We start from the raw sequence: 72,089 nt of genomic DNA, 5'->3' as shown, positions 1-72,089 counted from the left end.
TGATATGCCCAAATCGCCCCAGAATGTATTACCCAGACACCCCCGCAAAGTCCGAAATGTGGGAAAAAACGCATTTTTCACACATTTCGCTCGGCTCACCCATCGAAACACACCCCCAACAACACATGGCCTACCGTACCGCGTTCCCACAGGTGTCCCGATGAAAACGGTACCTCACATGTCTGGGTGCACCTACCTGGCCGCCAAGGGGAAAGCCTAATACACAAGTAACCCCTAGTCTGTTTTCAGACCGGAATTTGAGACGCTCTGCCGACCGGCACAACTTACAGATATGGGCCTCAGATGTCCAAGCCACCAGGGAAAACAGAGAATCCCATGCATTTCCGAAAAGAGGACATTTGTGGGAATCCGCAGAGGTATGATATGCCCAAATTGCCCCAGAATTTATTACCCAGACACCCCCACAAAGTCCGAAATGTGGGGGGAAAAAAGCATTTTGCGCACATTTCGCTTGGCTCACCCATCGAAACACACCCCCAACAACACATGGTCTACCGTCCCGCGTTTCCACAGGTATCCAGATGAAAACGGTACCTCACATGTGTGGGTGCACCTACCTGGCCGCCAAGGGGAAAGCCTAAAACACAAGTAACCCCAAGTCTGTTTTCAGACCGGAATTTGAGACGCTCTGCCGACCGGCACAAGATACAGATATGGGCCTCGGGTGTCCAAGCCACTGGGGAAAACAGAGAACCCCATGCATTTCCGAAAAGAGGACACACGTGGGAATCCGCAGAGGTATGATATGCCCAAATCGCCCTAGAATTTATTACCCATACACCCCCGCAAATTCCGAAATGTGGGGGGAAAAACGCATTTTGCGCACATTTCGCTCGGCTCACCCATCGAAACATGCCCCCAACAACACATGGTCTACCGTCCCGTGTTTCCACAGGTGTCCCGATGAAAACGGTACCTCACATGTGTGGGTTGTTAGGCGGAAACCTGTGCAGTTCCCTCTGGGACCACTGCAAAAGACTTAGGACTACAGGTGTTTGGCAGTAAACCCACTTGGTAGCAGTCTGTACCACACAGATTCACTTGGTAGCTGTGGCTGAGCAGTCAGACTTCCCTCAAGAAGAGTTAGGCAGTATGTGGAGTATACAAAATAGGGCAATTTACACAGTAGAACAAGCAAATACGGCACTAGGCTTCGGTGTAAAGATATATAGTTATTTATTTATAAAAACACATCTATGAAAACACACTGGCACTAATACGGTAAACACTTCAAGGACAATTACTATAAGAAAAATCAATCCCCCTAACAATAGTTCGAAAAGTCTAGGTTCAACGGCACCACTTTTTTGCAGACAGAGGTGAATGCTTTAACCTAGATGGCACTCTAGTATTCGTTAGGACGGAAGAGAAAAGGCAGGGTATGAAATCAACTCGGTACCAACACTTTTACGAACAAATGCAAGGCAAGTAAGGCAGGGTCTACTGTAGATCGCAAAGTTCAGAGGCCAGGCCCACTCAGAGAGAGGCGAGGCGATATGTCCCAAAAAGTATCACAGTGGAAATGCACTTCCAGTCTTTGTTGCAAATTGTTATCGAAAAGGTTGGACTAGTTCAGAACAGAAAGTTAAGAAAGCTTGGAGGTGACCCAATGGAGAGGCGAGGATTCAGACACCTCACACTAACCGACACAAGGGAAGCCAGGCGGACACAGTACCTTGTTTGTGGAGAGACAGCTCCGGCTGGGGCAGTTGTTCCTGGTGTTGGATGCACGTCGGGTCTTTGCCAAGAGAAGAGATGATCTCGTCGTCGAAGGAAAGTTGAAGATCGTTGCACCACCAGGGAAGAGACGAGCCGTGGAGTGCTCCATCACAAGGCACCACCTTTTGGACGCGGTACAGGGGTAGTGGCTATCCGGTTGCTGGGGTGCTCTGCACGGGCAATTCAACCACTACGTCCTGGAACGAAGAAAAAGCAAAGGGGACTGGTTGTTCCCACCAGTCAGGTCAAGAGACTCTCCGGCGGGGAGATCTCCTCTGTCGTTGGGAAGTGGTGAGTCGGTTCAGCAGGGCTCCACCGGAGATGTCGTCATTGCAGGTCGGCTCAGCTTTACCCTCGTTGGATTCTTAGGTCCTGTGGCGACTTCTGAAAATCCAGTCCCAAAAGCCCTGCTTTTATGCAGAAAACCCCCATTCATTCAGCCTAGCTGTCACTCAAAACACGCTAAGTGGTGAGCGGGGTGGCTCACCACTTGGGCCAATCACACCAGAGTGCGACTTGAGTTGGCAAGGCAACTCAGTCCAGGGTGCCTAAACCCCCTCCCACGCCCCCTGTGGTACCCAGACAGAATGGCACCACTTTGGAGGGCCTCTGTGTAGAGGCCCGCCAAAAGTGGAACAAAGGGCTCAACCTTTGGTTTAGGAGTCACGGAGATGGACACAGACGCCATTTTAAAAACCGAGTTCTGGCAGAAAATACCAACCGATAGATTTATTTAAGATAAATAAACCGGTGGTATGTTAGAGATTAACGAGAAAGAGTATTAACCTCCAACAATGGGAAGAATCCCATAGGGTTATATTCGGGGTCGAATATAACAAGTAGTTTCCACTGCCACCAGCCAAAACTCGACGAGGGGGGAGGGGACAGTGCCCCCTCGAATAACAGACCCAGGAGTAATCGAATTACCCCTACTAGTACGTCCACAATAGGATGGTTTGTACTAGTTCTGTTAGTAAATTTAGGTCTAGTAAAGCCAATGGTGACTTTACATGCCCGGGGAGACAGTAGTCAGTCCCCGGGTATGGAGTCTATGATGGAGGTCCGCTAGGACGCCCCAGTGCTACGGCACGGAGGGTGCGGTGTAACACACATAGAAAAACATATGAGACCCTATGGGGTAAAAGACCCCATAGCCCAAACAACACATTGACATTCAAAGGAATTACACACATTCATGTCCAAGAGTGGGAAAAAAAGCGTCTCATTCTTGGCAGGATGAAAAAAACAAACTCCAGAAATCCAGCAAAGCTGCTGGGGGACTCACTAGGTTAGGAAATTCAGCCTAAACAGAGAATTCTCCCTAACACTCGCTCCCCCCCCCCAGACTAAGGGACAGGAGGATTTAATCCACTCCTGGATGAATCTCATACCTCTAGTCGATGACATACATCCTAGAGAGACCATCAGCATTTTGGTGGTGACACTCTGACCTGTGCTCAATGGTGAAATCAAACCCTTGGAGGCAGATCGACCATCTCAATAGTTTTGGGTTTTCTCCTTTCATTTGCATTAACCATCTCAAGGGTTGGTGGTCAGTCTGAATGACAAAAGTAGAACCATACAAGTATGGCCTAAACTTCTTCAGAGCCCACACGATAGCAAAGCACTCTCTTTCGATTGTTGCCCACCTTGTTTCAGGATCCTTCAGCTTGCGGCTGATGAAGCAAATGGGGTGCTCCCTACCTTTCCAATCCAGTTGACTGAGTACGGCACCTATTCCTACATTTGAAGCATCTGTCTGCACAATGAAAGTTTGGCGGTAATCAGGAGCTCTGAGTACTGGGGCTTGGCAAAGAGCCTTTTTCAGGTTTTCAAAAGCCTGATTGCACTCCTCGTTCCATCTAACCTTTTTAGGAAATTTGGGCGAGGAGATGACATTCAGTGGAGAAGCTATGGTCCCATAGTTCTCGATGAAATTCCTGTAATACCCAGTGAGGCCTAGGAAGGCTATCATCTGGGTCTGAGTAGTAGGTGTTGTCCAATTTTGCACAGCTTCAATCTTACTGAGCAAAGGCCTTATTTCTCCACCTCCTACCTCATGTCCAAGAAGGACTACCTTACTCAGTCCAATTTGGCATTTACTCCCCTTAATGGTCAGATTGGCTCGTCCAGGAGCCTGCAAAACATCTCTCAGGTGGGTTACATGCTCCTCCCAGGAATTGCTGAACACTGCTATGTCATCCAAGTATGCCATGCAGAAGTCCTCCATCCCATTGAGAACCTGGTTTACCATTCGTTGAAATGTAGCAGGTGCATTCTTCAATCCAGAAGGCATTACCTTAAACTGGTATAAGCCAACGGGGGTAGAAAATGCAGTTTTCTCCTTGGCATGGTCTGTCAAGGCTATTTGCCAATAGCCTGACGTCAAGTCAAATGTGCTGAGGAACTTGGCAGCGCCAAGTTTGTCCACCAACTCATCTGTTCTTGGCAAAGGGTGAGCATCAGTCTTGGTGACTGCATTAAGAGCTCTATAATCCACGCAGAATCTAAGTTCTTTAGATCCGGCCTTTGGTACTGACACAACTGGGCTAGACCATGGACTAGTAGAGGGCTCTATTACCCCGAGATCGAGCATCTTGCTGACCTCACCGTACATTTTCTGACATTCGGTATCCTCTGCTTTTGACTGGCAGACAGTCACCAGTGAGTATGTCATGCTGGCCCCAAGGGGTCAAGCCTGGTGAAAGCGAGAACAGGGAGGCAAACTGATTCAACATAGATTTGCACTCTTCTCGTTGCTCGGGTGTCAGATTTGAAGAGAGGTTTACTCCTTCAATTTTTTCATCTAAAGGTAAGCCTCTGAGGAGATCCGGAAGAGCTTCACTCTCTTCTTCTTCCTCGGATGATGCTAGAAGCAACGCTCCCACATCATGTCTTGAGACATACGCTTTGAGTTGGTTGGTGTGGAAGACTGTCGGAGCCTCCTTGGGATTACCCAAGTCCACCAGATAGTTGACCTCTCGAAGTTTACCCACAACTCTGAAGGGTTCCATCCATTTGTCTTGCAAGTCCCTCTGCCTTGTTGGGATCATAACGAGAACGAGCTGGTCTTGACCAAACTCAACCATGTTAGCCTTTTGATCGTGCCAGTGCTTGACCAATGCTTGTCCAGCTTTCAAGTTATCGCTTGCTTCTGTCATCATGTGCGACATTCTCCTCCGGAGACCTATCGCTTAGTCAGTCACTCTGACTGGCTTGGGGGAAGGAGCACTCTCCAACCCCTCCTTAATCAGGGCCAATGGACCTCTGACGGGATGACCATAGAGAAGCTCGAAGGGAGAATAACCTACTCCCTCCTGAGGGACTTCTCTATAAGCAAATAGAAGGCATGGCAGTAGAAGGTCCCACTTACGCTTAAGGGGTTCCTCTAAAGCACCTATCATGCTCTTCATGGTTCGGTTGAACCGTTCTACCGAACCCATTTGTTTGTGGGTGGTAAGCTGTTGAGAACTTGTAAGTAACTCCACAGGTTTTCCACATGGCTTTCATGTAGTGGGACATAAGGTTTGACCCCCTGTCAGAAATTACTTCCTTAGGAAACCCAACCCTAGTAAAAATACCAAGGAGGGCCTTAGCCACAGCCGGAGCTGTAACAGTCCTCATAGGAATGGCCTCAGGATACCTAGTAGCATGGTCTACTACAACAAATATAAACCTGTTGCCTGAGGAGGTTGGAGGATCAAGGGCACGAACAATGTCAATCCCTACTCTCTCAAATGGGACTCCCACGACTGGGAGAGGCACTAAAGGTGCCACATTCTTGGAGCCAACCTTACCAGAGGTCTGGCAGGTGTGGCAGCTCCTGCAGTGTTTTTCTACTTCGGCCCCCATCTTTGGCCAAGAAAAGTAGAGGGAGAGCCTTTCCTTAGTCTTCTTGAAACTCAAGTGACCAGCCAAAGGAATCTCGTGGGCTAACTGCAAGAACTGTGGTCTGTTCTCTTGGGGTACTACAAGTCGTTTGTAGTCTCCAGGTGCAGACTCGGTCGGTTCACTGTAGAAGAGGCCATCTTCCCAGTGCAACCTGTATTTCCCAGGCTCTTGCCCTTCAGCCTGAGCTTCTGCCTGGTGGCGAAGACCTTCCAGAGTTGGACATTCTCTCTGTCCTTTACTGAAGTCTGCCCTGCTGGGTCCACCTTCTGCCAGTAAAGACTGCAGCTCAGGATGGTCAACAGGATCCAGATCTCCAATGAGTTCCTGGGCTTCCATTAGCTCTTCGTCAGAGTCTAATTCTACCACACAGGGTTGTACCTCCCTCTCAGCCTCAGCTGGAGGTGGAGTTACGGGTGTAACTTTGGACAACCACTGGGAAGTCCTTGTTGGCTGCACTGGAATGCTGGCGGCTAGTTTCGGGGTAGAAGTCTTAGGTTTCCCTTTCGCTTCTGATTTCTTCGAGACAGCGGCCGACGATTCCAGTGGAGCAGGAGTGATTTCTTTCTTCATCATCTCCTGGAGAGTACCGCGCATGGTCCTCTCTCTTGCAGGTCTGGTTAGCTCCTGTAACCGTTTACTAGGAGGTCTGGGGGTATGCGATACAACTCTGAGAGTTTTAAAATCGTTACCCAACAGAACGCATCCTGGTACCTCACTCTGTATGCTGACAGGGATCTTCACAGTCATGTCGTTACACTGGATGAGAACTGGTAATTGGGGAAGCATCTGCACAGGCCCTCCAACTAACTTGGTTAGGCGTTTGGGTGCCTTAGCAACATCCTCAGCCTGAAAAAACGATTTATCCACCATAGTTATGCTGGCCCCAGTGTCCCTAATGGCAGGAGTCTCCTGACCATTCACCTGGACACTGTCCTTATAATACTCTTTAGTATTATCGGGGATAGAATTATAGACGTCTAAATTCAGTTGTTCCCACAACCCCAGAGACACTAAAGAAACGCTGGCTGAGACTCCAATGGGTTCATCAGCTAGCAGTAGAAAGTTTCCACTTGCCATTTGGACTTCCTCCTCTGGAGCAAAGGCTAAGGAGACAAGCTGGACCCCTGAAGGTTTACCCTTACATCTGGGATCTCCTTTCACGTAGTCAGTCGAGCCACAAACAAAGCATTTACCGAATGCTTTCTGGAATGGTGGCTTGTTCTGGCCTCCTTCCGGTTTGGCACCAGAAGGCACACTATTCTGCTGCGGTTTTCCTTGTGGCTTATCCTTCTGGTTTTGTTTGGGGCCCTCTTTGGAATTTGAGTTATTTGAATTCTCTTTTGAGTCTTTCTTAGGCTGTCTTCCCTCATCCTTTTTCTGAGTTGCCCCAGAATCCTTATGAGTAGCCCTGTTGGCAACCCACAAGTCAGCAGCCTTAGCTAGCTTCCTAGAATCCAATTCCTTCGAATCAGCCAAGTGCTGTCTGAGCTCAGGAAAACAGGCATCATAAATAGACTCCAACATAAAAAGATCCTTCATACCCTCATAAGTGTTCACTTTAAAACCCTTAATCCATCCCTCTAAGTTTTTCAACCCTTCACTCACCCAGGTAGCCCAAGGAGTACCATCATGCTTTTTGAGGGTTCTAAACCTCTTAAGATACTGGGAAGGGGTCTTCCCGAATCTAGCTATCAAAGCTAGTTTCACACTTTCGTAATCCTTCTTATCCGCCTCCCCCAACTCCATTACCACATCAGTCGCAACAGGGGGCAGCCTAGAGAACAACCAGGGAAGTAGATCATTCCCGGTGAGGTCCTGGAGCCCATGATTGTACTCAAACAGTTTTAACCAATCCAAAACATCCAATCTCGGTTCATACATACCCACTAATTCCTTCGGCATGCGGGGTCTTTTGGGACTGGAGCTTCTAGAGGAACCAGAGGAGAGAGAAGCATTTTCCACAGACAACTTTTTCATCTCCAACTCGTGATTAAGTTCTATTTCTCTGAGTCTTAACTCAGCTTGCTTCTGCTCAGCCTGGGCATTCATCCGTCTGAACTCGAGCTCTTGGTTTCTTTCAGATTGAGCCAAGAACCTTTTGTACTCTAATTCGAGCTTCATTTTTTCAAGTTCAAAATAAGCAGGGTTACATGTGGGACCTGATATGGGCCCCGTAGGTACAGTAGGTAAGGCAGACAGAGGCTCAGAGTGGCTAACTTCATTAGGTTCACTTTCCTCTTCTGACTCAAGATCAATACCATTACTGTTTTCTACATTTGCTGGAGAAGTTGGTTCCTCTGAACCAGTACCCAAGCTTTGGTTTTCCAGCAATCTCGCTATCAGTTCCACTTTCTTGCCTTTTACAGAAAGATTTTCTTGTCTACAGAGGGCTCGTAAACTCTCAGTATTTTCACCTGACAAGGATTCTTGACTGTAAACTTCCATAGTAGACATGTTTTTGAAAGTTGCTTTTTAGTGCTAAGCTTTGTGGTTAGTTATCCTAAAGTGTTGAAAAGCACTCTAAACTGTATACTCGATACAAATCCCATCGCTGTACACCAGTGTTAGGCGGAAACCTGTGCAGTTCCCTCTGCGACCACTGCAAAAGATTTAGGACTACAGGTGTTTGGCAGTAAACCCACTTGGTAGCAGTCTGTACCACACAAATTCACTTGGTAGCTGTGGCTGAGCAGTCAGACTTCCCTCAAGAAGAGGTAGGCAGTATGTGGAGTATACAAAATAGGGCAATTTACACAGGAAAACAAGCAAACACGGCACAAGGCTTCGGTGTAAAGATATATAGTTATTTATTTATAAAAACACATCTATGAAAACACACTGGCACTAATACGGTAAACACTTCAAGCACAATTACTATAAGAAAAATCAATCCCCCTAACAATAGTTCGACAAGTCTAGGTTCAACGGCACCACTTATTTGAAGACAGAGGTGAATGCTTTAACCTAGATGGCACTCTAGTATTCGTTAGGACGGAAGAGAAAAGGCAGGGTATGAAATCAACTCGGTAACAACACTTTTACGAACAAATGCAAGGCAAGTAAGGCAGGGTCTACTGTAGATCGCAAAGTTCAGAGGCCAGGCCCACTCGGAGAGAGGCGAGGCGATATGTCCCAAAAAGTATCACAGTGGAAATGCACTTCCAGTCTTTGTTGCAAATTGTTATCGAAAAGGTTGGACTATTTCAGAACAGAAAGTTAAGAAAGCTTGGAGGTGACCCAATGGAGAGGCGAGGATTCAGACACCTCACACTAACCGACACAAGGGAAGCCAGGCGGACACAGTACCTTGTTTGTGGAGAGACAGCTCCGGCGGGGGCAGTTGTTCCTGGTGGTGGATGCACGTCGGGTCTTTGCCAAGAGAAGAGAGGATCTCATCGTCGAAGGAAAGTTGAAGATAGTTGCACCACCAGGGAAGAGACCAGCCGTGGAGTGCTCCATCACAAGGCACCACCTTTTGGACGCGGTACAGGGGTAGTGGCTATCCGGTTGCCGGGTGCTCTGCACGGGCAATTCAACCACTACGTCCTGGAACGAAGAAAAAGCAAAGGGGACTGGTTGTTCCCACCAGTCAGGTCAAGAGACTCTCCGGCGGGGAGATCTCCTCTGTCGTCGGGAAGTGGTGAGTCGGTTCAGCAGGGCTCCACTGGAGGTATCGTCGTTGCAGGTCGGCTCAGCTTTACCCTCGTCGGATTCTTAGGTCCTGTGGCGACTTCTGAAGATCCAGTACCAAGAGCCCTGCTTTTATGCAGAAAACCCCCATTCATTCAGCCTAGCTGTCACTCAAAACACGCTAAGTGGTGAGCGGGGTGGCTCACCACTTGGGCCAATCACACCAGAGTGCGACTTGAGTTGGCAAGGCAACTCAGTCCAGGGTGCCTAAACCCCCTCCCACACCCCCTGTGGTACCCAGACAGAATGGCACCACTTTGGAGGGCCTCTGTGTAGAGGCCCGCCAAAAGTGGAACAAAGGGCTCAACCTTTGGTTTAGGAGTCACAGTGACAGACACAGACGCCATTTTAAAAACCGAGTTCTGGCAGAAAATACCAACCGAAAGATTTATTTAAGATAAATAAACCAGTGGTATGTTAGAGATTAACTAGAAAGAGTATTAACCTCCAACAATGGGAAGAATCCCATAGGGTTATATTCGGGGTCGAATATAACAAGTAGTTTCCACTGCCACCAGCCAAAACTCGACGAGGGGGGACGGGACAGTGCCCCCTCGAATAACATACCCAGGAGTAATCGAATTACCCCTACTAGTACGTCCACAATAAGATGGTTTGTACGAGTTCTGTTAGTAAATTTAGGTCTAGTAAAGCCAATGGTGACTTTACATGCCCGGGGAGACAGTAGTCAGTCCCCGGGTATGGAGTCTATGATGGAGGTCCGCTAGGACGCCCCAGTGCTACGGCACGGAGAGTGTGGTGTAACACACATAGAAAAACATATGAGACCCTATGGGGTAAAAGACCCCATAGCCCAAAGAACACATTGACATTCAAAGGAATTACACACAAAAAAAGCATCTCACTCTTGGCAGGATGAAAAAAACAAACTCCAGAAATCCAGCAAAGCTGCTGGGGGACTCACTAGGTTAGGAAATTCAGCCTAAACAGAGAATTCTCCCTAACATGGGTGCACCTACCTGGCCGCCAAGGGGAAAACCTAAAACACATGTAACCCCAAGTCTGTTTTCAGACCGGAATTTGAGACGCTCTGCCGACTGGCACAACATACAGATATGGGCCTCGAGTGTCCAAGCCACCAGGGAAAACAGGGAACCCCATGCATTTCCGAAAAGAGGACACCCATGGGAATCCGCAGCGGTCTGATATGCCCAAATCGCCCAAGAATGTATTACCCAGACACCCCTGCAAAGTCTGAAGTGTGGGAAATAAATGCATTTTCCGCACATTTCGCTTGGCTCACCCATCGAAACACGCCCCCAACAACACATGGCCTACCGTCCTGCATTCCCACAGGTGTCCCGATGAAAACGGTACCTCACATGTGTGGGTGCACCTACCTGGGCGCGAAGGAATAATGCTAAACCACTGCTATCCCCCCAAAGGGTTTCGGGAGCCAACCTACGGATTTAGGCCTGGGGTGTTGCAGCCACCCAGAAAAACAGGGACCCCCATGCATTTCCGAAAAGAAGACACCCGTGGGAATCCGCAGAGGTATGATTTGCGCAAATCGCCCCAGAATTTATTACCCAGACACCCCTGCAAAGTCCGAAATGTGGGAAAATATACGCATTTTCCGCACATTTCGCTCGGCTCACCCATTGAAACATGCCCCAACAACACATGACTTACTGTCCCGCGTTCCCACAGGTGTCCCGATGAAAACGGTACCTCACATGTGTGGTTGCACATACCTGGCCGCCATGGGGAAAGCCTAAAACACAAATAACCCCAAGCCTGTTTTCAGACCGGAATTTCAGACTCTCTGCCGACCGGCACAACATACAGATATGGGCCTCGGGTGTCCCAGCCACCAAGGAAAACAGGGAACCCCATGCATTTCCGAAAAGAGGACACCCGTGGGAATCCGCAGAGGTATAATTTGCGCACATCGCCCCAGAATTTATTACGGGTGTCCTCTCTTGGGAAATGCATGGGGTTCCCTGTTTTCCTTGCTGGCTTTCGACACCCTAGGCCCAAATCTGTAGGTTGCCCACATGAACAAATTGTGCTGTGGCGAAAGGCTTGGGGTTACCAGCGGGTTACCCTTTTCCTTTTCCCCCCCGATAGGTGCACCCACACATCTGAGGTACCTTTTTTGTCAGGTACAGAGGCACCCCAATGCATGGGTCAGTAGGGTTTGGGCACCCTGGGGGCAGACTGGCACTTTAATGTGCCCATCTGCGCCAAGCGAATTTGGGTAAACAAAGAAAATAATACAAAATCGTAGGCTACTTTTTAGGGGGGGGCTGAGGGCCACCCTAAATTGGCAGCAAATTTTATACTGCAACGGGGAGTGGCACTCACCCCCCACCCCAAATGGAGGGCCCCACCTCATGCAACCCTCCCTGGGGGCAGATATCTGCTCCTAGGAAGGGGCATCTGACCCCAGGGAGGGATGCATGAGGTGGGGCCCACCATTTGGGGTGGGGGGGAGAGGGCCATCCCCTGTTACAGTAGAACATTTTCCGGCAACGTAGGGTGCCCCTCACCCCCCCCCCAAAAAAGCAGCCTACAATTTTGTATTATTTTCTTTGTTTACCCAACTTCGCTTGGCGCAGATGGCCACATTAGTGTGCCAATCTGCCCCAGGGTGCCCAAACCCTACTGCCCCATCTATTGGGGGTCCAGCCCCACCTTTTGTGGTGGCCCTCTCCTCACCCACACCAAACGGAGGGGGGGGCACATCATGCAGTCTTTCCTAGGAGGCTCAGGGAGGGCTGCATGAGGTGTCCCCCCCAGCCATTTGGGGTGATGGGGGAGAGGGCCACAACAAAAGGTAGGGCAGGACCCCAATAGATGGGGCAGTAGGGTTTGGGCACCTTGGGGCCAGATTGGCACACTACAGTGGCCATCTGCGCCAAGCGAAGTTGGGTAAACAAAAAGAATTATGCAAAATCGTAGGCTGCTTTTTAGGGGGGCTGAGGGGCACCCTAAATTGGCAGCGAATGTTGTACTGCAACGAGGGGTGGCACTCCCCCCCACCCCAAATGGAGGTCCGCACCTCATGCAACCCTCCCTGGTGTCATTTTTTTTTTTTACATTCCCTGGGGGCAGATGGTCAGTCATCTGCCCTTAGAGTTCATGTGCATGTGCCACCATGCTTTGGGGGCCGGGGGGAGAGGGCTGCTTACTTGAAGCAGCCCCCCTCCCCCCAACTCACAAACAAATCAATGGTGGTCCAGTGGGTTGCTGGTCACGGATCAGCGCTCGTCATATCAGTGGTGTCCTTGGAAAGGGGAGAACCTCCCCTTTCCAGGGAAACCACTTTTTGTCATATCCCTTGTGGTCTAGTGGGCGCCAGGGCCCCAAACCCCCTCCCACCTCCACATCCCTCGATTTTTTTTTTTCACCCCTGGGGGCAGTTATCATCTGCCCCCAGGGGTCTCTGGTGCTGTGGCCCCATGCTTTGGGGCCACGGGGGAAGGGAGCCGCTTGCCTAATAAGCAGCCCCCCTCCCCCTGCATCACAAATGGATCTGTATTGATCCTGTGGCATTGCTGCCCGCGGATCGCACGCCCTGCGCCCGATCCGCGGGCAGGAATGCCACACAATGGGTATCATTGGAAAGGGGAAGATCTCCCCTTTCCAACGATACCCGCCTAGATCTCCGGCTTGAAATACAGCCGGAGATGGAGGTGGAACAAGAAGGTCTCTTACCTTCTCTCTTCCCCGTAGCAGTCGAAAATGGCTGCTGCAGGGAATTTACTTTCAGTTTCACGCCGACATGCGTTACGCAAGCCGACCTGAAACTGAAGGTAATCCAGCCCCCTGGCAGTGAGGGGGGACCTCCCATCACATAGCCCGGGGGTTGGATTACCGTTTTGCTCGATCCCTGCATTGCAGGGATCGAGCAAAACAGAAAGCCTAAACCGATGAGCCGGCTCGTCGGTTGCAACCTGGAGCGCTTGCCACCGACGAGCCGGCTCGTCGGTGGCACTTAAGGGGTTAATCAGTTAAAAAGTTGTCACCCAAGGCACACTTTGCAGCTGATTGAGGAGCCAAGGAAAAGTCAAATAGAGGAGACACCTGGCGAATGAGAAGAAAGAAGAAGGGAATAGGTAGGTCCATAGTTATATCTATGTAACAGCAAGTACTTTTCGTTATTGTTATTGCAAAAATGTATCACAAAACTCTGGTGTAAAAGTGCAAACATGCATTTGCATTGTTAAGTGATTTGTTTGTTGATATTGTTCAAGTATCCTGATAAATGTAAATATATGCCTTGTTCCACTGATGTCAACCTTCTGGGAAGATTGTCAGTGTAAGATTCTAAAACCTGTAAAAAAGTGCATTCCACTCTTGCTTCTAGTTACTTCTTAAATGTATTGCCAGTTCTCCAGTTACATATTAACAGGACACTAAGACATCAGGTATAAACAAACACCGGCTCCCATCACCCAGGGAGGGACCAACTGACTCTAATTGGAACACTCACCAAGGCATTCTCTCACTCATACATCAACATTCCACATGACACTCACATGACATCACCAGGCACATCACAAGCCACGAGGGACTCAGACAAGCACTATACAACACATCTCCCTCCGTTACTGGAGCACACATACAAAGGCAAACACAACCCTGGCACTCCACAGACAAGCATGTCATAACAAGTACTAATTCCATTTCCTCCTAGATGATGAGTACCTCCCGGGACCTGGAAAGGGAAGGAAGGAAAGGGGGTGTCGCTCCATAATCTCCAATGAAAGACAGAAGCAAGAGCTTGGTGTATCGCTCTCTGATGAAAGAACTCCACTAGATGAACCCCACTTTGGCCTACTCTCCCTCAACAAGAAGTCCCGGAAAAGCAAGGGGAGGGGTTTGTGTGGTATATTTACCAGCCCAACAGAAATATGTGCCTCACAAAACTGCATTTTAAAAGTTACAGAAATAATGGCTGCGCTGTGGGGGCTGAGCTCACATTCCTTTGCATCAAAACTTTGTTTTTAGCAGTTACAGAAACCATGGCTGTGCTATGTCTCTGAGAATAGCTGCAGTTATGTTCTTCATGAGAATCCAAAAAGAGGAATTCAAAGGCAGCCTGGCTCAGCGCTGCTATGCTATCAGCTCAAAACTTCAAACTGCAAAAGAAAATATTCTGTGTTTTTAAACGACCTTGCACTGGAGCTATCTTCATTTGTTAACATCACCCAGCTTGGGTTTTAGTAAAACACAGCAATGTTCATCCATATTCAGGTTGTACACCAGCAAATGGGGACATTCCTCACTGAATGGCATCTTGTGTCAAGCAAAATCTGTGAAGAGCAGAGAAACCCATTTCAGGCCGCACAACCCGCGTTCACTCTTGCAACAAAAAAACCCAGGCAGAGGACTTCCAAAAGAATGCGTTTTCTCCCTGGCTATGCATCAATTACAAAAGAAAGTTATTTCCAGCATCTTTCCATGCCCTGAAACTGATCTGATCTGTCAAGGCTTTTCTGAAAATGTGTGTTAAAGAAACTGTATCTTGTGAAATCCCCATGTAAAATTAGCATGTGTAAATTCGTTTTGCAAAGGCAGTGAAGTAATACTTTTTAAAGCTGAACATGTGAAATCCTCCCAGATACTCGCACACAATCAGTATGTTATGGGTGGAACTGGTGTGGTTTAAGTGTATATTATATTTATTTACTAAAGACTTGGTTTCTGTGAAAAAAGTAAGAAAAAAATATGTGTTTGAAAACAGCAGAGTAAAGGGGGCTTGGCAGGAAATTCAAAGGCACTAAACCTTCCTGGGAAAGGAATCTCATCCACAAACTATGAAAGGGCCAAAGTGTGAGAATTTGTGACCTTGTCAGACTGACTGGCATTTCTCCAGCAAGGGAAAATGGACCAAGAGGAATCAGCACTTCATAGAAAAGTATGAATTCCTTGTGACACCTCTCCTCAGCTGCATCTGCCAGAATCAAAGGGTGCTATGGTAACCCTGCTGCCCAGAACTGACACAGAAGGGGCAGGATGGCTGTGGAAATGTTAAGGACCGCCCTCCAGTGACAGATGCCATCCATTTGATTTAAAAAGACTTTTTATATTAAAGTATTTATTTCAGTAACCTAAAGAAGCAGTAATGTGAATTTATGACAGTTTTAATGTAATTTGTGTACCATTAAAATAAGACCATGTGGGTCTTCTTGACATGTGGTGGGTGTGAAGAACAGGAAGAAGACATTTCTGGAGAAAGCGTACATGACACAGTTATGAAAGTTGATAAAAATATGCCTGATATTGATAGGCTTCTGTGTATCAATTTGTAGATTTTTAGGGGACATTTTTCCCATAGAAATGGCAATAGTTGCCAGAAGGAAAAAAGAGCATCGCACAAACTTGGGAGTTGGAACGGCATATTCCTTGTAAAATATGAGGTCTGCCCATCTGATTTTCAGGAGGCTAGCAATTGTAAATATAAGTGTTTTGTCTCATAACTGATTTTGGCAAAAGTAACTGGGGTATAACAAAGCACATCATAAAAACACTGACACTAAAACTGATGTCTGGGTACAATCTGCTTACAGGGAGGTGGCGACATCCACAGCCTGACCTGTCCCATCTCAGAGGTATGTCCAGCTTAGTTGTGCCCACATAGTAAAAATCTTCTGATGTCATCCGGTTTATAAAAGGAGGAAGCTTAGGCAAAGTCAGAACATTCAAGAAATAGACTTCCAAAAATCAACATCCAGGGATCCAGGCATTCCAAATTCACCCTGCAAGACTCCAGAGCTTATTCAAGCAGAACCTCCTATACAGGGAGAACCATTTATCCAGAATTAAACCCTACAAAAATCCCAATAATTCAGGTAGAAAGGAGGAGAGGTGCGGACCCTGTGGGAGAATCCAGTGACCAGACCTGTCTTTGCCCAGCTGATGCACCCACTGTCCACTGAGAACAGACCGCGGTTGCCTCGCTGTGTCCCTAGAGGAGAGCCTAGCCGCTGCACAGTGACCAGACCCTTGCCTCGCGGTCCAGAAACCCAGTTAGCTGTCCAAACTACCCATTTCAAGTGCTTCTCATAAGTATCACCCCTTCCCAATATCTAAAAGCTGCATACACCATTCTGATACCTTGCAATGTGTCCAACATTATAAGAAACCCTATAAGAAATCCTATAAGTATCCTAGTAACTTCTTAAATTGTCAGAATCCTCTGTGTGTCCTGTCCTTAGAAAAATCTGTGTTAGTCTCCATGTGTTAGCGAAATTCTTTCCAAATTATTTACGTCTGTTGTGTAAATCCTTAGTACCTTTGTAAATAAATTAATTTCCAATTGAGATGAACGCAGCGTGGATAGGTTAACCTTGCAAATTTACCTCTTCACGTACCATGTCTTTCTTTAAAAATACCTAGCCACTAAAATATAGTTGCAGTAGAACCAATCATTTTGTTAACAAAACCGAGTTGCCCGTGAAATTGTTTCCTTTTAAAAATCCGATTTTTCCTTTCCACTAAGAATACTATATTGTCACCCATCCAGAGTCACTTTAGTATCATACCTGTTAGGTGCCTTTGTACCTCATCAACAAAACCGATTTCCGATTCTTTCTGTTTATCTAATTTCAGAAGTTGTTTGCCTATTTTAAACCCGTGAAAACTAAGAAATTACAATTGTGCCATGTGTGATTCTTGCTGCACTGTTTTTCCTTCCCAAAGTCGCTTTTCTAAGCTATATGCCTGTTGTTTAGTACTTTGCCTTGTAGCTTGCAAGTTTTCGAGCTACTTTAGTACAATCACATACATTCTTGCCCTATTTATTCAACCGCACATGTGAAATAACCATTCAGTAACTCTGAGTGCCATTTTGCTAATTTTTCAAGGGTTCTCAATCGGATTTTGGCCTCCCATTCAGTGGTGGTAGGTCGGATTTTCATTCTGATTTTTACCTAGTATACCTGACTCCTTGCTACTCCTCTATACCCACACAAAACTTGCTTACCAGGGGTTTGAGGGAGGGTTGCAGGGGGAATGTGGTGCCATTTGTAAATACTACCCAAAAAATAATCTTGCTTTCATTCATTTGTGCATTGTGTATCTGATGTTAAAATATTAAACTAATTGTATCCTATCATTTTATTGTGTAATTATCACCACACTGGTGATTGCTGCCCTATATTGAATGTGTGTGATTTTTATTCAAAATTAAAAAATTAATAAATATTTCATTATTACACACCAGCCTGGCTCATGGTTCATTGCGACATGGGGTGTACATTAAGGGGGGTGTGAGATGGGTTGGCTGTCCTCTCAAAAACTGAATCTGAACGTAATAAACTTGAAAGCATTTTATTGTGCGCCACATGCCTGGCCAGTAGAAAGAGTCCTGGTCTAGAGTGTGCTGCATCTTTAAATATAGTGAAAGCGTGGGTTGGGTGCAGAGGCATGCAGCAGTGCTTTCTGGGCTCTGTACTTTCTGTCGAACTGGTCTTTCTTAGCACGGGCAGTTGCGGGGTGCTGAACATCTTGGCCGCACTGGAAATGAGCACGTAGAAGGACCCTACCTCGTCAGGGGGTGAGTCCCTGAGCGGAATGTCCTCTAGTTCCCCATCACATGTGATGAAATCTCAAATTTGTCAGTGTGTGAATTATGAGTGGAAACCCTATCATCCAACTGGTCGGGATCAGTGTCTGTTCCAGTATTGTATAGCCTCTGAGGTACTGACAGGTGTTAGCCCCTTCTGGGAGGGCGAGGGATGTCATCTACCTCCCTGGAGGGCCAAGGACATCTGCGTGCTGTCGCCTATGAGGCTCCGGAACCGGGGCTGGTGCAGGCAGCCGTTGTTGCAAGGTTGCCACCAGAGTGGTTTATGTGGATAAAATTTCCACTGACATGTTTCCCTGTGGCGGCAGTAATGGAGCTGGCTGCATTAAAGGCATACTGTCCTGTGCCTGAGATGAATTCAGAGGAGGTAATGGTGGTAGTCTGATTAGGCTTGCCTCACCCCGCCGTGAGCTGGATTGCCTTCTGGGAGGCGATGTCCTTGCGTGCTGGAGACAACAGCGGTTAAATGATGTCCTCCTCATGTGCTTCCTCTACCTCTTCCGATTGGGACGGACTTGGATCAGAGACAACAATACTTCCGAGTAGCAGGGCCACTACAAGGTTGGGGAATGATGCCTGTGGATGGGCCGTCAATGCAGGCACAGTGCAGGTCTGGGTGTTGGTGACGCCAGTTACAATGACAGTGGTAACAATATTATGGGAAGATGCATTTTTTCCAGTCGACAGGGTCGTCGTCGGTGCTATTGGCGAGGGTATCACAGCCATTGACATAGATGCTGTTGACGAGGTCCTCCATGACGTAGCAATCATGGCTGTTGACGGTTACATTGCTGATGAGGTGGAGACCATTGAAGATTTTATCAATGGTGCAGTAGTCGTGGGCGTGTCCGACGACGGCTTTGTTGCCCGAGTGCGAGCGGACGGCAGGGACGGCCTTGGGTTAGATGACCTGGAGGAAGGCTTAGTCATCAACGATGACATACTCATCGCTGATCTGGACGACGATCCATTTTTTGATGTTGAAGGTGAAGAGTTGCCACCAGATTTAGACGTGGACTTAGATAAAGACGTCTCCTTGGGGCAATAGAAACGGCCTTGGCTCTCCTTTTCTGCCGACACCCCTTGGGTACTGACCTTTGGTGAAGACTGGTCCCTGAGCTCTATGTTACCAAGGGTTCCCAGCTTGAAGACATGGAATATTCACAGCATGTGAATCTATGAAAGATCCAATGCTGGAGAATTGTACATTTCCTGATTCATCAGAAACTCTCAGGCACTGGATGAACGAATGTTGGAATGTTTATCTGAGTAGGAATAACGTGCTCTACAAAAACCGGGATTGCTTTTGCGCAGAATGATCTAAGTTTATTTTGGTCAAGGCTGATGTGGGGGGAAAATGTGACTTTAATAATTGCTCTATGTCGTTTTTTAACCAATATTGAATTTGCAGTCCAATATCTAATTAACTGTCTTTTTTAGGTGTTCTGCAAAAAAAAAGTTGTGATAATGTAATCATTTTGAAAGATACGTGTTCGTCTTCTTTGATATGTTGTGTAAGGTGTATTGCAAACCACATCGCAATAAAAAAAAAACTAAAATATATGTTTTTTTTTATTATTTACTTGGAAACCACTGCTGCCGCTCTGAAATGCTTGGTGGTGATCTTCATTCTTACCTGATAGCCTGCGCCACGTGTTAGAGCGCCAGGGAGTGATGGCAGGGGCAGCATTCGTTTATTTCCTTAGGCGTGCTCGAAACAATATAGTATCGTAATGTATGACATCCGCCTTCCCATGACGGAGTGCAGGACTCGGAGTTCGGTAATCTTCGGAGCCACGCCCACCTGGTAGCTGCGAGGGCGGGCTACTGGGTAGGCGTAGCTCCGAATTAACCGAACACCAGTCCAGCAGTCTGCCATGGGCGAGCTCAGCCGGATATCATAAAACACAGGCATAGTGGTAGAAGCTGAGGCGGAAGGAGAGCGCATCAACCATAGCCGTGCTGCGAAGAAAGGCTGGCAGTAGTAGGCGGGCATAAATAAGCCTGGTAAGGGGGTCTTAACATACATCTACCCAAGGTCATTTCCGTGCTTTCGAACAGATCCAATTGCCAACGCTGTTTCTCCTCGTACCACAAACACAAGTTTCACCACCTGACGTTTCGCTTGTTGGGTGTGCGGCGTTGATATTTAGTATGCACATATAATGTTAATAAGCAGTTGATCACTATCGCCCTGGGTGTACGGTTCTGCACCTTTGTATAATCCATATTCGCCGCCTTGCAGAAGTAAACAGTTCATAGCGCTGACCTGACACCTGATTTTTTCTCTTGTTGCGTTTTAGGAAAGACGACGCGGGTGAAGTATCTGGATCTTCGGAGTTCGTTGGACACCTGTCAGAGTTTGCTCTCGCCGTGCCCGCCCTGATGTCGGATGTCCTGTAAACTGGCAGTCGGGAACAGCATCCAGCGAGAAGGGGCGACATGATGATGACCACCACCACTGCCGACCATGTCAAGATGGAGAGCACCTTCTACCATGAAGAGGCGCTCAACCTACCCGACTTCGCGCACATCTCGGCGGGCTACACTGGGCTGGTGGGCAGGCTACCAGTCGGGCGCTACCAGGAGCAAAAGCTGCTAAGTGCTCCCCTCCATGGGCAACTGAAGAAGAAGAGCAGCGCCGCCCTGGCGGCCGTGGTCGTGCCTCCGCCTGGTGCCCCGGCCAACTACGGGGTGGTTACCAGAGGCAGCTCGGCGCTCAAGCTGCTAGCGGGGCCTCCCGCGGGCGGAGGCAGCAACCTTTTGCCAGTCATCACGGTGGCTGGCATCTCCGTGGGACCCGCGGCAGCGGGCATCGGCCGCAGCTCCAGCAGCGTGTCCCCGGAGGCGCCGCTGCTGCCACCCGCGCCGCAGTCCACGCTTAGCCTGCTGAAGCTGGCCTCCCCCGAGCTGGAGCACCTCATCATCCAAGCCAACCCCGAGCTAGCCGAGGCCGCCGGCATCCCCTCGCCGCCGCCGCCGCAGCAGCCGCCGCCACCCTTCCTGTACCGCAGCCAGGCCATCACCCAGGAGCAGGAAGGCTTCGCAGACGGCTTCGTCAAGGCACTGGCGGACCTGCACAAGCAGAACCAGCTGCTGGGTACCCCGCTCTCCCCCTCGGCAGCCGCCAATCTGCAAGGGGCGCCCTACCCACGCAACCTACACCCGTCCGGGGAGGTGCCCGTCTACACCAACCTCAGCAGCTTCACACCGGCCCCCGCGTCCCAGCTCAGCCCACCGGGGGCCTCCTACAGCAGCGGAGGCATCGCCTTCCCTGCGCTGCAGGCCCTGCCCGTCCGCCCTCAGCAGCACAGGGGCACGCCAGGGCTGGACGAGTCGCAGACCGTGCCCGAGGGGGCTCCGGGCCCGGCGGGGGATCCCTGCGGCGGGGTATCTCCGCCCTCCCTCTCCCCCATGGACCCCGAGACCCAGGAGCGCATCAAGGCGGAGAGGAAGCGCTTGCGGAACCGTATCGCCGCCTCAAAGTGCCGCAAGCGGAAACTGGAGCGCATCGCCCGCCTAGAGGAGAAGGTGAAGGTGCTCAAGTCGCAGAACTCTGACCTGGCATCCACGGCCAGCCTGCTGCGGGAGCAGGTCAGCCAGCTCAAGCAAAAAGTCCTCAGCCACGTCACTAGCGGCTGCCAGATCGCCGCCAGCAAGGGAAGCCCGGGAGGGAAGTCCGGCGAGGGCGCCAGCTGCTGAGCGAGGCCCGTGCATCTGGGCGGCCACATTCCTTAAATGGGGGCATACCCCGGTCTTAACAGGGTACTTCCGGGTCTCGCGTTCTGTAGGGGACCCCTGAGCATCGCGGGATATTAGGGGAGCACCTTGCGTTAACGAAGGGTCCACTGTTGGTTCTGTCTTGAATCAGTTGCCCTGACGGAGGGCAGACGTGATGCAGTACAAGCGAATTTCAGAACTTTGAGACCGTTTTTAAAGCAGATGCTCTAGTAAACAACTGCCTCCACCTCAGACACGGCCCCTATTACTTGAAATGATTGCTGTCAAGTCTCCCATATTGTGGTAATCTCGGTCTCTCCAAGCAAAGGGCGACAAGATATGTATATATACATATAATCTTCCTCGTTCCACCGTTATCGCCGTGTATATCAAATAGAACTGTGTATCTTAGAGAGACATAATGCAAGGCAAGCTCCAGTACTGTATAGCGACTTTCGTGAGCGGTAGATACATAGATGCGGCCCCTGCATTGTTCATCGTTGGAAAGGACACATCTTCGCTTGCGGCGGCGGGAGGCATTGATTGCTGCCAGGGACGCTCTGCGCGGGCTGCAGTGCTTTTAGTCTCCGGCCACCTGCCCCAAAGGAAAAGCTGGTTACAAGGTGGCATTCAGCGCGTGGGCCACGCCAGATAGATGCCCCTGGCGACCAGAGCACATTGGAACGACCCGTTGGCTCAAAAAGCGAATGGGCACGCAGTTATGCAAGTCATTTATTTTGGATATTGCCGTGCGTTTCAGTGATCGAGGCCTTCCCGCTACAAGGAAACAGGGCTATCTGTGCATATTGCAACGTACATATGTGTCCTCATGAAATGAGTACTTTTGGCTCACAAAACGTGTGCGTTTCAGAGGCACTACTCGTGCATCTGCTCGAGCGGAATCCATAAACAAACTGTATTGTTTAGGTGGAACAATGGGAGTGATGGTAAATACAGCCAACATTGGCTAGAAGTTGGATACAGGGTAGTATTTTTCCCGCGGCATGTTTTCAAATACTGAATGAGTGGCGAATGAAACATGTCTATCGGTTGTTTTTAACCCGATGTTTCTCAGTTTCGGAAAATAAAGATGGAACTGGACCGCCAAGGAAAGAGGCAACTGGATTAGAAGCCCAGGCGGAATGGATTCGAAAACAAGCTGAGTTGTTTTATGAGCACATTATCTTTTCTAGTTTTACGGGTTCCTAGTTACAGGTAGTTTGGCAAAAATCTGCAAAAAGTCTAAAATTCAGAAGAGCCGGAGCTTAGGGCCAACATTAAGTTGAGAGACGGTCCCCAAGCACTCAGACAGAACGTGTATTTATTGCCATTTTAAGTGGAGGTTGGGGGTTGTTTATCTTGCACTGAGTGTTGCACAGATTTCTGAGACATTAGATGGCATGTTCACATGTCGGTAAACCACGACTTGTGCAATTCGAGAGGGAATATCAGGTAAAAAGACAATGTAAAAGGGCATTGCCGACCAGCCCTTTAAGGGCAGATAAAAAGAGCACCTTTAAAGGCTGAAATACATAGCAGCGCACTTAAAACTTTAGAAAGAATTGATCGCAAGAAAGTCAATAGACCATTTTCAGTGTAATTGAGCTTTTGTAAATGTATTTATAATGTGTGATTGTTTATTATTGCACTCTGAATTATTGGGCACACTTTTGGGGAAATCTGTGTGAGAATATTTCAAATCATTTATTTATTTCCAAAGTATAGACTAGCTGGAATTCTTTTTTTTTTGGTTCAGCCTCACAATGAGTGGTTGCCCCCCTTGTGAGAAGCCAGCACTTCATATAGAAGTTGTGAAAGAAAGGTCCCCCATCTCACACAATTAACTACAAGAAGGGGGACCAGAAAGAACAGCTCTTGAAAGAAATGTAAAAGCCCCACTTTTGTAATTGTACTGTAGAACACAATGCATTTCTAATTTTTAAGTACTCAGCACAGTACTTTGCTGCCATACACATCCTTGAACTGATAATATATTTATTTATTGAAACTTGAAATATTTTGAATGTTAGCTAATCCATTTATTTTTGTACAGAAGATATGTCCGGTACTGGCCTTTAGCCAGGTTGGAGCCGAAACAGGCTTTCCTTGCGGTTCCCCCGACGCTCCAGTTGGTCTGGATTTTTTTCTTTGTAAGGGGACACAGGGATAGACTTGCAAAATGGCACTCTGCAGAATTCACAAGGGCTTTTGACTACTGGGATGACCGATGACAACTGTTTGGGGATGAAACATGTCTTTTCAAATGAGAAAACACTGCCCACAAGGGCACATAAATGAACATGGATGTTTCCGAGTGGGAGATTTCGAGAGAGAATTTTAAGTGATACTGTGCTGCACACCTGTTTGTGACTGTAGAGATGTTGCCCTCCTTTCTTACACAAACTCGCCAATCAATGTTGCTTTTTTACAAAGTTTGGTGGTGTTTAAAAGTCGGCTATGATTGTGCAAAGTACTACAATGACGGGTTAATATTTATTGAAATGACTGAAGGCTGGGAAGTTGCATCTCTGCTAAGGTATAATGTTTGAATATGTGTGTGCTTTAAAAGTACTCAGCAAATGAATTGACTGTACACCACAAGTGTTTTTGCTTTCTTCTCCTCTTGACATATTGAGTTTGTACACATGTCCCAGCCGCGCTCAGCGGAGACATATGCCTCTTTGGCATGCTGGATTGTTTTGCAGTCTCATGGTATTATTATCTCTGTTTGTTGACAGGCTGTTTGTGGCGCAGTCAGTTGGATGAACTTCGATAGTTTCATGCTCCTCTCTACTACTGGCAGAATGCAACCGTTTCCTCTCCTTTGCTGTTTTTATGAACTGCGCGCAGCCGTTTGCAGAGATCAGAAATTATGTTAAGGAATTATCTAAGTAAAGATGATTTTCATTTTCAGTACAATATGAGCGGAGGGCCTTTGGATCCTCAGCTGTCAATTCTTAAAGGCGGTTAAATCCATTAACACACTAGGGCATGATTCACAGAAGCGTTTTATAATGGTTCAATCCCATTGAAAACGCTGGTCAATCGAGCCCCACCCAACATTTTCTGGGGGAATGAATAATCATCTAGCAAAAGAAAACGCCGTCAAAGTTAATGCTGTCCCTCGATTATGCCGGGAAAAAAGTTTATCTTTGACTTTGGTCTCAGAAAAGCTGAGCGTGTATTCTGGGTGAGATTGGCAACGCGGGGGTAGGCACAGCAATGGGACCTTCTTCTTTATTTGGCCTCCCTACACTTGCATGAGATGTCCTAGAATGGGCAGGGAGTTGAGACTAGCTCCCCAGGCACAGCCCTTCACAAGCTTTATCTGAGCTCCTGATTCAAGAGTAAGATGGAATCCAGGCCCGCCACTAGCCTAAAGTTGCAAAGTCCCTCTGAGGAATGAGCAAACACTCATTTACCACATTTCAGACCCCAATGTTGATATGATATGGCATTTATAACGCGCCTATACACAAGTGTTTGAAGGCGTGAAAAGAGATGTGTTGGGAGATGTGTTAGTGACATTCACCAGTAAAGCTGTTTCAGGTCTATTTGGGGGATTTAGAATTAATCCATGCATCATTTTAAAAGCTATTTTTTTATCCATAAAGTGTTTGTTTACTGCAGGAGGTTTCTTCGCTTCTTTCCAGTAACATGTTTCAATTCAAACTGAAGATGGATTTTCTTAAATGATTATTTTGAAATCTCGTCAAACTAAAATCTATTATACACAGCTCCCTAATACCAGCTAGAGGATACACAGGTCTTACTATGTTAGTTGGCATTTGTATAGCGCCTACTGACATTGGTATGACCTCGAAGCGCTGTGAGGATGAGCACCCTTTGGAAGACCGTAATCTGAGTTGAGAATTAGTGAGAGAAGTGGTGAAATGATTGTGTGCATTTATAGCCTGATCCAGGATAGGTCGCGAATGCTTAGATCCCTATCAGCAGCCCACATTATCATTAATGAGACAGTTGCTGTGTCACATTGTCAAGAGAGTTAGGATTAGGATATGTGAACAACTGCACCGGATTTTGCGTGGAACTCAATTGTATTCAATGGGTGGTGGCGCTTGGACGAGGGAGGTGTTTGTATAGGTGAGGGTGTAGTCAGATAGTGTGTATGTCAAATGTGCGCAGCTATGTCTAATGCAATCTAAATTAGGAGCCCAAGTGGGTCCCAATCCAAGAGAAGCATAATGCAAATAGTGGCAAGATTGAAACAGGTGTCAAAAATAGGGAATTTAGGCCGGCAAGATGCAAGCGTGGCATAATGCAAACAGTTGCAAGATTGAAACAGCAGCTAAACACAGGGGACATGGGTCATCAACATGCAAGTGTGGCATAATATGAGCTGTTGCAAGATGCCGGCAAGATGCAAGCGTGGCATAATGCAAACAGTTGCAAGATTGAAACAGCAGCTAAACACGGGACATGGGTCATCAACATGCAAGTGTGGCATAATATGAGCTGTTGCAAGATGCCGGCAAGATGCAAGCGTGGCATAATGCAAACAGTTGCAAGATTGAAACAGCAGCTAAACACAGGGGACATGGGTCATCAACATGCAAGTGTGGCATAATATGAGCTGTTGCAAGATGCCGGCAAGATGCAAGCGTGGCATAATGCAAACAGTTGCAAGATTGAAACAGCAGCTAAACACAGGGGACATGGGTCATCAACATGCAAGTGTGGCATAATATGAGCTGTTGCAAGATGAAATGTAGACGTTCCTTCCCTGCAAGTAGCTGCAGCTGGACACCCAGTGGTGTCCTGCAAGGCTGGGGTGCCAGGGCAAACAGAGATACTTTGTTATCCCGAATATTATTCTGTGTAGAATACCAGGAGCGCAGTATGGTTTATCAGAGAGAGAGAGAGTGTGCGCATGTGTATGCCTGTGTCTGGGTCTGTATGCCCTGGGGGACAAGTCTGGAGTGGATGCCACCTTGAAGTTTTTAATGGTGAGGACTCAAACTGCCCTCAGAGCTCTATGCAAGCCACGAGCATCAGAGACTGCACACAGGGCAATTGTCCCTTCTATTTCCTTTCTTGGGAAATAAATGACAGTTCCCAGGGGTGCGCAGGTAATCCTTTTCTTTATAAACGTTAAGTGTTGGTTCAGGCTGGGAATCACTTTTCTTTTCAATGCAAAAGTCACTCTAGGCAAAGTTGTTTAGTTGCTGTTTAATTTCCAAAATCGATTTGCGCAAATACTGCTGACTTGGCTTAACCCATGTTGTATCACACTCTCTATCAAGACCACAAACAAGCATGGACACTCCATGTATTCTCAGAATAGAAATCGGATCCTCCCGTCTTACTATTGTAATGCCATCACCTCCATGTAGTCACGTGGATTTTAAGGTTAGCCCCCACCCCTGGTGTGGCTTGTTGGCTGCAGATTTAAAAATCAGCATTTTCAATGAAAAGGTCGGATTATAAACGCATAATGAAAGTTTAAACATCAAAAGTAATTAATGGAAATCTTTGAATCAAGCATCACTACTTGGTTTTCATCGATGCTGATTTCCATACATTTTTTTAGGCTCTCTTTGTCATTACATGACAGATTCAATCGTATGCCAATCAGTCTTGGTCTGAGCACTGGGGAGCAGAGACCCGCCCAAAGTGCACAGCCATCTCCCCTGGGCTTTGAGAATACAAGCATCCTGGGGCACACTTCAGCTCCGCAATGTGCAGCTTGGCCCCTCCTGTTGATGATCAATTTAAATATTTCCCTTCCATCCCTTTCTCGTAATGGAAGCAGTTCTTGTTGGTGATAAAGCATCACATGGTTGTGTTTTCCCTTCCAATTATGCACCCTAAATGACTCTCTTTAATGCATGTTTCTTTTATTAGTGTCTGCCAGGCCTCAAGGCATTGGGCCTTCATGTTCATGTGCTGTCCTTTGACTTTAATATTTGAACACAAAGCGATATGAACTTTGGACTGGACACCATGGTCAGGTGTTCAAGGCAATTGATCAACTCTGATATTGACAGAGACATCTCTTTGCCAATGCGACTCTAAGTGTATTTGTCTGTCTGTAATGTCTAAGACCACTCTCACAGAATGTTTGCCCCACCTCTTGCGCCATCCCCTCTCTCCCTGAATATGTCTTCATTTTTCCTCTCTGGAAGTGCTGAGTGCTGTTTTGCACAAGATTGGCAGCTCCCTGTGATGGTATTGAAGCAGAGATCACGCAGTACCCTTGCACCCTTTTCAATACTGTGCCAGAGACCCATATTTTGTGTGCCAACATTCTATAACAACAAAGAATAGCAGAACATGTGGAGCAAATTTGTTGACCGTAACAACTCAGTTTTCTAGGAAGTGCATAAAAACATTAAAAAAAATATTAGAATGCCCTGCATGCACTGTTTTTTTGCAATTTATTTCCAGACACACTTTTTCAATTGGCAGACTACTTGGATTAGGGGGCAAAATGAGAATGACCTCTTCCTCCGCGCCAATCCAGTCTGTGTTGAGAATATGAGAACTTCTCTGCTCAAATGTAATAGATGCTCTGCATTCCTTTAGAATCTGCGAGTGTCTTAAACTGCAAATAGCAGGCAGAAGCAGAACCCATAAGAATCAGTGTAAATGCTATCTTCCATACATGGCCATGGCAGATGGCATTTACAATTCGCTTTCACAATGGTGTTAATCTGATCTTTTTTGATATGGCATTCATAACGCGCCTATACACAAGTGTTTCTAGGCGCGAAACATGAACCCGGATCCAAATAAATCAAAATAGCATGGAAGTGATTACTTGAGCGTAAGTGCACACAGATGTGGCCACCTGCGTGCTATTTCCAGAGCCAAGGAAAATACCCCCCTAGATGTCCTAGGTTTCTGTCCACTGTGCATTGAGTTGTTTTGTGAGCCTGTGATTTGTAAGAAATCTTTGCCATATATTGGGGACTGCAAGAAGAAAGACTAAGTTATTGTGTCGCTGGCTCCACTGCTGTGAACAGCATCACCCGCACCTCCAACTAAGTCATTTTTATAATGAAATGGCTAACCCTTTCCTGAAAAGCATGTCACTAATAGAGGTGGAATTCAACTTTTAAAAGGCATTAAGGCCGGATTCACAAAATGTTTTCAATGGAATGTACCCATTAAAGCACGCACTGTGAATCATTCTTGGTGTATCTTAGTCAAGTTGTCAGGCCTAAAGCTATTAGCTTTTGAGTGGCTCTTGTTTTCATGTGAGGCTGTGCAAACGGTATATCGCACATACCTGAAATAATAGGCGAGGTACCACCTAAACCTAACTCCTTCCCGCTTTGGTTTTTAACAATTGCGCCATAGCAGCAGCCCCTTTCCTATCTCATACGTTCACAGAAGACTTGTCAGAAGTATAGTTCTTGTACCTTGAAGAATCAGTATCTTTTCCAAGAATCCGAGTTTGTATTCAAGTGTTATTGGAAGATCACTCGCTTGCTGTCCAGCAAGTAATGCCATTACAGTTGTGTCTGAGTGGGAGGACAGCATGGTTTTGGCTGATGAGGGCAAAGTTACTATTTCAAATTCTTTTTGAAGGCATTTTGAGCAGTGGACCATTTGCTTTCACTGATTAGGCGGATCACAACTCCAGGGCTTGTTTCACCAACTCTCATCAAAGAGGAAAACAAAACCAGAATTTGAAAAACTTTTTCCCTATACAGAATTCCCCAAGGGTTCGCTTGTGCCCCTTTTATAACAGTACATTTTATATTGGATACGTGTTCATTGTTGCATGCCAATACAGATCGAGCCAAAGAAGGTATATGGAAATAGAGAATCATCAAAACATATTTTAATGCTGGAATGTGTCATTTTGTTGAGGCTAGGATGGCTGATTCATTTTTAAAACTACCTGCAGCAAAAGCAGTATTTATGTTCTTAGATCCAAAATCATACGCATTTTCTTTTATTTTGGCTGTCAACTCGGCCAAATATCAGTTAGGAGCTGGTAAATAATTTTCAATGGCAATCTTACACTTGTAAAATAAATGAATTGTTTATTAAACTCATGCTACAACTAGATGTACACTGCTGGGAAAATCTGACTTTTAACTGGACTCCGATACAGAATTGGGGTTGAGCTTTTTTCATCGTGAGTTGGCTTGAGGTCCCTGGTAGAGAGGTCATCACTCGGCAATCAGAGGGCACTTTTCCATACCCTGCCCGGTCAGGGTGCCTCAAAGACTGTTTAGATTTGGCTATTTCACTTTCCAACCTTCCACATTTGTTTTTCTCAGTCCCTATCTCTTGGTGGTATACAGAGGCCTGAGTTTTAAATTCTGACACCAGTGCTGTACTTTGTGCCATTAATCAGTCTCTTAGTCCCTTGTTCTCTTCACAATGGGACTCATCTTCCTTCTGTGAGGCTTGCATCATCTGCCCATATTCAGAGCATTACTTTTTCAGGAGACTAATCTCCCACCCTTTGTACAATTTTGGCCTGTGTTGTCTGCTCTAGGTCAATCTCTGATTGCCTCACACGTTCCATTAATTGTGCATTTTGTAACCTATCAGTCAGTTCCTGAGAACAGGACTCCATGTCCATCCTTAACTGACGCACTTCCTGAAACAAACCTGCATAGTTGGATCTGGCTACAAAGGTTCAGCTCTCTGCCATAGCTCTTGTATCTGTGTGCAGAAGGACCCTCCAAATCAGCAGCTTTGATTAGCATGTCTGCACACACCTAGCCTAATATGTCTGCTACAGGAAAGGCCACTTTGGAAAACAAGACTACTGCGTAAACTGGGGAACGAGTTGTAGAATTCTGTCTATACAAGTTCATTTTGCCTAAACTGCCTGTGCATTGGTTTTTTTTCCGTTTTAGTGCTGTTTTTATATTTTGTTATTATTGTCTTAAGGTAGCAGACTCTGTGGTGCATGGCTGTACACAGCCCCTTTTTTGGGGGGTGTGGGGGCAGAAAAGCATTCGCAATTTTCCCCCTCAACAAAGACTAAGCTAGAACAAAGATTATAATAGAAGGGAAACAAACCTGCAACACAGAGAGGCATGCAATCTCCCTGAAAACTAGCAAAAAGTTTGCTGAATACAGCATGGCATGGCTCTGTTATGGGATCAGCCATTTTGTGAAGGCCGGGACTGCTATCTAGGTTTAGGAGAGAGTTGTTGAGTTTTGATTTTAAGATCTTAAGATCTTTGTTTGCTTCAATGTCACTTCTTTTCATTAACATGTTCTCCCCTATTGTGCTGAATTACGTTAGTTTAGCTATTGTTTTTGTTGCTTTGTACATTGATGTGTTTGTTCTCATAACTTGCCTTTCTATTTTTCTATGGCTGCCACTGTTTGTTTAGGTTAAAGAATGTAATAGTGAGTCTCTCAATGCATTACAATTTGCTGCTCAGAGGGCACCATTTATTTGTCCCCTTGCATTTGAACTAAAACTTTGTGTGTGTGTGTGCGTGCGCAGATAACATTTAGGCATAGTAGAACATGCTTGACATTGTTATTGTTTACATCTCTGTGTCAGATGCATGATAATGGTCCAATTTTTTCTGTGTGTTTTCCCAGTTTATGAAGCCTTTGATCCATGGCATCTATACCATGCATCACAGTGACTACAAATCTGCAGTTTATCACATGAAAATATGTTTGCCTAGAAATTAGTGTTCGCTGCAAGATAGTTGGTTTACAAAGTTGTTGAGGAAAGGTGGCGCTTTTGCTGAAACAGCTACTGACATTTCATGCCGGCAAGAAAGTGACAGTGTCCAACCCAAATGAGAGGTCTTCCTGTGTATGTAAGTGAGACGTCTGATTTCTGGACCATGCATGATAGATGGGGGTCAAGGTCAGAACAATTAAAGCAAGACTAGGGATGCAGTACAAAGAGTGAGCAATCTGGCAGACAAGTAGTGGAAGCATTGCTTTAAGGGCAGATCTACACTAGCAAGCTCTGGCAAAGCCAATTGGTCTGGCTTTGTAAAGATAGTGGATATGTGTTTTATGTCTGTCCTTTGGGGGCTTTAAAAAAATGTACCCTCCCCTTTTACAAATCCAGACCTACTGACATTGCTTGTTTTGTCCTTCCTTCACACTTTATTTAGCTAAGTATTTAACGGTGCATGGACAATGTGTTCCCATTAAATGAAGAATTATGCACACTTTTGCTAATCTGCAGAAGTGGTCCTGTAGGGTTGTATTTTAGATTGTGATTATTTTGGTGTGGCCGAGAGATATGTAGTGATATATTATTTAGATCACAGTTTCTTCTAGTATAGTCACTTGCACATTTTTGTTACAATTATTTATTGTACATTTGTCAGGTGCTAATACATCAAGTAAATTGTGTTTCAAAGTGCCCATAGGGCAACGGGAAGGGAGCATGGGAATGAAAGGCAAATATAATAACAATGAAGAGAAAGAAAGAAGCGTTCCTACTAGGCCCTGTGAGCATTCAGGACATGCAAGTGCAGATAGAGAGAGAAGGGAAGAGAAAGGGGGTAACTGCTAGGAGTTCCATGGAGGGACGTGCTAGGGAGTACGTTTGCAAGCAGCTGTTAAGTGCCTGGCAAGAGTGGTCAACTGCAAATACATTAAGTGCAGGCCTGTGAGACATCACAGGCCAATTGGCACCTACAGGCAAGTGCTGGGAATGGGTGGAGGCTGAAGGTGATTGTGGGGGGAAGGCCAGGACCCAGAACGACATATAAGGGCCCTGGTCACCAATCTCAGTGACTGAGGGGTTTCGCAAGGGAGCGAGAGGGGAAAGGGGAGCAGGAGGTGAAAATGAAAGTCTTGAGGAGCTTCCAGAATTTGAGGAGATCCAACTCAAGACGAAGAGCCTGTTGCAGAGGAGGGAGCCAGCCGAGGGAAGAGATCGGCCATCAGCTCGCTGTTTATCGAAGTGCTTGACATGCAGAGAGTGGGCGCTGGAGGAGCGTAAAGATCTGGAGGGAAAGTATTTGGTGAGAGCCAGTTGTAGATGAGAGCCAGTTGTAGATAGTGTGGCCCCCTGCCCCTGAAAGACATATGGGTGATGCAGAGGGATTGCAGCAACCCAGAGCCAGTGGAGAGATTTAAGGGATGGAGAGATGAGGTCCCTGGGCTTGAGGCCAAGGATAAGTCTTGCATCCCTAGTATGGATATGCTGGGGAGGGACGTATAGAGGAAGAGGGTAGAATAAGGAAGAGTCTGTTGCTGTTGTCAAGCCTATAGAGTACCAGAGCTCTAAAGACATTGAGCTTCTGGGGGAACGCGAGGAAAGGAAGGATTCCTTTGAGGAGGTGGATCTGAAAGTGGGCCTTATTTGCAAGGTCCTGAATGTGAGGGAGGAAGGAAAGAGACTAGTCGAAGATGACTCCAAGGTTTCTGGTTTCAGATGAAGGAGAAGGGGAGAGGGTGGCCAGAGAAAAGGAGTCCCAATGGGAAGGATCTCATTCTTGTTGGTGTTGAGGCAGAGATCATTGGAGGCACACCATGAATGCCTGGCAGATGGGCAGTGCGGAATGATGGAGGAAGTGAGGAGAGGATCAGAGGGAAGATCTAACTATATGTTTCTCAAAAACATAACACACATTCCTACTGTTAATTTGTTAACCTTCTAAGAGTCCCCAGATTTTCTCATAAATGGCGAGTCCTGAACATTTGCTTCCTAGGGGGCAACCACCAAATGAGGAATTTCTGTCTGATCAGTCCTCTGACTCTACAGAGACATTATTTTTGGATCTGCATAATAACTCAACCTTTTCTTACAACTAACCACATCTTTTATATGTGCAATAAATTTCAGTGCAATTCAATTGTTCCTAGTTCTGGCAGGAAACACATCATATTTGCAATAAATTAAGAACATGCCTTGAAACACTTGTGTAAAGGTGTGCTATAAATATAATATATCATATCATAAAGTAGGCATTGATTTTGCCACATCTTTATGCAGAGGGACCCCTAGAAAACCCCCTTTAACCACCCTGCATTTTTTATTCTCCTAAACCCACCCCCACATATATTTGGGGCAAACTCCAATCAAATGAAATCAAATGGACGAACCCCAAACCCTCACCCATAATGATAGGCTCACAACTTTTTTCAATTGTTGGCAATAAAAGGCCGTATGATTTTATTGTACAGAGACGGGTTATGACAATAACAATATCACATATCATGATGGTATCATACTTTTGGGAACCGGGTCCTGAGGTTACCCCCTCGGACCCGTGCTGCCTTCTTGTGTCCCACGACTTGTTGTGGGCACCGTATAGTGCCTTGTACTTCTTTTTGTTCTTCTCCCTTTTTTGTAGGGTGGGTGGGTTCTGTGGTAAAGAAGCAAGAAGATTTGGAAGACACTGAGTAAACAGTGAACCTCCTGTTTGCTTGGGTCCCCGTTCAGGGTTCACAAACATATTGTGTTTACTCTGAGCATGCTGCTCTCATTTATAGGACCCAGGGAGACCCTGGGTCTTTGTTGTGTATGTGGTGAGGGCTGCTGTTGTCGCAGCCCCCGTCCGGATAGCCGACTGTCTGACCTTTGAACCTGGGCCCTGCCTGTTGGTTGTTTTCCTTATGGCGCTTAGCACCTTGCTGTTTGGAGGACGGGTGCGATGACTGTTCGCACCTTACCCTTCCGTGGCTTTTGTGCTGCCGAGACTGCGTGTCTCCGTAGCTGGGGGGGAAGGAGAGGAGCAGGCGCGGGGAGGTTGGGGCTGCCCCTCTCTCAGCTACCGATGTTAACAGCAGTTACCCTGCCTCGCTTGTGGGATGCCCATGCAGCATTGCCCAGAACCAGGGCTTTGGCTCCTAGCCATGTCTACTTTATGTATGCAGGCCTAGAGAACCGCAGAGCTCCAGCAAAGCCTGCTGATGGATTGTCCCAGCGCTACTTTGATACATGTGTGCCATTGGCGTGTTGCTGTCTCACACACCAACCTAGGCTACTGCTGAGGAAGTGACTAGCGCGTAAGAGAAATCAGAGGCCAGATCACACATGTTGCTCCAGTGCCATGCAACACTGCCCCAACACTCACTATGTTTGCCCGGGCCAGTCAGTGCAAAGAACACTTTAGAGCTGGCCAGTTGGTGCAAAAGTTCCATTGATGAGTCTGAATTTGCCCGGCACTGTGGTAGAATTACCCTGCACCAAAACAGGTTTCTGCCACTAAAGAGATAATATAGCACAACTTTAACCAGGCTATGCACGATTGGTGTGATCCATGCAGTACAAGTGGTCACTTCAAGGAATCATGCACAATGTGGTCGTGGATCATTTTAAATGGGCATAAGCAGAATTGCAGGTGAATTGTGAGGGATTGGAGAGGCCCCCCCACTACTTAGACATGTATTTCAAAACGGTAAACACGCATTCCACCGCGGTATTTTTCATCGCGTGTTTTTTCATCGCCACTTTTATTTTGAAAAAAACTCATTGTTTCAATATATGGTTGTGGGTGTAAGGGAATAAAAAGAAAAGGGGAGGCTTCGGGGGGCAACCCCCCCCGAAAAAAAAAACGGCGATGAAAAAACCTGCGATGAAAAATACCACGGCGAAATAACGTAGAACCTTCAAAACATCTGTTTCTCCCCACGAGGCTCTTGTTCTTGACTCTTTGATATGTGTGTCACATTATACAGCAAATGGATGGGACACATCGTACAGAGCTTTAAACACACTTGCTTCACAACTGCACCCTAGAAGTACTGTAAGTAGCACCCTCCATGGTTTAACATTCTGTAAAGGCACTGTGCCTTCTTTATTTTCATAAACATCCCTAGAGATGTGGATCCTTCATTTCACCCATGGGAACTGTTAGTTTTGCTGCGTTGCATTCACACACAGTTTAGTGCATTCCTACTGTCCCCAAAAGGGACACACTCTGCTGGGATCTTCATAATGATGTAGGACACATTTCGTCTAGCATTGCAGGATCGTCTCTGGCTGGCTCCTGCTATTTGCCAGATCACACTGCTTGTCATCTGGCCAGCATCTCGGATGTCCACCGGCTCCCTTGTACCCGATTCACAACGCCTAGGACTGGAGATGGAGAGAACATTTTTGAGGTGCTCCTGTGTAAATGTTTCTGGCGACCTTAAAAAGTGTACACGGGACAGAAGGACCCCAACTTTGGGTCATTTTCCTTTCTCGTTTATACAATAGGGTTTTGTGCCATAACCTTAGTTCCTTCCCTGCACCTTAAAAATTGCGAATACGAGCATTGTTCCAGTGCAATCTTTGCGACTCAGACCCTTTTTCAACACCCCTTGCAGTTACAGTGAATTGAAATTTCAAAGGTACCAGTGTCCATAGCCACCCTCCGAGTGTGTCAGTACTTTAAGGCATCTGCCGGAAGGCTTGATGTAGCCTCATGGCGTGATAGGAATGTCCCCTAATCGAGCCACGTGTATCGACTACACCTGAGCTATTATCCTCAAACTTCAGTAATCACTCGCTTATGAGTTACTTGGTTAAAGCTGACCACGTTATGTGATATAACGAGGTTGGATTATTCTAAAGCAAGACAACTCTTTCAGATTGGAGGGGGCAATATTACTAACAGGCAGTATGGTCTCGCCTCGCTGTGTAGTTCAGCCAGACAGAGTATACATAGTTTGTAAAAGCACCCATCAAAAGTTTAATTTAATTCCCTTGTGAAAGGAAAACCACTTCAGAACGGACTTCAGAGTTGTACATTTTGGTTTTTCTTATGTTGCTTAATAGGAAAACCACATCTGTGTTGCCTGGCAGAGTTGCACAATTTCCCATGGTAAATGTCAACCTCAGTTTAGCTTTGCAAAAGAGAGATTCTCGTGTTGCACGAAGGGAACCTTGCTTCTGCACTTCCCGTTGGTTTTGGACAGGACAGCCAGGCCAGACAAGGTCCGTAGAGGACTGCAGAGCCTGACAGGCGTCAGAAAGGGCTGTGCGATGCCCAGGCTGGTTTGTGAAATGGCTATGATCAAAGCTTGGTTGCTACATGGGCCGTGGAGATGCTTTACATATTGACAGACTTTTTCAATAAATGCCTTTTTATAACAATAAGAACTAAAGTTAACACTCCATTCAAAATAAGATCAAATACAAGAGTTAATTTGAAGTACTGCTCAGCGCCAATCCTATTATTGTTTGCAAACCAGACATCCTTTGCAAAAGTGGATTTTAACTGTACCATAACCCAGGCTTTAAGTGGCCCGGGGCTAGCTGGGACAGAACTAGAGCTCCCTACAGTCACCTGGGAGCCACAGGCCATCAGGCGGCTAGAAGCCAATGGGCCTGGTTCACAAAACGTTTTCCTATGGGATTACACCATCATACAACGCTTCTGTGAATCAGGCCCAATGTCTTTTTCCAAAAGCGTTAATCTCCCAGCATCCCTGAGAGGCAGGCATCCCCCCTCGCACCCAGGCTGAGAGGGTGATTATCACTCCAAAGGGATGCCTGATGGGGGTCAGCACCACAGCTAAGGAAGGAAAGGTGAGGCTGCTAGGGGCCGATTTAAGCTTTAGGAAGAAAAAACGTAGCCTCTAGCGGCCTCGCCTTTTCTTCCTTAATTGTGGCGTCAACCCCCATAGGCACCCCTTTGCAGCAATCATCATCCTCTTATACCAGGTGCGAGGGTGATGATTGCGAGGGTCACTGCACAGGGATGCGTGGTGGGGGTCTGTGCCACAATTCAAGAGGAAAAGGAGATGTAGCACTTACACATGTCGCCTGCAACCCATTAGGCCATGCATGTTATGCCCCTCCAGCTCTCAATTTCGTATGCCACTTAAAGCACTGGCTATAACTATTGGCAGATGAATATAAAGCATTTAACTTTTAATTCACATTTCTGAATGCGGCAGACTTTGATCACAATTTAAGAGAGGGCTTCTAGGATGTGTTTCCCCTCTCGGTCTCCTGCTGACCCTTATCTTCTAGAAAGTGGCCTCACAGAGGTCCAGAAGCACCGGATATGGAAGGAATCTTCCTAGTTCCTTACAGGCCAGTACACCTGTGTCTTTAGTTCTATAAAAGGACATGTTTGCAATATGCCCCATTTATATAATGCACGTTTTCATTCTCAATTTAGCCATTTTATGGCAATGTTCCAAATATCTGTTTGTTCTGCGCGAGACTGTAAGGTCCTGTAAATTGCAGGTGTGAGATGTGCAAATCGCACATAAGAGGAGTTATCCAACTTAGGTCGTTTTCTGATGGAAAACGTTTTAGGGAAAAAAGGGAAATCGCCAAGAGCCAGGAAATCCTACCTTTGGTGATCTGATTTCCACTTGCTCTTGTTTCAGCATCAGTTCAAATGCAGCGAGCATTTCCCAGGAGCATCTTTGGTCCAAAGGGCGAGGATGTGCACGAAAGAGCGCCAAGACTGTCACAGGCTTCGTCCGTCACTTGGCTGTACCTCACGCACAGCAGGTGTAAACCAATGGTATTGGACGTGCCGACTACGGAAGCAAAGAAGCCGCAGAACATTGCAGCAGAACATTGCTGAATCGCACAGATGTCGCCACACCTCAACCAGGAGCATGTATGACAATCAGTGTTCTCCCTTTGCACTAGCACCGTGCGCCAAGAGCGAAAGCCATGCTGTGCAAGCGATCATCTAAGCAGGGCCATGCAGGTCTGGCGAGCACGGCTCACATGCAAAGGTGCTCATGCTAAGCTTGTGCACCTTAAAAATGTGAAACCTCAACGTTACAATTCATCACGCTTAGTAATAAAGGCCTGCAAGCAACATTTCATTTAGTTCACCTGTCGACTTTCTGTGGGCAAGGAGTACCGGAACCCATGTAGCTTCTGTGGGCAAAGAGTACCAGAACAAATGTAGCTTTTGTGGGCAAAGAGCACTGGAACCCATGTAGCTTCTGTGGGCAAAGAGTACCAGAACCCATGTAGCTTCTGTGGGCAAAGAGTACCAGAATCCATGTAGCTTCTGTGGGCAAAGAGTACCGCAACCCATGTACCTTGTGTGGGCAAAAGAGTACCGCAAGCCATGTATATTCTGTGGGCAAAGAGTACCAGAACCCATGTAGCTTCTGTGGGCAAAGAGTACCGGAGCCCATGTAGCTTCTGTAGGCAAAGAGTACCAGAACCCATGTAGCTTCTGTGGGCAAGGAGTACCGGAGCCCATGTAGCTTCTGTAGGCAAAGAGTACCAGAACCCATGTAGCTCCTGTGGGCAGCGGGCAAAGAGTACCACAACCCATGTATCTTCTGTGGGCAATGAGTACCAGAACCCATGTATCTTCTGTAGGCAAAGAGTACTGGAACCCATGTAGCTTCTGTGGGCAAAGAGTACCAGAATCCATGTAGCTTCTGTGGGCAAAGAGTACCAGAATCCATGTAGTTTCTGTGGGCAAAGAGTACCGCAACCCATGTACCTTCTGTGGGCAAAAGAGTACCGCAAGCCATGTATATTCTGTGGGCAAAGAGTACCAGAACCCATGTAGCTTCTGTGGGCAAGGAGTACCGGAGCCCATGTAGCTTCTGTAGGCAAAGAGTACCGTAACCCATGTAGCTACTGTGGCCAAAGAGTACCAGAACCCATGTAGCTTCTGTGGGCAGCGGGCAAAGAGTACCACAACCCATGTATCTTCTGTGGGCAATGAGTACCAGAACCCATGTAGCTTCTGTGGGCAAAGAGTACTGGAACCCATGTAGCTTCTGTGGGCAATGAGTACCAGAACCCATATAGCTTCTGTGGGCAAAGAGTACTGTAACTCATGTATCTTCAGTGGGCAAAGAGTACCAGAACCTATGTAGCTTCTGTGGGCAGCGGGCAAAGAGTACCACAACCCATGTATCTTCTGTGGGCAATGAGTACCAGAACCCATGTAGCTTCTGTGGGCAAAGAGTACTGGAACCCATGTAGCTTCTGTGGCCAACAGTACCGGAACCCATGTAGCTTCTGTGGGCAAAGAGCACTGGAACCCATGTATCTTCGAGTACATTATTTAAACCAATACATGTCATTGTGTTGTCATGATAAGTTTGACAGAATTTGCTTCCCCATGTTAGTTAACATGCTAGGCCCAGTTGGTCTGCACATGCTGTGACTTGTGCATGGTTTTTACAGAAATTGGTAGGCACCCTACCTCCGAATACAGTACGTTCATTTGCATCGACCACGTCCTAGGTTCTCTGTTTCCATTAGTGTGGAGGCCCTTCCCTTATGGAAGCAGCTTGCCATTCTTCTCAGCTGATGGACGCCCAGATTGGCCCACTTTGTGCCAACAATCTACTGAGTTAGCCAGCACTGCATGGAGCCCTTGAGAGTGTGGGTATTTGTCATCAAACTAGTGTATGACGACAACCAATATGTGCCAATGGACCGTTTCCTGTCCTTGAGAGTTTTGCGCCATCTGATTAGGAATGACAATCAGAAAGCGAGTTCTTTCATATAAGAAATGCAGGCGTATGTCTTTGGTCCCCTCAGTGAGTAATCAGGCACGCCATACAGTTATGTGCGGTCAGATCAACAGGTTCCCCTGGTAAGTGGCACACATGGGTAAATCTAGAACAGGCCGTGAGCACACCAGAAAACAACATTCCAGCACAGGCTCCACACGTTCTTCCACAACGCTGTTAAACTCGGTGCAATCATTTGAAAGTCAAAAGGACTTCTACTCGCAACACAGACTGGGCCCAAAGTGTTTTCCAATGGGATTTCGCCATGGCAAAATGCTTGTGTAGATCAGGCCCACTCGCAGCATGCGTGTGCGCAACATGTAGCCGACCTACCAACACCCAGGCCAAGTTGAGGCACCTTCACAATACAGCATAACTGCTGAACCCATATGCATGCGAATTGTGTTAGCCGACCCCTTACCCTCACCAGTAAATAAATTGGCTCACAAAGTTTGTCAAGTGTTGGCAATAAAAGGCCGTAGGATTTTATTGTGCAGATATGGTTATGGACATAACAATAATCACATATCATAATAGTATCATACTTTTGGGCACCGGGTCCTGAGGTTACCCCCTCTGGCCCGTGCCACCTTTTCTCGTCCCACGACTTGTTGTGGACACCGTACAGTGCTCTGTACCTCTTTTCCTTTGTTCTTCTCCCTTCTTTTGTAGGGTGGGAGGGTTATGTGGTAAAGAAGAAAAAGAGTGGAAGATGCCGAGTGAACAGCGAACCTCCTGTTTGTTTGGGTCCCCGTTCAGGGTCCACAAACAGATTGTGTTTTCTTTGAGCATTCTGCTCTTATTTATAAGACCCAGGGGAGCCCTGGGTCTTTGATGTGCATATTGGTGGGGGCTGTGCTCCAGCCCCCGGGCCGGATAGCTGACTGTCTGGCCCCCTGAGGGGGAGCAGGTCTTTGAACCTGGACCCTGCCTGACTGTTGGTTTCTCTTGGATACTTAGCACCTTGTTGCTCAGAGGAAGGGTGAGGTGATTGTTCACACCTCACCCTTCCCTGGCTTTGTGTGACAGAGACCATGTGTCTCTGTAGCTGAGAAGGAGAGGAGCAGACAGTAGGGGTGGGGGCTGCCCCTCTCCAGGCCTGCTGGATGGTACCCTGCCTCGCCTTGGGCGGCCCTGCGTCATTGCCCAGAACCGAAGAGTGTCCGACAGACGTGTTTTTAGCCCTGCTCTCTGCCTGTAAGACAGCATGGGGCCAAGGAACGCAATGTTTTGGGGGAAAGAAAGCAAGTACACTTGCGCTGGTATTGCTGCGTGCAAGCAGGGATGTCCCACTTATGTTGGGCACTTAGATTTTTGCTCCTTCAGTCATAATACACGTTTACCTTATTCACAGAAACACTTTTGAACGGGAAAACCCCCTTGAAAAGGGCTTTGTGAGTCCTTGTTTTCAATGCTGGGAAGTGGGACTACCTTTTAAAGCACACTTAATGTGCTTTACGTACTTATAAAGCAAGTGGAAAACATAGCGCAACATGTATTTATCCTGCATTTTTCCTAAGTTTTTGAACAGTTCATCTTCTTGTGTAGATTTAAGATGTGGATGCACAACGATGTGACTGTAATCAGAATTGTGCTGACATAGGACTAAGCTGTCAAGAGAAACATTCACAGGGATAGAATTTACCACAATTCCCGAACATGGTCATTGTGCCATGTTTGTTCCAGTTACATGAAACCTTAATAATAATAATGTTGCGTTTATATAGCGCTACGAACCCTCGTGCATCTGAGTGAGCGCTGCTTATTATTACCCACGGTGTGTGGTGCTCATTTATCGACCTCGGAAAGATGGAAGGCTGAGTTTGGCCCTGCTGGGATTCGAACCTGCGTCAGATGAAAGGCTGAGTTTGGCCCTGCTGGGATTCGAACCTGCGTCAGCAGGCTCTGCATGGATGTGAAGGCGAGCGCTCTACTACTCGATGTGCTATCTGCATAATCTATCCTCCCTTTAGCTTGGGAGATGCGTTCACACGTCCACAATTACCTTTACTGAATAGAATTAGGCGTTGATCAATGCACTATGGGAGATGCACGAAGAAGACACATGCCTGCTATTTATAAGTGTCCAGGGTCGGAGATTTACAAGTGTCCAGCGTCGGAGATTTACAAGTGTCCAGGGTCGGACTGGGGCATACGAGTGGCTCGCATTCCTTTTTCGACAGACTACTTGAGTAGTACCAAAGAGTTAGTTCTTTTGGCAACATGTGTAGCAAATTGTGCACTTTAAAGAATATTTGTTCAGTAACACTGGTCAAATATACTAGGTACAAAGTGGAGCAACTCATCAGACTGGCCCACTTTGTCCCAAAAAACGGTCCCACACTAGCCTAAAATTCTGGCATTGCCCTATAGGCCAGTCGGAGCCTGCCAGTGTCATGTGCATTGAGGAAGGGCCAGGTGGCAGCACATGCTGAACATCACGGCTGGGGTGGGCACTAAAGTCACGAGCATGCCCATGCGATATTTATTTATTTATTATTTATTGGTTCCAGTGTGGTGGCTGGAGCAGGCTGCTGTAAGCAGACACCAGCCCTCACGGCCTGGGGGTGCAATTATGAACGATGCCCATTAAAGTGCCTGATGTGTTTTGTTAGTAAAAAAGGGATATATTTCTACTTTTAAAAAGAGGAAAGAGGTACACAGCAGGGGCCTACCTAGCTGCTGTCCAATGATAAGGCAATAGGCTATGACCCTTATGGGCATTCTTCCTATGTTCGCAAAAGAACACCTGACATTTTCACAGTTAGGTGTTCATTTGTGATTGCGAAATGAGTTCAGTGTATATTTGCACTTGTTTCATTTGCGTTTAGGCAGGTGACCGTGCAAATGGCAACATGCCTTTAACTCGAGCCCTAAAGGCTCACTCTGAGGACCCGAATTCACAGAATCCCCAAACAGTATATCGGCCTGGTGCGTGTCACCATTAAGGGGAGTAATTACAGGGAATGGCATGTGCTTGGTCTGTTCCCATTGTAACATTAATGAACCACTTCATTGTAATTTAGTAGCACATATTTTGACAGAGCAGTCCCTGCACAGGATAGGCGAAGCATACACATATAAAATGTGCTTCTTTTGTGAATGGGAGTCTTTCAGGAAATATGCATCGTACATTTAACGGATCATCTGTAATAGATTTACTCAGTGCTTATTGTGTGGAGGTGTTTGCCAGGGATCAGCCCTGGCACTTATTTCTGATCTCTGGCACTTAGTGTCTCAGACTCATGCTGATTATGAAGTGATGATAGCCAGAGCATCCATAAACCCCAATGAGCAGGTGCGACCTGTAGTTTAACCACAACAGCTGGTGGCAGCAATGGTGGGAACTGCCCGCCAGCAGGGTCACAAGCATGCTAGAACATTTTTGGGGCCTGGCACCTATTTTCTTACACATTAAGCACTGGTACTGGAAGTCCGCTCACACCTGTACCAATGTCAGGCGTGCAACGTCATTGAGCTAATCGGGCTGTAGCCGCGCCCCCACCCCAAAATGTGAGCTGAGGGGCGGGGCTTCAGTGTCCTGTTCTGTCTGCCACAGCTGTGTAGGTCAGCCAAGGGGGGGTGCGGGGGGTAGAGCCCGATCTGCTCAATGGTGTTGCACCGCTTCCTCCCTGTCTGGGAGTGAGGGGGGCTGGCCCCCGAACCGGATTTTGGCTGCACATACCCCGTCATTCATGCAGAGGATTGCCTCCCCTCAGGCCCACAGCCTCATAAACAGGGCAGGTAGAGGGTGAGCAGTCCGAGAGGTCAGGCAGGGTTCGTTGCCAGAGCCCAGGAGGTCCAAGATTTCCCTGGACCATCAATGCTCACAGGTGGCAGCAGCCCTTTTAAGGAAATTTGATTTAATGGCATTGAACTCCCGGACACAATGTATTCCACACAGGGACACAGAGTGACCCACACAAAGGGGTGTGAAACAGTGTAACACACACACTACTAGCATCTTCTAATGCCCACCCCCACCCAGGCAGCCCAAATCCACCACTCTCCCCGGGACCATAAGCACATGACCATCCCAAAATGCCAGCACTGCACCCCTTTTCCCAGACCAGCGCCGCAAGTCTCTTTCCGTGCAAGGGCTGTCATGTCTGCAGAGTGGTCCGTTTGGGCATTACAGGTAATATATATCCTCAGGGCACTAGTTCTGCTGACACCCCAGACACAGCTGAAGGCAACTCTCCCTTGAATACAGAGAGATTTGCAGTTATCTGTGTGTGCTGTGCTTCCCTTCACTGGAGAAGAGGCCTTCTGAATACAGCACTTTTAACACGAAGAACAACTTTTTTGGCACAGGATGTAGCACCTACTCTACTTGAACTTGTCTCCTCACTTACAAACTCTATTTATCCAAAGAAGGGTGTGGATTTGCAATCTAGTGTAAGCATTCTATGGAATTGAAAGGCATTGTTTGGATTGTGCATCAGGAGTGATGGTGTTGACAGGCGGGTGCAAGTCAGAAGCACCCAAGTCTTGAGTGATGATCTTCTTCAATGGGTTTGGGCATATGTTATGAAATGCGGAGAACCCGAGGTCTGATCCCTTGAAGTGCTTTGTGGAAACCTTGGTTAGGTAAAGAATTACATTGTTAGCACCAGCATTCAGATGAATAATTTTTTAGGCAATTGATATCGTGATGTAGCGGTTAGTACTTGCATGCCAAGAAAGTGATTGGAAGGGTATGGGGTACAGAATACAGCTCATTCTCACAGCAGTCCTAACGTGGGTGCTTTCAGACTTGAGAGAGTTAACTGCTTGTAACATTGAAGCTGCACTCATGGGCATAATTTTAGGGGGGGACAGGGGTGTTTGTCACCCCCAACTTTCATGGCACACCATTTTGTTCCCATTCATTTGGCTGGGGCACCTTTTCTTCAGATGTCATGTCCCCCCCCCCAACATTTTCAGCAAAGTTACTCCACTGGCTGCACTAGAATAGTCTCATTAGAATGTGTAAAGAAGTTAGATGCCCCCCGCACAAATATGTTTTTCACCCCCCCACTGTCTCTGAAGTTAGCACCTCTCCCAACATTTGAAGGGTTAAAAGCTACCTAAATTTTCACAGAGGTGCACCCCTGGATGTGTGCACATGCATTTTGTTAGGCAGAGAGGTAAGGGAAGAAGCCTTTCCCGAAACTGGCGGTGTTAAAAGTTTTACTGGGTTTATTCAGAAAAATGTACTTGAACAAACAGGAAACTGCTACTTTCAAGAAAAGCTTCCATCGCCTCTCTGCATATTGCGCTTTAAAATGTACTATTTGATAGTTGGTCCCCACGCCAGACCATGGGGGATTACGGGGTAGCACAGTGGGAATGGAGCCTCCGAGTTTGTCACACCCATTTTCTGAAGTAGCTCCTCTCATCACCAGTTAGCCCCTCAGCCCCCCTGAAATGTAGGTTTCGTTTCGTCCTTGAACACTGTTATGAAACAGGATATTGTGCTCTTAGCGTCATAATTGCTGATCTCTGCGCTGCACCGTGTTCTTCTATCCCTTCTGCACAACCACGACTACGAGGCGACTTGCCTTGTTCTCCGCTGCATGCCATTGTGTACTGAGTGTTGCTTTGTGACACCCGGGGAGACATGTCTCTCATACTGGGACCAATGTCGTATTTAAGGAAAGTAAGTGGAGGTTATCTCGAAGTATATGGTTTCAGTGAATTGGAATGTATAACTTTCTTCTTTGTTCTGGGTCTGCTTTAGATGACATGCCCACAAATAACAGTGACTTGTTTACGATTTTGTTACACACAACGCGCGATTTTGAGCATGTTGTGTTTTTAGCTAAATACAAGAAAGTACCAGCATTGACGTGGGTTTATTTATAAGAAGATGTGTACATCCAGGAGGATTTTTTGAAAATGATGTATTCAAGAAAAATAAACTGGCTTTATATTCATAACACTCAATGTTTTCTTTGCTGGAAAGTTTTTCACATTGGAAAAATATTTGAAATGTGTGTTTTTATGTCAGTGTTGCAATATTTCTTTCGCTCTATAACGAGCGTTTTAAAGTACTTTCAATTTCACTGTTATTTTAATTCCTCCTTCCTGCACTGCATTTCCCTGGACAGAGAGAGGACAGCACGACACTTCCCCCTTCAGGGAAAGAAGGTTCTGAGGCCTGTGCAGAAGCAATAATGGGAACTACATGTCCCAGAATGCAGCTCTCTCTCTGGGATACCAGCATTTCGGCTGTGCACTTGAATGTGCACCAAAGCCACGCCTCAGCAGTATCACAGGTACTGACCTGGTAAGTATATCTGGGGCCCCTTGTGGCCCTCTCAGTGCATCCTCCTATGTGCAGCTGACACGCCACTCTACTCATGGCCATCACCACATGGAGGATGGGGGGGGCCTCCTCCTCTCATCATCTCCACCATGCTCCAGGAGGAAGACGCAGGATGCAGGTATGAGACAGGAGCCAGCAGGTACAAAGTGTAGAAGTCCTTTATCTTTCGGGGTATAAGGTCTAAGAAGAAGGAGAGCATGGGGAACATCCTCCTCTCAGTAGTGACTCCCATCCTGAATGACTGTCATCCATGGAACCCTGAGGGAACCCAGGGTTCCACCTCTAGAGAACATTCTGTGGCCTGCATTGCATATGGCAATGCAAGCCCACACTACATGCATGTGCCACGCTTTGATGCCCACTTTCACGTTGTGTCTGCTGCCTTTTGGAAAACCAATGAATGTAGGTAATATCTGAACAAGCGTGTGTGTGCTATTCCACCAATAGGAAGGGCAATGCAGAGTGGAGTAACCACTGTATAAAGCACAACTCAGTTGATGGAAATCTTACAAGACATTCTGGCCACATAAACCTATCACGTTTTCTCAAAGTGTCACAAGTGTAAAACCACAAAGACGTTTTGACTTAATTAACGCACAGCTTTAAATAAATAATACTATAGTCTTGTAAGAATCAAATTGCTAAAGCAGAAATGTGAGCAAAAGGACAAAAACAGATCTATTTATACCTGTAGAGCAACATATCGCGCAACAGTTCAGAGAACAACTTCATGATAGTCCAATCCATTTTTATTTTGAACTATTAGGTGTTGCTTGCGACACCTTTAAGACGAAACTATTGTACTAGAGTACAGCTAGGGAGGAGTGGCATATGAGGAGGGGCACACAGCGTGTAGGTTTTGCTTGGTTATGAAACCACCCATTGACTGCCCATGGCCATGCTAATCCATATAACCATTCCCACTCAGTTCCTGCCCCTCCCGCCTAAAACACTCCTCATGGGAACTCTTTGAGCTTGCTGTAATCAAGCTTTACATCAAACCTTGCAAAGTGCCTGCCAGTGGTTTTTCAAAGCAGCCTTCTGACAGTTAATGTCTTAATTGGAGGTGTACATGTGTATTGGTGTAATAAAAATGTCTTACCAGGTCTGCCTTCATCCACTCAATCTATAAGCACCCTGCGTGTCCTTCACTGAAGTCCTGTTAAAAACAAGCATTTGCAAAACCAACAGTTTTGGTTTGTAAGTATTAGGCACCTCATTTTGCACCTTCTACCATCAATGGCAAGTTAATGCCACTATGGCTGTGCCTGGCAAGTGCCTTTCCCATGCCTACCCAAAAGCACAAACCGTTGGCATTGCCAATGCTTGTTTAAATTGAGCCAGATTTGATTGTGCAGTAATGCAGGTAATCCTTGGCTTGCCAATGTCCTAATGGGCACTGCGCATAGGGCAAGACCAATTTTCTTCCCTGAGCGCCACCCTGCCACTTCTTGTCCTTGCATTCCTCCAGCTGGTGGGGCGCCAGGAGGTTGCCACACCAGCCATAACGAATTACTGGCCTGGAAAATGAAAGGCTCAATTCAAGACAGTAAGTATTCTATGCACGGACATGGAAAAAGAGTGGAATAATTGGATACCAATATTATTCATTTGAGATATAAAAACCCACTACCTACAAAACTATGAAAACGCTGCCAAGCCTTAATAGATGGGAGGGTGAGTAAAAAAGCCAGTGATTAAGCAGCAAATCCACAGTGTACCTGGAACAAAAAGGCTGACCCGGGTTACCCCTGGAAACTGTTTAAATTACCTCATTGTAATTGTTGACTCCCCAAACCCATTTTACACCACAGCCTGCTTTCGCAGGTAGTCTCATTGCGTCAGTAACCACAGGCAAGGCTGTATGGCCATAGTGTGCTCCCCTCTCTGCCCACCTGTGTGAATGGGCAGGTTCCACAAAGGAAGCGAAAGTGTAGAGTAACTGCTGAAAAGAACACAGCTCAAGTGACGAAAATCCTTGAAAAAATGTACTGCATTTATTTGCAAAACTGTTCTCAAAATGCCACTGTCATAAGATCACTGAAGAAGTTTTGACTTGATATACATAATACTTTAAATCAATAACATTAAAATCTTGAGAGTTCAATTTGTTAAAACAGAATGGAGTGCAGAATTAATGTTATTTATTGTTTACATTTGTGGCAATGCCCAGACTCAAGGGTATCACAGTGTTAAGTACAGTGAATCGGTTGAGACATTATAGATAATAGCAGGCACTGGTGGTGAGCGGCATGAAACAGTGCTACTCATATTTATCAAACAATCAGGTTTTTCCTATTTTTTTAAAAATAGTGTAGGATTTTTCGTTTCTGATGGGTGCCGGTAAGGAGTTCCAGAGAGACAGCGCGGTGACGAAGAAGCTGACCCCACCAGCTGTTTTGTTCTTGAAGTGGGGGGTTGACCAGACAAGTGCTGGAGCTGGATCTTAGCACCTGAACAGGGATGTTTTGAGTAATGCATTTGTTGAGATCGATATCTTGTCTTTATAGATACATTGGTGCGCAATAGAGAGAGATTTAAAGTCAACCCGTGCTTTGATAAGGAGCCAGTGGGTCTCACGTCTGGTTGCTGTGATGTGATCAGAGAGTGAAGTGCTTTGTTTTGTAGTAATTGAAGTTTGGACATGTTGGCAGCAGTGGTGCCCATTAGCAGGCCATTGCAGTAATCCAATTTTGTGAGGATCAGTGCTCGAGCGAGTGTAAGGCATTTGCTTGGTGAAAGGAATTTCCTAATCAGCGAGATGAGCCTTGCAGTATAGACAGTAGATGAAACAAGGGCATTGATGGGCTGGTCATGGAGAAGTCAGCTTCAAGTTGGACCCCAAAGTTTTGATGTGGTTCAGGATGCGGCTGGATGTGTCATCAATGCAGAAGGAAGAAAAAGAACCATCCAGGTGTTTGAGGCAGTACGGGGAGGCGAGGAGCTCCATCTTATTATCATTTAAGTACATGTTGTAGGTGTCCATCCAGTTTTGGATTGTACTGTACACTGAATTGATAATGGCAGAGGCCTGGGCATGATCGCCTGTGATAGGAATGAGTATTTGCATGTCATCCGTAAAGCTGGTTTAAATGATTTCCCTGCAGTCGAGGAGATCGAAAAGGGGCTTTGTGTATGTGTTGTACAGTGTGGGTGCAGGGATGGAGTCGGCCACAGATTCCCCAATGAATACTCTGGTGGTACGCTCACTGAGGAAGGATTTTATCCAAGCAGTGGCTTCAGGTGAAAAGTGGAAGTATTGGCTGATGTGATGGCAAAGGATGTTATGGTCAACTAGGTCAAACGCAGCTGAGAGATCTAGTAGGAGGAGGATGGCAATGTTGCTGGAGTCACAGATCTTATCTGTTTGGATTTTTAAGTCCAGCAGGGCAGTTTATGTACTATGCTTGGGACGGAAACTGGATTTTCTGTTACTGAGCAGGTGGTGATGCACCAGGAATTGTTAGACTTGAACATAGGCCAAGCGGTTCAGAATTTTGAGTTGAAAAGTGACTGTAGTGTTGGGTCGGTAATTGGTAGGGATAGAGGGTCTAGGGAGGGTTTCTTTAGGAGTGGTGAGATCCAGGCAGATTTAATATTGGAGGACACCGTGCTGGTAGTGAAGCTGGCATTGGCAAACTCAGTCATGATGAAAAACAGTGCTAACCTCATAAGTACCCGCAGATCACGCAACAGTCCAGCAAATAACTTCATGACAACACAATCTATGTTAAATTGAGCCAAATTGGTTAGTGCAGAAATGTAGGAAAACCCCTGTCCCCTATAATGATGTTGCATATGCCGAAACAAAAACAATGTGTACCCCCAATCACCAATACTTGCCAGGTGGGGTGCAAGTACACTGCTGGACCAACCACCACTAATTCTGAGGGAGGGGGAGGGGCAAAACAAAAAGCCAAATTCAAAGTGGCAAATAGTCATTTTATGGAGGTGGGAAATCAGTAATATATATGACTTCAAGTATTATTCAATTGAGATATAAAAAGCTGCCACAGTGCCAATACCATACCAACAGCACTCCCTGCAAGACACTCACAAAAGCAAGGCTGAACCACCAGTGCCTTTTTGATTACTTTATTTATAATTTCTTTCAAAATGTTGGTTCCATCGGATTCCGAAGGAAAAAGTGATCCATGCAAAATGCAATGCAGATGCCATCCTCTCATTAAGAGTTTGGACATGTCTGTGCTCCACTTCTTACGAGATAAGTTCAAAACATTCCCCATTTCTTTCTCTGGATCATATGAGAACAAACTACAATCGCTATAAGAGAGATTTTCCTGACCATGTCAACTTGGTCTCTGACAGACTCACACTGCAATCGTCTTCCACAGTTTAGGAGATGATTAGCAGAAAGGACTGTGTCATAGAGGCGATTGATGTGGAGTCCATCTGAACGTCCCTATAAATCATGGGATCATCGATGGCTCGCTACTTGCGGAAGACTGTTTTGTTGACACTGTTAGCAGCCCTCTTGAAAAAGAACACACCTCTCTCATTTTAAGAAGACAACATATAGGCACCATGCTAACATTTCTGAGACAGAGTAGCAGACTTGATGGGATGTCACATTCTTAAGCAAAAACCCCAAAGGTGGGGGCCATTACTGCTTGGTAATGTCCCACGTCCCAAGATGCAGGCCAGAGGGAATGAAGGACCACGATGCAGGCCTGGCACCATTAGCAAGCGCTAAAGGTCCCTGACTGAAGGGCTTATAGCTATTAGTACCCTGGGATGTTGGCCAGGTGGTACACGTTTATTTAAAAAGTTTAAACAAGAAGGGCCACCATCGAAAAAAGAATGGAACGACTGCAGGTCCATTCTCTCTCTCCAAGGTAGCCACTGGTGATACGACTGTCTGGGAGAGAAGTGGACGTGCGGGAAAGGGCAAGTCTGGCAGTGGTGGGACCAGGATGGGTAGCAGGGAGGAGAGGGGACATGGATGCGTGGGGGCCAGATCAGTAGGGCACATGGGATGGGAAATGGCTATGGCATCTGGCAGATCAGGGCCTGAAAAGGCAGACAATAACATTAGGTAAGGCTCACCTTACAAGACCCTTGATTGGCTGAGACACCTTCTGATGATTCCTATAAAATGCACAGCAGGCACTTTCCCTGACAAAACAGATGCTTAATGAACCAAAAGAGTGCACTTCCTTAAAACCAAAGACTCTTGCAGACCAGGAACTCAACCCCCATGTTCACTTCCTTCCGAACCCATTCCACCTCCGGGTCCTCTTCTTTTGTCCTTCTGAACCCCACAACCAAACCCAACCAGCCCAGTTCATAAATGTGTATACTCCTTCAATTCTGATCATATTCTTGTCGGCTTATTGAGGTTACTTTTCCAACACTGTATACATTGAAAACCATGTCGTTCTTTGACTTCCTTATCCTTTTCATCCTTTGCCGATTATTTATCTGCAGGTTCGTTTAAAACAGATAAAATATCAGCATAAACCCCTTCCAAATGTTTTCCCTAACATCTTGGGCTACATGCCCAGCAATGGGTCCTGGCCTAGCAAGGTCTTTTGAACACAGGAAAAAACCTGTGCGCTCCCTGGAGCCACCATCACAGAACTCTTAGTGTTACTGTTTTATAGGTGTACCACCCCCACTCTCACAACTTCAGCCGCCCTATCGCTTCCTGCCTCTGGTGCGCCTCATCTGACACCAGGGGTGGCAGAGTCATTGCAACATCTGGCAGCACACTGGGCAGATGATCTCTCTGTACCGATGGGGTGGGGAGGCTAGCTGTGCTGAATGCCGATGACATTCTGAAGACACAGTGACATGAAAGATAAGCTCCAGCTGTGATCCTGGTATGTATAAATGCACCACTTTGGTGGACATCTGCCACAGACACATCCATCCGTCCATTCACAGTAGAATGCAGCTAAGACTTATGACAAGGTTCAGTCGAGCAAGGCACTTGATATTTTTAAGCCTACTTACACCTGACTACGCCTCAACACCCCTGACATCAGTAGGCAGCAAAGACCTACGACAATTTCGGGCACACTGGACACATAGCGAGCCTCTAGCACTCACGTCATATCCTGACTCCTCTCAGCGGCCATCCACATACCTGACTCATGGGTTATTTTCTACCAGAGCCTGGCCAGCCCTGCAAAGCATTATTTGGCCAAATGCACATATGCATCTCAACCCTACTCCATGACCTCCAACCATCTGTACTGCAGTCACCAAGGGTGTTCCCACCACCAGTGCATTGAGACTATAATGATGGTAAAAGGCGCTTTATAAATGACAAATACAATACAATGCTGGGGCACATTGGCTAATGTTACTAGCGCCTGCTACTGAAGAGGGCCTTGACTCTTTTTGTACTCGAGGAAGTGGGGGTGCTAACATGTAAGAAGGTGCCGCTGCTAAGCTGGATGTGCATCTACTAGAGGGACACAATTGCCAACGTTAGCACCTGCATTATCATTGGCAATGTTACTAGTTGCCACAGCAAATTGTGCCTGGATATACCTGAAATGCTATTCATTGTTCCCTTATGGAACTGCTTGACCTTGAAAGCATAAAATAGGAGTACATCATTGCTGGGTCCCCTGTTTGGAAGCGGCAAACCTTTCATGGAAGAAGGCTGGGCTACTTTTCTGTAGTCTCTTCACTCACATGATCAGAAACCCTTTTTCTTCAAGTCTTAGTTAAAGGCAGAAACCATCCCCTGGGTAGGACACCGGACATATGTGATGGACTAAGGTGGCTGGGAGGATCCCAACACCATCATTGTCACTGTTAGTATGCTGAGAGGACACTTGTTCGAGGACACTCTGGAACCCCACATTGCATGACAAACAAAGTTTCGAGCATTATCAGAATTTGATTTACTGTCTCAGCAGATGCTTCAGCAGACTTCTTCATTCTCTTAATAAAGCAACAATATAAGGATATCCTATCCTGATTGATGTGCTTGAAAGCTAATATATAATTAATCTCAGCTTGTGTAGCATGAAACTTGAATGTGGGATGAAGCGCTTTCCTAAAAAGAAGTAAACATTGTGTGTTCAAGTGTCTAATGCACCAAAACTCCCCTGTTGTCGTGGTGGTGATGTTAATAGTAGTCTCGTATACAAAATACACCATCAAAAATAATACGCATGGTAACAATATTTATCGATTCACGTAGGAATCGTATGAACCTAAAGTCCACTGAGCCAAAGACCACTGAGCCAACACGTGTTTCAAGAACTGATTCTCTTCATCAGGGCTCCGAATATAAATGAGATAGCTCAACAAAAACAATGATAACAGTATTTTCTATGAGTGATGCTATATTTAAGAGCACCAGTTTAGTTGCTTCTAAGTGTTGGATTGTCAAGTCATTTGGTAATGTTATATTTGTATCAGTAGTGTAAAATGTTTTTCACCATAAATAATCATTTCAGTTTTAATTTTCTTGTCTATTTAAATAAGTCAATGTAAGTGTCACAGTTTAGACAAACTTTATAAAAGGATACAGCCGTGTAAAGGATACAGTCAGCATTCACTTTCGGGGAGCCCTTCCGCTCTGGGGTATCTTGAACGTGCAGCGAACCAGATTCTTCCGGGACACCTTGCGCGTGGTGCTAAACAAGACTTCCCCCCCCAAGAGCATAGCCTGTAGGAATTTAACTATAACTAACAGGCCAGGGGCTTGAGCGAAAAGGCAGGAGCAGCGACAACAGAGCTAAGGGAGCAAACAAAACAATGATTCAAAAGAGTAACTAAGGTTACCCAAAATGCAGCGACCAGCCACCCACAATTACCCTCTCTTACCTACTTAGCCAGAAAGAAATCCCACAACCTTATGTAAGTCCAAACACACCACGGCAACCAGGTGATGCAGGAAGAAAGTCCCAGTTGGTAGAAGTGAGTGCAGAGATTCACCTAACCCGAACGGCACGAGGGCGCAGCTAGTGTCCAAAAGCAATCCCTTATTCAATTCAGCAAAGCGTCCCTGAAGTGAAGGTAAGCAATCCAGGTAGTGACCAGTAGAATCAGGAGAGCGTTCATATAGTCACGTTGATGCGTGGAGTGATGTGTTTTGTGACAAAATGAAAAGTACCATTAAACCATCCAGAATGCGTAGAATAATGAAGGGGAATTAGGAAGTCCGTGGAGATAGCAGCCAGAGGGGATAAACAGAGCTTAATTGGAAGTTCAGTGATGGGGAAGCAAATTCGAAAGCGTCACAACAAACAGGAGCAGGAGAGAGCAATCCGTATACAAAGCCAGGAGTTCGATTACCAAAGGGAAAACAGTCGAGGGTTTTGGCGCCAGAAATGGTAAGGGAGGAGACGTACGGAATAGTCCTTAAAGCATGAGCTGCGTCCAGGAGATTCAGAAAACAGGATAACGAGAATCGGGCACTTTAACTAACTGCTTAGTTTTAGGAGCACCCGTTGAATGGACAAGCTGAGTTAAGTACGATTATCTTTCCCAGGACGTGAGACGCGTTGCCGGCGTGTCACGTGATCGCAAAAAGGGGGAATGCTGGGAAATGTAGTGCGGCGTGTCCCGTGACTTGGAAATAGTCGCCAAGGCAACTTCCACATGGAAACGGATGACCCTAGTCGTCCGTGTGCAGGAACGCGGGGCATGACAGTACCCCTCCGCAAAGAGCGACTACTCCTGCGGGCACGCAATCTTTCCAAAAAAAAGGCACGCAAAAGCCGGGGTGCATGCACATTTGAGGCCGGTTCCCAAGTTCTATCTTCGGGGGCGTAACCTTTCCAATCAATCAGGTAAAATCGCACTCCGCAACGCAGACGAGTGTCCAGTATAGCATGCACTTCATATTCGTCTTCCCCCTGCACATCGATGGGAGCGGGAGCAACAGAAAGCCGGGTACCAGGTACAAAGGGGCGGAGGAGGGAAACATGGAAAACAGGGTGAATCCGCCAATGAGATGGAATGTCCAAACGGATTGCAACAGGACTGAGACAATGCAGTACCTTATAAGGACCTACATAGCGAGGCAAAAGCTTTAGTTTACCCCGAATGTTGAGATGCTTGGTCGAGAGCCAGGCACGATCACCCGGTGCATAGGAGGGGGCAGGCGAACGATGCCTATCCGCTTGTTTTTTTTGTCCGGGACTGCGCAGCCAGTAGATGAGACATAATCGAATCGCGTATAGCAACTAATGTGTCTCTTGTAGATTTTGCAGCAGGGATCTAGTCCAATGAAGGTAGGACATGCGGAAGAATCCTTGGGTGTAGACCATACAAAGCGTAAAATGGGGAACAACCTGTTGAAGAGTGCCGAGAGTTATTATAAGCAAATTCTGCGGTTCCCAGAACGGACAACCAGTCGGTCTGATGTTGCAAGCACAGACAACGAAGGTACTGCTCCATGGTGCCATTGGTGTGTTCGGTTTGTCCGTCCGTTTGAGGGTGGTAGGATGATGAAAGCCGTGCATCTATGCCCAAGGAATGGGTAAGGGCTCTCCAGAACCATGAGGTAAACTGGGTGCCCCGATCGGAAATCATGATTGTAGGAAGACCGAAGAAACGCACCACATGATCAAAGAATAGTTTAGCCAACAATGGAGCAGTAGGTAGACCAGAACATGGTATAAACCGTGCCATCTTTGTGAAAACATCCACTACCACAAGTACAGTTGACATCCCCATGACCAAGGGGAGTTCCACAACAAACAGGAGCAGGAGAGAGCAATCCGTATACAAAGCCAGGAGTTCAATTACCAAAGGGAAAACAGTCGAGGGTTTGGGCGCCAGAAATGGTAAGGGATGAGACGCACGGAATAGTCCTTAAAGCATGAGCCGGGTCCAGGAGATTCAGAAAACAGGATAACGAGAATCGGGCACTTTAACTAACTGCTTAGTTTTAGGAGCACCCGTTGTATGGACAAGCTGAGTTAAGTACGATTATCTTTCCCAGGACGTGAGACGCGTTGCCGGCGTGTCACGTGATCGCAAAAAGGGGGAATGCTGGGAAATGTAGTGCGGCGTGTCCCGCGACTTGGAAATAGTCGCCAAGGCAACTTCCACATGGAAACGGATGACCCTAGTCGTCCGTGTGCAGAAACGCGGGGCATGACAGTAAGTATCTGTAATATTGATTAATGCCACTGGTTAGTCCTTTAACCCATTATTCAATAGTGGCCTCTCTGAACATAAACAATGATAACAATGTGTCACATGAGTGATGTTAGTACTGTGTGCAATCTCTAAACATTGATAGTGCTATTGTCAACTGACAGTCTATTTTCAAATGCCATTCTCATAATCACACGCCACATTGTTATAGAAAAATAAACCAAATAAATTGTTGTGCATTCAAAAAATGAATTGTCAATAAAATATGACATCATAAACATATATATTGATATGAATATGAGAGGTAAACAAAAAAAGAAAAAACTACTGTTAAAATAAGTTCACATATTCTGTTAACATTTACTAATAGTTGGTCTGTTAAACTTCAGTATCTGAGTCACCTCAGTGGTGAAATAAGTGTCTCTCATTGTGATACCCCATGGCCGTGCAGTGTCCAGGTACTCTGGGAGCATGCCAAGCATAATTAACATCTCCATGTGGGTTAAACCCCAAGGTGGATAAGGGTGGTACGTTCATTACACTTTGGCTCAGTGGACTTTAGGTTCATACCATTCCTACATGAATCAATAAATATTGTTACTATACGGATATTATTTTTGATGGTGTACTTTGTAGAGGAAACTACTATTCACATCCAAACCACTACGAATACAGGTGTGGGGTAAAATATAGCCACTGAATGTCAGAAATAAAGAGGCCAGACCAGTATTTAAGAAAGAAGCTAAGTGGTGCTATCCATTGGAAAATGCAGGCCAGTCCCAAAACACTTCTTTATCTGACTTAACGCTAAGTGACATGCAAAGAAATGGGCCTAGTTACAATCTATTAAAATGAACAAGTGCACAAGTTGAGAAAGACCTACTTGGAACATGGCGATGCCCATGTTATTTCAACTGTTATATTAAGGGTTCCATGTCATTTCATTGCAGGATGTTTTTTAGCAGGGTTTTTTACCGCACATTTTTTTTACAAAAAAACATTGGATTTTTATTTTTTTATTTTTGGGGGTTCCCCCACAAGCCCCCCATTCCTTTTAAATATTTAGGTATTGCCTTACACCCAAAACCCATATATAACATTTTCTAACCCTCCCTTAAAAATTCAATGGGCTTTTTGTTTCAAAATTTGCAGTAAAAAACCCTGAGAAAAAACATCCAGCAATTAAAGGATGCTGTCCCATGTTAAAGAAAGACATTACACATGGATAGATAAAAAACTGCACCAGAACACATGGGAGGAAAAGAAATAGTTGTGTAATTGCAGGCTAAAAAAGGAAGAATTATACCTGACATTTAAGAAATAAAATGAAGGACATAGTGCATTCATCAGGAAGAAAGAGACATTAAGTCCATCATATACAATGACAGCATGAACAAAGAAGGGCATATTTCGTTTGGTGTAGATTGAATTATGCTTCCTTATGTAACTATGGACTATCTTTGGGGATAGAGCGAACTCATTTCTGTTAATATTATATGGCATTGATTAAACATTGAATATAGTTTTTCCTTAATAAAGGAGCAGCCGGTGTCCTATTGAGCCCACTCTGATTTCAAATTAAACAGGAGAAAAGTCCCATTGTGGCCCTGCAAATACAACATTTTTGTGATGTACATAATTTAAGTTATGTGGAAAAGTATGATTTGTGCCATTCTCATACACCTGGGAGATGGGAAAGTTGGCACGGGATTAGATCATGAAAATAAGGTTGAAACCAGAAATGGACCCAATTTTAGCTATTTTGGCACAGCAGAAACCTGCAAACAATTGTAGCTTGGCTCAGGAAGGGTGTACCAAACTAGAACTATTATTGTCTGATTCGCCGTAAAATATATATATGTATATATATTCATGTGGTTATTTGAAACACCTAAGGAGTTATTACCGTATGAGTTTTTTCAGAACAAAAGATGCACAAATCCTTGTCAATTTGAAATGATGTATCTATTCTCCTCCCTCAACCTACATTATGCATATCTCTCAACTCCTGGTCCTATCAGCAAACAGGGGTTGTGATGTGGGGGAGGTGAAGGGAGCAAGCTAGCCAATACTGACCGTGGGAGTTATGACCAGGTTGCAGTATCACTAGCCCTATAAGAGGGCAGGTTTGCATCAGAACTGGGCTTTTTGTGAATTATTCCAGGGAGAGCTGCTGCTGAACTCTTGCGAGGAACAACTATCAGAGAGGCCCCACTCCTTGCATTGAAGATGGTGACTGGGAAATAGAGAAGCTAGCTGGGACCCAAACCAGAGGAGCCGAAAGGAGTCTGGGTGCAGGAGAAAATCCTTGACTGAAAGCCCTTGACTGGACCTGTGCTGTCCTCAGAGGAGCCCTGCTGTTTTCCCTGACCAAAGCCTCCCATGTAAGTAGATAGCCCAAAGCCGTCAATTATGTGGGAAGTCACCTGCCTTTATCCCTTTCCATTGGTGGGTCAAGGAGGGGGTGAAACTGGATAGGCCCTTTGCAAAATGCATTAAATCTCACTCAAACTTATTTCCCCATAGAAAACCACCCCTCTGTTGAAATTGCATTGTGTTGGAAACAGTCAACCTTCATCCTTTCCATTAAAGTGTGGGGAGGGGTGTGCAGATCCTTAGCACATTGGACGAAAGTAAATCAATTAATTCCCATATACAAAATCACGGAATTAGTGTTGTTAGAATTCAAAACTAACAAAAGCTCATGCCCAGCGTGTTAGAGCCGTATAGCCCATAAAGACTTGGTTGACTGTTTTTGAAATCCTTGACTCCCACATAGAAAGTGGCAGAGGTGCACGGGGGGGTCCATAATCCCAAGAAGAAGTAAACCAGAAAACACCACCTTTCAAGTCAATGTGGAGGGTGAAAAACAAAATTCCACATTTATTTTGAAATCAGAATTACAAAACATTGTTCTCATCTGTATGTGTGTTACAAAAATAAATATCCCCTTTGGTTCCCATTTTTCTCTGACCCCAAGTTATCAAGTCCTGCCTTACATTTTCATGTGTGTAGAAAAAGTATTTTCATTTGAGTTCATTTTTCCCCAAACCTGCCTTTTAAATAAAAGCTGAAAAACTATTTTTCACATTGTATTCCTTTCCCTAATATTGCATTTCTAGCAACAACCCCAAAACAATGTTTCCCATTGAATTCCATTCCCAAACAACACCTTTTTAAATCAGCAACCAAAACAATGTTTCTATTGTGCCCTCTCTTCCTGCACCATGCCTTTGAATCAAAGGAGTCATATTTAATTGAGGCATGGAGGGTGGGGGTTGCTGGGAAAAAAGTATTGTTTCAAATTAAGTCATCCCTGTGGACCCTGTATTGTATTGTGAATGTTTTCCTTTGGTTAAATCGAAGTTCAGTGTTGTAAGTTGTTATTGCAGGTTTCAAAATGTCATCTGTGTTTCTTGAAGAATAGAATTACTGTTGTGATCTTGGGTGTTGACACAGCATTAGTGGCAAATGTTAGTCTGTTTTTTCAGACCTTAAATACATAAATAAATATTCTTACTACACACCGGCCTGGTTCCTAATCGATTGGTGACACAAGGTATTTGTTGGGGTTGGGAGCGAGACGAGTTGGAGGCCTCACCAAAGCTAACCTGAATAAAAAGTGCTTCATTGTGCACCACCTTGCTTTGGGGGGGGGACTCCCTGAGTGGAGTGTGACCGCATAATAAATCACGACAATACTGGGGGCTCTTGCGGGATTGGTAGAAAGTCCTCACTTGTGACAGTGAAGTAGCAGCAGACTATTCATTTGGGTATAATTGCATTGCAGTGGATGGAAAGTTGTGTTGCATTGTGAAGGTGCCATTCAGATTAGTACCCCTGGTTCCAGGGCACTGTATAGATAAAACAGTGTTGATTTGAGTTGTCATGGTGAGTAGAATCTAAGCAGGGACAGAGTTGAGATTTCTGCCCTTGCATAGAGAATATATCAGGTGCAGAACACATTTTAGAATGAACACTGTAGAAATAAATATGGCCATGAAGCACCTCCTATCCAAATTGTTTATTAAAGGTGAATGGGTAGAACAGGAGCATGGAATGTGGCAAGCTAGAATGATGCATAAGGTTACTTCTGCAAATGTTGATATGTGGCAGGATAATGGGCTGTTACATCAGGCCCTAACCAACTTTTACATGACACAGACCAGCAAAGATAAGCAAATTAAAATGGCTCAGCTCACAGCATATATGTACTTCCATATGATTATCATGGAAGGCAGATACCAGAATAGTGTAGCCTCTGTGCAAAACCAGTCTGAGCTTTTAAATCAAGCACAAAGAGAGTTGAAACAATTAGAAGAAAAAGTGCAACAGAACCAAAATTCAGAGTCAAAATGTGAAAATATTCAGCAGCTAAAAGATGAGTAAGCGACACAACAGCCAGCAAATGCAGAGCAAGAGTTTCAATTTTCTGCACTCCAAGGGGAGTATGAAAAATGTGTTGAAAACCTGAGTGCAAGTCAACACAAATTAAGTGAGCAGTTTGTTCATAATAGAGCCTGCTTAGAGGACATTCTTGCATTTCAAGCACAGATTAAACACCTGAAAGCTGAAAACAGCCAGTTGGTCATTAGGGAGGTTAATTCTCAGGGTGAATTTCATTAGATGCGCTAAGATCTGAACACTTTGAAACAGCAGAGAGAGCAGTTGAGGGACGAAAATAGCAAATTGTGTCAAGAGAATAGTACACTGTTTCAGGAAATGCATCAATTAAGAACAGACATAGAGAAAAATTAGTTATGTTCTCAGGAACTGACTGACATGAGGCTAGAAAATGAACAATTAAGGGAATATATAAGGCAAGAAGAGGTTGACATAGAGCAGGCAACACAGGCCAAAATTGCACAATGGGAGGAGATTAGTCTATGAAAAAGAAGAGGTCAGACTATGCACAGACAATTCAAGCCTCAGAGAAGGAAAATTTGTCCTTTAGTGAGGAGAACAAGGGACTACAAAACAGATTGATGAAACAAAATAGAGTGATAGAGCTACTCAATCCCTGGTGTCAGGCCTTTACATATCACCAAGAGATAGGGGCTGAGAAAAACAAATGTGAGAGGTTGGAAAAGTAAATAGCCAAATACAAACAGGCTTTGAGGCACCCCAAACAGTTAGAGGATGGAAAAGCACAATCCAATCACGAAAGATGACCTCACTACAAGGGACCTCAAGCCAACTCACTGACTCACATGCACAGGGTGCAGCTAACATCATACCTGCCAGTTGTTAAGAACATGGAAACATGAGATAGCTGGACCGGTGTCCAGTCAAACAATTGAAAAAAAAGGATCGAATGACCTTTTGCTCGAATGCAAAAGGATCGAAAAAAAGGGTTGATTTTTTATTTTATTCATTTATATATATATTTTTTAGTTTGGGTTGGTAAAAAAATGTATTTAATAAAGAAAACGGGGGGTTTGACTGTTGATCAAAAGTCATTCGATCCTTTTGTTTTCAACCCTATCACTGGCAACCAGCTGGACCCAACCATGCCTAGTCCAACTGCGCCAGAAGGCCAGTCCATATCATATATTGGTGAATATTCATCTCTACCTAGTAGAAGGGAAGGTGGCCAGACCAGTGGGCTCTGGGAACTTAAAAATACCCCAGCATGTACTTCTAACCAGGAGGGCTCCTATGATGAAAAGATCAGGGAGTTGGACTGGCAGACAATGAAGTTACAAAGGGACCACCTGGTCTGCTTTGTAGACAGAGAAGAACCAGAATCAAAAGAGTATTTTAAAAACCTCCACACATTCAGAGAGATCGGGGGAATTCCCTACCATACTCGGAAGAAGGGATGAGGAAGATGAGTACTTCCCTGTGCGAAAAGGGGAGTACAAAGGAAGTGACTCTGAGAGCCCACAGCACCACAGGGGAGAAGAGACCAGACCCCATAATTCTGGGAGGGGTTCCAATTCTCGTAGAGGTAGGGAGTGCCTAGAGCAGTGGTCTTCAAACTTTTTTGGCTCGGGCCCCCCCTGAGCCAAGTTTAGGCAGGCCGGGCCCCCCTAAAAGTGCTGGATGGACAGTATGTAGAAATCGCTATGAACTTTTGCGTGCCATCACCACACCCTACTCCCAGTACAGACCCTGGGCTCTCCCCCACCCTACTCCCACCACTATCCCAGTGCTGCCGCTCATCCTGCTCCCACCACAGTCCCATAACACAAACATACACACATCCATACACATTTAAATAAAAAATAAATGGCCATAAACGTACCTTCTGCAGGGGCCTGCGCATGGTTGCTATAATACCCCGCTCCAGGTTGCTCTGCCCGTATGTGCGAGGAGGCGCAGGAGCACCCCCTCGCACATACATAAATGCAGTGCCCCAGCCAGCATTTCCAATGAGCTATGCAAGGCTGGCAAAGCAAAACACCCCCAACGTTGCATGGCTCAGTGGTCATGTGTAGCTGGGGAAATTAACTGTCAAAGGCAAACAGTGTTTCCCTTTGACAGTTCAGCTGGCCCAGGAGCACTCCCTCAGCTGGATAAAGCAGCTGAGGGAGTGCTCAGTGTTTCACTGCGCTGGCTCCTCGGCTCCTCCATAATGGGTTAGGTGGCCAGTGGGTGGATGCCTCCTCACCCATTATGGATGAGTCGGGAGGCTTGGACTGGCCTATAGGGCAATAGGGCGATGACTGTACCAAAAATGCAAAATGCTAGTGTAGGCCAATCAAAATGGGCCACTTTTTTGGCCAATGTGGGCCAGTTTGAGGAGTTGCTTCACTATGCAGCTAGTAGTTTTGACCATTGTTGCTGAATAAATATTCTTTAAATATCACAATTTGTTTACATTTGAATAAAAAACAACCCCTTGGGTACTATTCAGTCTGTGACTAAAGGACTGAATATCCATTTGCAACTGCTGGCCATGTTTTCATTGGCGCCTAAAACCATTTTATGGTCCATGTGATCTCTTCCCCCTCCCATTTCCTCCAATCTAAAAATAAAAAAAATGTTTTTTTTTTTATTATTTTTTTTTACACATTTCATGCTGGGCTCTGGCGCCCCCCCTAGGAGTCGGCTGCGCCCTCCTGGGGGGGCGCACCCCACCGTTTCAAGACCTCTGGCCTAGAGTATAGTGAGTGGACCACCAACAGTAGCAGCTCTTAGTCAGAGGGTGAGTGGACACATATGCAGCGGAGCAGAAAGTCTGCTAAACAGAAGGGAGGTCTTGTGAAAGACCCAATTCGGCAGAAAAAGGCCATAAAGAGCTTTATGACTGCCTACCATAAGAACACCACATACTCAGTATGGGAGCATCTAGAACTTTATGACCAAATGATGACTTCATTTGGTATCAAGAATGAAGAATGATAAAAATTCCATGGATCTTCGTCAAATGGATATTCTCCCTGGAATACTTGAGCTTCTTTGCAGTGCTGGAGGACCAAGATCACCAAAGATGGGCCACCTACAAGGCGGCTATCTTAAAACACTTTTCCATTAAAAAAAACCATCAGGAGGCCCACACGGTGGCCTACAATCTGCAGTGTGGAGAAGACCAAGCACCAAGAGGTTTTGTGCAAGAGTGGAAGCAAACATTTACACAGATCTTTAGGCGTGTGAACACCAATAGCCAGGAGTTCATCAACACTTACTTCCATGTGCTCCCAAAATACTGGTTAGTGACTTCCATGAGCATAGGACCCTGGATTGGGTGATAGAACAGGCCACTCAGATTTATCAAGTCCAAAAGCCCTCTGAAAACAAAAACAACCCTAAAAACCCCAAACTGTCAAACACACCTGCCGATGCAAAGGTAAAAGAGGTGAAAAATGCTCCCATATTGGACTTGGAAATGGGGGGCCTAAAAATACTCCTCCCATTAATGCAACGAAGCAGAATGAGAGCCAGAGGCGACCCTCAGATCCAACCCAATTGGGAGGTAGCCAGGCAGGGTATCAGACCGACGGTCCATCTGACCCTGCCACCTACATCAGCCCTAGATACAAGGGTAACAGACCCATCCTGGGGTTTGTATGGACTCCCCTGCCACAAGGGTGGGACCAATCAAGTAAGTACTGTCCCAGGAAAGCTCACTCAAAACCTCCCTCAGAACCTCCCTCCGGAGGGAAGAAATACTCTACACAACATAAGTTCCTTTACCAGATACCCTTCAAACCACAGTTTCCAGAACAATCCTCCTCTCTCTCCCCACTTTCAGGGCAATAGATTCCCAAACTAGGGAGAAGGGAGACCTAGGACGGAAGGTTATCAAGGAAACACCCAATACCCAAGCTACTCTGGGAGAATGGACAGCTACCCTTTCCGGGAGCAGCAAAGGTATGAATGAAGACCTACCTACCAACCAGAAAGGATGTCTCAACTGGAGCGACAAGTCCAACACTGAACACAGGACTGGGGTCACATGTTGAGGGCTCAGCAGAACCCTCCACTGGAAACAGCTGCCCAGAATAACTCAGCATCCGGGTCTGTTGCCACGGAGCAATGACGGGAAGAACCTAAACCAACTAACAGGTTTCAGAGGAGGGGGCCTGGGTGGAAGGGAGATGCGAAGCCCTGGAGGAAGCTTCCTTTCCCACTGGAACAAAACCCCTGTAAACTTCTGAACCTGAACATTAATCTTCTACCCCTGAAAAGCTGGAGCCTAGGGTACAGAGGGTAAGTAGGAGGAATCAAAAGCAAAAGATAACCAATGCTGTTCGAAGGAGAAGAATCCCTGGAGGATTCAGGGAAGAAAATCTTCTCTTTCAGGGATGGAGGCATCCCTCCCAAGGAATAATGGGCCCCTAACAAGCCTAATGTAGACTGGGTAAGTATGGAGAATGACCCAGAGCAACATATTCTTAAGCCCCCACAATATCACCCAGATGACCCTTAAAGCACGGTTCAAACAGGTTCGGGTAACTGCCTGCAGGAAAAGGGGGACAGCAAAGAATCAGGGAAAAAGGGACTTCCCGACCGCACTTGTTTCTGGGTGCAAAATCTTCTTTACAAATTTCCGGACTCCGACACAGAAAACTGTCCAAGATCACACAGTGTCAGAGTTCAATCTAAAAGGAATTAACTGCCAAGCTAGCACAGAATGCACATTTTCTTTGCACCTTGTGGAGAGAGAAGGAAGATTTTATGGATTAGTCAAGGTACAGGGTCAGTGTGCATTATCAGTGCTAGTGGATACTGAATCCCAAGCCACCCTTCTGTCCAAAAGGGCTTTTGACCAACTAAATTCAGGAAGGGGGAGAGTCACCAAATTCCCCTCACTCCTCTTCCTGGACAACTCCAAAACTTTGATGGGAATGATATTTCCGTCAAAGGGGCTACAGATCTGGAGATCAAAATTGGGTGACATAGGGTGAAACACCCGGTGACAGTTGTCACTCCAGAGGGTGCACCTTGTCTACTGTGGAATGACCTCCTGTGGAGGTCATCACCTCTGATTGACTGTGTAAACAAGGTCCTCTGGACTCATACTACCCAGCCAATCTAATTAAAACAAAGCACCAACTATGTGAGCACACGCCACATGATTGAACAATGGTACAACACAATAGAATTCCATTTTAGGAATAATCAATTCCCAGACATCACTGTCATCTCTGTAGGAGAACGCACTGGTGATGGGAACACTTCTCCATATTTGAAAATTAACCTTCCTCCCAGTTTTAACCTGCCTCCCAGTTTTAAGTGGCATTCCACAATGGAAGATAATACTCTGAAATGTTGTACCATTCCACAAACAGAAGAAAACCATAATCCCATGACAAAAGATGATGAAAAACAGTTCAACGTATGACACGCATCTAGATAAAGGGTAAACATCTGTTTTCCCCATTCGGGTAAATGAGCGGGAGGAGCCTGTTCTCGGCAGAGTATGCTTGAATAACAGAAGACGCTTCATCAGAGAAGCATTATTCAGGAAACTCCCAAAAGATCAGACCATGCCCATATTTAAATTGATTAAGTGAGACATGGACATGGAAACTCCAAATTCCAAGCTTCTCCTGCCTGTATGTTAAAAATGTTCCATTGGCGACAAAAGCATAGAACATAATTGTTGGGGTGTGAGAGATGCCCTCTCCACATTTTACTTATTCAGTGACATTCTCAATTAATTTGGACCTAATTAATCACAAAGCCTGGTCCCGACTGGGGAGTAACCCCATGGGCTTTGACAACACTGAGAAAGCTTTTAGGTCAGCTCAATTGCTGCAATATGCGGTTAAAGTTCAAGTGGGAGAAGACATTACTGTCCCAGGACAGGTGTGACAATTTAAAATTCTCCTAAAAATTAAGCGAGGACAGGACCTCAAAAACAAGGACGCCTATATAAAACTGAATGATCATCTCCAACAGCAAGGTTTGTATGTACATCCGACATCCCTCGTTGACCTAGAACATGACACCATTCAAATATTGGTGGCTAACAGCGACTCTAGAAGTATCACTTTGGGTACAGACATCTTTATTGGAATGGTGGTTGCTGCCCAACATTATTCTATTGATTTAGGTAATGAGATCATTGGACCAATTCCAAATGACTGCTACAATCTTAATGACGATATCCCTCCGGAAAGGATTTTTACCAGGCAAGAGGGGAATTTCCTGGTGTCATCCATCACCTCTTCCCCACCATAAGGCATCAGGGTACATCAGGAAGGATGAGGTGGTATTTCAAGCCAACAGTGACTACATCCCATCCTTGGAACCTCCTGTCCAGGTCAACATGATAACAAGAGATCTCTCCAACGAGCTGGAGGATACCGCTGAAATTTCCAAGCCTGAAGTCTTTCCAGGTTTTAAGCAGATGGTCGAAGAACAAATCAATCTCCTGTGAGCCCAAGGAGCAAAAGCAGAAGCTGAAACAGGTGTTTTTGGATTTTCGGGATATCTTTGAAGTGGATTCTTATGATTGTGGACGCACAGATATACATTCAAACTCCATAACTACAGACCCCGAGATGGCTCCAGTGTTTGTGAAGAAATACCAGTTGCCTCTCACATCCATGGAGACATTCACAGAGATTATTAAAACCTTAAAATCCTGTGGGAAAATGTGTCCAATCCACAGTACCTTTAACAACCCGGTACTGGGGATACTCAAACCCAATGACCAATGGAGACTTTACACAGACCTTAGGGAGATAAATAAATGGGTCCACATGGTAGGATGGCCTCTTCCCTACATCGATCAGGGACAGGCCCAGATCCAGGGTCAAAGGTGTATACCACCATTGACCTGGCCAAGGGTTACTGGACAGTACTCATGAATAGGGAAGATCAGTACAAGCTTGCCTTTACCTTCGAGGAGCAGCAATACACAAGTACCTGAACCCCCCTTGGATACATAAACTCAGGCAATTAATTTAATATCTTCCTACATAAGGCCATGCTGGACTTGGGCAAAAGGGGAAATCTAGCATATGTAGATGATGTCTTAATTAAGAACTGAACTGTGGAGGAATATATAGCGGAACAATCCGAAGCAGTAAAATAACTAAAGAGAAGCCTTTCCCAAGCTCCTTGTTTGGCTTAACCCATAAAGAACAAGGAATTCTTCTTGGAGACAGGGTTCTGAGATACTTGCTTAACAGCGGTATTATACCAAAAGCATGACAATGTCAACAAAGTAATCTTGTTCGTGAGCAAGACTTTTCAGTGGAGGAAAAATTCAATGATTGCAAAAAGGCACTCCTGACAATGGTGTGGGCATTGAAGAATTACCACCCATTCATCCAGGGGGAGCACATCATCATGGACACTCCTCACCAACCCTTGCAATATCTCCAAAGTGACCGAATCCGAACAGAGAATTTAATTAATTCCACAATTACATCCTGGATTCTGTGTATGCAAGGCTTTTCTGTGGAGATTAGATATGGCCAAAACAAGAAAAGTCCTCTAGCGCAAGATTGGCTGTCTTGCGCGACTGTGCTCAAGGAAACTTTATCAAGGCCGAAAGTCTAAGGACCAAGGACAATATGGAGGCGACCTTACTTCCCCACACAAAGTCTATGAGGAGGATACATGTCAGGAGATACCTACTGTTTATCTAGATGGATGCTCCTACCATGAAGACAATCATGGAGAAAAATAACTAGTGGCTGGCATTTGGAATGCCTAGATAAATGATGCCTGTAACCCTCTTCTGGCTACAAAATAGGTCCCCGAAGTAGTCATGTGGCAGAGTCGATGGCGGCATATCAAGCCATTCTCACTGTCGTGCAACACCACCTCAAAGAACTGGTCAAAATCACTGATCCAGATTATGTCAGGAATGGGTTCATGAAACACCTGATTAATTGGAAAAATCGAGGCATGCTGTGTGCGAACAACAAACCTCTCAAGCACGGGAAATAAATCCAAACAATAGATGATCTGGTAACCTGCAATGAGATGACCATCTATTGGAAAAAGATCAGAGGTCACTCCAAAATAGAAGCAACAGGCAAAACAGGTAATGAATTGGCTGATCAGTTGGCCAAAACAGGAGCCATTCACAGGGAACTCCTAGAAACCAAATCCCTGTTGGTGAAATGCTGGGCACCGCTGTCACCAGGTCTCAAGCGCATGCCAAAAATGAACTCTCAACTGCCCAGTAGAGCAAAGAAACCCCAGATACAGATTTTATTACTGCACAAAAGGAGGACCCAATTATTGGGAAGTTTTATCAACATATTGAAGACCCTGTGAACTTTCCTCTGACAGAAACTGATTATATCGGGACGGGTGTTGATGAAGTTTTCCAAAATGTTCTGAATCCAAGACAGTTTGTTGGTATAGAGATCTGTATCTGGAGGTGACCAGTGGATGGTACCTACCTCAATCTGAAGCCCCTTAAGTCACGCCTATGACGGAGCCACTGCCGGTCACAGGGGGTTCCACAGTACATTAGAAATCTATCTTGCAAGAGGTTGCATAGAGGCCCCACATGTGTCAGGACCTCGACCTATGCTCAAAAGGATGTCTTGTGTGTTCTCAGTTTCAGCCAAGTTCCCTCACACACAGAGCTCCCCTACAGAACAGGGAAATGACACTGCCTTGGTTGGATTTGCAAGTCGATTTCATCAGGCCAGTGAGTACATGTTGACATTGACATGTTTGTTTACCAAATGGGTGGAATGTCTTTCAGCCCCAAATTATAAGGCAGAGACTGCTGCCGCACTAATGATCAATCACATTTTCTCTTGTTTCAGCCTTCCCCAAAGGACTGAGTGAAACCAAGGAAGCCATTTTACCAGTGAATTGATGACAAAGATGTGGGAAATACTCGGGGTAAAGAGAAAACTCCACATTTTCTACCACCTAGCCTTGAGCAGGGCAGTCGTTAGGTACACTAAAACAATTGTGGGCATCTTGAAGAAGTTTGTGGTGGGCTCTGGACCTAGTTAGGACAACCGATTACCGCTTGTCCTGATGGCCATTAGGTCTATACCATATTATGCAACAAAAATGTCTCCATTTGAGCTCATGACTGGATGAAAAATTGTGCTACTTCAGCATCTGCTCTACAGAACTCAAGAGCAGACCGTGATCAATGCGTCCATGGCTCATGAGTACATTGAACATGTACGAAAACACCTTCAGCATGCATTTGTTTACACCCAGCGCAATTAGAAAAGTTAGCAGAGAGGATGACAACCCACTATAACTTAATGACTACCAAGAAGGAGTATGAAGTAGGAGACAGGGTCTACCTGTACAATTTCCAAAGAAACCAGACCAAAGAGCAGAAGTTCCTCTCCTCTTGGTGCAGTGCTTTTGAAATTGCCGATAAAATTTCACCTGTCGTCTGTAAGATCTGCATCCCTAAAGGAGAATAGACAGAGGAGAAATGGATCCATATCAATCAGTTGAAGAGCTGTCACCCAAGACGGACTTTGCGACTGATTGAAGAACCCAGTTAGGGTAGAGCCCAGGAACCATCTCGAGAATAAAAGTAAAGAATGGAAACCCAGATGGAAAAAATTACACATTTACAGTGAGTGAAACAATGTATAGTTTTAAGGAATGCACCAAAAGTCGATCATGTTGCGAGTTGTATATGCCAAATGAAAAGTAATGTGTAACTTGTTGTTTGTTGTCAATTTGTATGTCGATAATACTGGAGATAAATTGTACTGTATAAACAACTCTCTTTTACTCTTGGCAGATTAAATAACTCAATGCCTCTACAGGCCATTGATGGAGCTACTGGAAAGGGAGGGGTCCAGGACTAAAACCCCAAAATCAGAAAAGAGTGGAGTGCAGACCCGAGTGCCACTCCCTCAAGATGGGGAAAAGAGTAGACGCGCTCGGACGAGGAAATTCATGGAATGAACCAAATCCGAAAGGAAACAAAAAACCCACTCTCTCCTTGCTCTTTTCTCTGAATCACCTTAATCAAAGATCCAGGAGGCGGGATCTGTGGGGCAAAATATAGCCCCTGAATATCAGAAATAAAGGGGCGAGGCCAGTATTTAAGAGTGAAGCTGACTGGTGCTACCCATTGGAAAATGCAGGGCAGTCCCAAATCACTTCTTTTTCTGACTTAAGGCCAGGTGACATGGAAGGAAATGGGCCTAGCTACACACTATTAAAATGGACAAGTGCACAAGTGTACAAAGTCCTTATTGGAGCATTGCAATACTCAACTGAAAGACAATACACATGGACAGATTAAAAACTGTGGCAGAACATATGGGAGGAAAATAAATAGTTGTGGAATTGGAAGCTAAAAAAGGAAGAATGATACCTGACATTTAAGAAATAAAATGAAGGACAGAGTGCATTCATCAGGATGAAAGAGGATGAAAGAGACATTAAGTCCATCATATAAAATGACAGCATGAACAAAGAAGGGCCTATTTCGTTTGGTGTAGATTGAATACTTCTTCCTTGTGTAACTATGGACTATCTGTGGGGATAGAATGAACTAATTTCTGTTAATATTATATAAAGAAAAGACTGGATGTATGAACAATAGGCCCTGGCACGGGATTTAAAGTTGTGGCATACAGTGGTTAAATGCAGAAGTAACCTTGAGGTCAAACTTCCCATAAACTGCACATTAAGCACTGAGCAAGACTTTGAAGCCCAGCAGAAGAACATGTTAAGATAAACACAGATAAAAACAGATGGCCGGTCACATGTCTTGAGAGAAATGAAACTTAAAGGGGCCATGTTATGCCCTGCCATTGATTAAACATTGAATATCGTTTTTTCTTAATAAAAGGAGCAGCGGGTGTCCTATAGAGCCCACCGAGGTTAAAATTAAACAGGAGAAAAAGCCAATTGTGACCATGTAAAAATGAAATATTTGTGATGTACATACTTTAAGTTATATGGAAAAGTATGATTTTTGCTATTCTCATGCACCTGGGAAATGGGTAAGTTGGAACAGGAGTAGATCATGAAAATAAGGTTTAAACTGGAAATGGACCCAATTTTAGCTTTTTCAGTGCAGCAGAAAACCACAAAAAATGGTAGCTCTGCTCAGGAAGGGAGTGCCGAAGTAAAATTAGTATGGTCTTATTCACCGTAAAATATAGAACCCATATATATATATATATATTCAGTAAAAAAACCTTTGTTAAAGGGACGTTATGGTTAAGTTGCGCTACTAAAAACCTATGAAATTCAGTAAAAAATCTTTGTTAAAGGGACATTATGGTTCAAAGTAAAACCGAAAAAACCCTGAAATTCGCTAGTTATGGTCAGCTAAGCAACCATAACTCGTGCCACGAA

General features: G+C 45.7%; 1 protein-coding gene across 1 annotated transcript; it reads left to right on the top strand.

Annotated features, from left to right (window-relative positions):
* The first annotated feature begins 19,699 nt into the window (after window positions 1-19,699).
* LOC138510616 (transcription factor Jun-like) lies at window positions 19,700-45,895 on the top strand. Its single transcript, XM_069626400.1, has 2 exons — window positions 19,700-19,885; window positions 20,182-45,895. The coding sequence occupies exon 2, from the start codon at window positions 20,321-20,323 to the stop codon at window positions 21,578-21,580; it is 1,260 nt and encodes a 419-aa protein (XP_069482501.1). The 5' UTR covers window positions 19,700-19,885; window positions 20,182-20,320; the 3' UTR covers window positions 21,581-45,895.
* The last annotated feature ends 26,194 nt before the right edge of the window (window positions 45,896-72,089 follow it).

The sequence above is a fragment of the Ambystoma mexicanum genome, chromosome 6p (assembly GCF_040938575.1).
Source record: "Ambystoma mexicanum isolate Mex_15411 chromosome 6p, UKY_AmexF1_1, whole genome shotgun sequence".
NCBI lineage: Eukaryota > Metazoa > Chordata > Amphibia > Caudata > Ambystomatidae > Ambystoma > Ambystoma mexicanum.
This window is presented reverse-complemented; position numbering and strand designations above follow the sequence as displayed.

Excerpts from the sequence above, each read along its gene's own strand:
- LOC138510616 (XM_069626400.1), top strand. The coding sequence starts at position 20,321 with ATGATGATGACCACCACCACTGCCGACCATGTCAAGATGGAGAGCACC.